General features: G+C 43.0%; 1 protein-coding gene across 1 annotated transcript; it reads left to right on the plus strand.

The window, feature by feature from the left end:
* Positions 1-5,359: 5,359 nt before the first annotated feature.
* ANTXRL (ANTXR like) lies at positions 5,360-59,330 on the plus strand. The gene is made up of 18 exons (XM_054382197.1): positions 5,360-5,520; positions 17,025-17,096; positions 17,217-17,288; positions 19,592-19,673; positions 19,777-19,810; positions 21,663-21,742; positions 21,855-21,923; positions 22,117-22,197; positions 22,296-22,356; positions 28,132-28,230; positions 30,472-30,541; positions 31,721-31,799; positions 35,474-35,569; positions 36,260-36,298; positions 38,781-38,879; positions 39,924-40,091; positions 41,261-41,341; positions 59,100-59,330. Exons 1-18 carry the CDS (start codon positions 5,360-5,362, stop codon positions 59,328-59,330), a joined length of 1,674 nt encoding a protein of 557 aa, XP_054238172.1.
* The last annotated feature ends 10,252 nt before the right edge of the window (positions 59,331-69,582 follow it).

Consider the following 69,582-nt stretch of genomic DNA (forward strand, 5'->3'; position numbering starts at 1 on the left):
GCATAAGTACAACTACTTTTTATTTGAGAGTAACTATATTAAAAATATAAAACTACTTTAAAATCGTGTCTTGCATCAAGTTTTTACTGACATTTCTTCCAAATTAGTACCTGTCAGATCAGAGAAAAAAAATCATTACAATTCTTCAAACATTCCTATAGTAGACTGATGTCCTACAGAAACCTTTCCATTGAAGGGTTCGCAAATGCGAAGATGGATGTGACATTTTAAAATTACAACAATAGCAGCCTCCGACTTACTTTAGCAGTAGAAAATTTCTACTAAGAAACATGGATATTCTTAGATAAAAAGAGGGAAGAAGAATGTGAGCTATTCCAAAGAAAGTTCATCATTTTTTCAAAAGCAATTAGAGCCTAAAAAAAGTACCTAAAGCTGCACGATGCTCCGATCACCTGTCGAAGTTGGAAGGATGAGGTGAGCTGTAAACAAATCAAAAGGGCAAGTGATGCTCGAAAGCTCTGGGAGTCGGAAAGAGGAGCCGGGAGGGAGGAAAAGCACTACTGCCTTCGGGACTACCGAGGGGAGGCAGCCTTCTTCCCCGCCCTGAGCCGCCTCCGCATAGCCCCCCGGCATCGCAGGGACAGTACCCGCAGCGCAGGGCACTTTCCTCGGGCCCTCTCGCTGTTATAGAAGCATTGAGGCTGGCGGTGACAAAGGTCCGAGTTAAGCACTAGTCATCGAGGGACACCCGATGTCCTCGCCTGCTCCCCGGCAAAACCCCGGGGGCAATCTGGCCCTGGCGTGGCGGGTCCCGCTGCGGTAGCGCCCGGACTGGTCTCGGACCCTTTCCGGCCTCCTCTCTGCCCCCGCCGCCCCCTTGACGAGCACCGGCCGCCGGCATGGCCGAAAACGCCGCGGCCCCTCGCCGTCACCCTTACCAGCTGCGGCAGGGCAGCGCAGCGCTCCGCGGCCGCGCAGCCTGGGCGGGAGGGACAGCACAGCGTTACCCACCCCGCCGCGCTCTGCCCGCTCCTTGCCTGCTGTCTGCCGGAGGCAGGGCGGCCGCACCGCACCGCCGAGCCTGACCCCCGGGGCACCGCAGACCCCTCGACTCCGGCCCCACTCACCTGGCTGCAGGCTCGGCGCGGACAGGGGCTTTCCAGCACCGAAGGTTCTCGCCGTGCCCCCTTCCTGCAGCTCTTTGACGGGATCCCGCTAAGGCCACGTCCCCAAGGAGCCCTCACCCCACCGCCGGGGCCGCCCGGCACCCCAAGAGCTGCGCCGGCAGCCCTCGCCGCACCGCCCCAGCACGGCGGCACCCTCCTCCCCCGCCACGGCTCCCCGCCCAGAGCAGACCTCGGGAAACGCCTACCGCGGGGCCTGCCCGTCGGCCCCCCTCCTGGCACCGGCTGGTTGCCCTCCCTTGGGACCCGCTGCCTCCCCCACCCGCGGCAGCCGTGAAGCCCTTCCCAGGGCAGAAGCCATCCTGGGTGTGCGTGCGAACGGCGGCGATGGGGGGCTCAGAAGGTGGAGGGAATTCTCTTCCAAAGTTGTGGAAAAACCCAAACGAAAACCACCTCCAAAGTTTTCCCGTCAGTTGCCCTTTAAAGCGTCTGAAAACACTTTAGAAAGTGAAAGGCTATTCTGGGAGCTGAAGGTATTGACAAGAATGGTTCAAAATGAAAATTACTGCTTCAAAGAAAGGACTGGGAGGATACCAAATTGTGAATTTGTTTGAAGTATGAAACGATTTGTGGCACAGCTGGTATGTAAAATAAAACCATCAAACGTCTTGTCATAATCAAATATTCCCTAAATCTGGACTAGCGACATTGCTTTTGAAAGATGTCGTTCCATATAAATGCCTTTAACGCCTGGTAGAAAATTCTTATGAACATGTTGACAAATGAAATAACCCGGGTTATTTGATTAGTGTCCATGTAATCTGAATATTGCCTTGTATTGCGAAAAGAAACGTCAACCCTTTAATGCTTTTGAAAGCACGGATTTTCGCTGCAATTAAAGAGTAAACTTATACCAATAGAGTGATTCACTCTCTACGTGTTCTGTGCTAAAGGGATTAAATAGGATGAAGTCAAGAGTTTGTATCTTCTTTTAAAACTCAGATCAGACAGAACAAACAACGTTACAGAGCATAACGGGGGATTGGTGGCCGACGCACCGCTGTGGGAAGATCCGTAACCTACCATCCTCTCAGGGACGGGTTTGCGTGCCGATGGCATCTCTCGATATTTTTCTGGGAACACTTTTTGATTTGGGGTGCTGCTGTCAGGAAACTGAGACGAACAGTTCCCATTGCACTTCATATCGTAAGAGTTTATATTTGGGCAGCCTTTATGCAAATAGCTGCAGAAGCCGTAGGAAGGGATAAACAGACATTGTCACCTGCCTTACGGAGCTTGAATCACTGTGAGACAATGCGCTGAGGTAACCCGTGTCCCAGAGTAAGACCCGCATCTTGCCATCAGATCAGACGGTGTTTGGTTTGATTTTCCTTCGAGCAATACCGAAGCACAGGAGACCGGGCGCCCGCGTCATCAGCACACCACGGGCTTCAACCGCGGCCCGGACTCCGGCGGCTCCGCCAGTCCAGATCCCCCTGCCTCCCTGCTCGCTTGCCCTGGACACTAACCACATACACACCCCTCGGACCCGTCAGGCTTGCCCGGTGTATGTGACAGCTGCTGCTGGGTCTTCCGATGACTGGAAATCCTGCTTTGTTGAATAGATATGGCTGTGGTGCCGGAGGCAGACAGCTCGCAAACCCCTTGCCGTCCTCGACCCTCCTCGAAGGGGCTGGGCGAGCCGGGAGGGGCTAGCAGAGCGCTGGCCCCACACTCACCAGTATTTTTTTTCTGTTCCGCACTAACAGTGGCAATCGCTAGCCAACGCTAATGGCGGGGGTATCATGGCTTTTCCGTACCCTCAGAAAGCCTTAAAACACGCCTTTGGAGAAGGCAGGTCAGGCAGCTTGCTCTCTTTGCAGAAAAATATGATTTATTAATGATCAGAGAAGGGCAATGCACGTGGTTAGAAAACAGTTTATAATCCACTTTTTCTTTGTAGTTCCTTATTCTGCTTTGGAGTCTCCCTTAAAGTCTGTCGCATTGTTTCACGAAGGAATCTCACTCTATTAGCATTTTAGGTGGTTTTGTTTGTTTTGAAAGGCGGAGAGGGAGAGCCTCCTCTTCGAGCAGTGCAGACCGAGAGCGGCCAAGATGTGATGGGGAGCCGCGAGTTCTAGGGATCATGCAGGCTGCGGACGCTAGCGGGCACCGTCGAGGCCGAAGCCCGGCGGAGTGGGAAGATGCTGCCCAGCCGATGCTTGCTCATTTTTTGTGAATGTCACTAGGGAGGATGTGGTTTTCTTGTATTTCTCCATGATCTAAGTAATCGCTGGGGCTCAACTGGCCAGTGCACAAAACTCTTTAAAGTGGTTAGCTCAAGTAGAGCATTAAACTTCTAGCCCTGCATAGTTAAAACTGCGAGAGCAACTGATAGCTGGTGGCCCCTCTAATCTTTCCTTGATAAGTCCCCGACCGCCACCGCGGTTGGATGCGTCTGAACTAGGTCCAGCACAGAGAAAGAGGAAACTAAACCCTAGATGCTTACCCCGCAATGCAAAATTTATTTCAGATTTGCAAGTGACAAAACACGCGAAGGGCTGCTAGAGGAGCACCGGGTCCGACGGGGAAGAAGTTCTGCGCGGGGGTGCAGAGGCACCGCCTCCATGCACGTCCTTGTCGGGCGAAGTGGGAAAGAGCTCGCCGGCTGCGTGGGGACACTTCGTATACCCCCCGCGGAGCCGGCAGGGCCCAGGACAGAGCTTCCGTGTGCCGCGGGAAACAGCTCACACAACCGCTGTCTTTCCCGCGCCTCTCCGCAGGGCAGCGGGCTGAGCCCTGCCCGGGCAGGCCCTGCACCCCTCGGGTGCCAACTCTGTCGGGGGGAGGAGGTGACACTTTTTGTTGTTGGCACGTAGAAGGGGCTCCTGGCCAGAGCGTTATCAATTGGCTTCTCGGGTGAAGAGGCGCCCAGCGAAGCGATGTTTGGTGGGCTACGGCCCGATGGGGAGGCGTGCCAGCCCTCTACAGGGGATGGATTTTCTCGACCTTGATTAGCGTTCAAGAAGCCTTCCCCCAAGAAAGAAAAACATCTAGTCCCAACTCTGTCATGCAAAGTGACTCTGCTTCCCATCCCTCCCCGTGGCTCTTTTCATTAATTAGGGGCTGCAAAGGGTGTGGGGGAGGGGGAAGAGGCTGGAAGCCACTAATTATTCAAACTTTGGAGACAGCATCCAGACGAGCAGGGTCAGCTCTTTAGGGCACTGCTTTGCAACCTGTGTATCAGGCGGGGAGTGATTATGCCACAGTGCAAATTCTCTATTAAGAGATTTCGCTTCATCTTTACTCATTGCCTGCAGGATGTGTGCAGACTCCCGCATAAGTAAACTAAGCCTTTTACCACAGAAGAGAAATAATTTGCTATGGCAAGAGAGGGTCCTGAAAACCTGCCCTTACCGCCGCCCCCAGGCAATAACCTTTTTAATCGCACTCATCTCCTGCAACGAACTTTTTCATTAAGTGCCCTCTCGCGTCGTCCTCCCACGCCCGTTTTGTCACAGGACTTTGCAATTACGCCCATCTTCTTCAAGCCTTGGCGGCTTACCCCCCTCAGCCCCAGTCACACCAGGACCCCCCCCTCACCCCCGCTCCCTGAGTCTGCGGACGAGTCAGCAGCGAAGGACGCGCGGCGATGCCCCGGAGAGCAGCCAGGCGCCCCGCAGGCAGACCGGGAGGGATGGAAGAATGGAAGGAGGGACAGGGATGCCCGCCCTGTGCCCGCGGTGGGCGGCGAAGAAGCAGCAGGCCTGGGGCGCAGTGGCCCCTAATCTCGGTACCCTGCTCGTAGCAGCCTTTCCCACCTCGGTATCCCGGAACAGGAAAGTCCCAGTTCAGCTCTCCCCCATAAGATCCTGTCTCCCTCCCCCGTCTCCCCTCCCTCTGTCCCTTCCTCCCTCTGGCCCTTGCGAGAGGAGCCGCTGCTCTCCGTGCGGGACGGGGCTGAGTCGTTTGGGGCAGCCGCTGAGGCGGCGGGGCATGGAGACTGGACTCTGGGGACCATCCACCCGGACTCAGCCCCCTGCCCTGAGTCAGCAGGCTGTTGCCCGGCGGGCTAGGGCCGCTTTGATCCCGCAGAGTTGAGCCGAGATCCTGAAGTTGGTGGTTTGTTTTTGGTTTTTTGTGTTTGTTTTTTTTTTTTTTTAATTGTTGTTGGTTTTTTTTTTTCATCTGCTTTCGGTGCTTCCAAAGAGCCCGGAAGGTCTGTAGTGAGAGAAAGAGACTGGGGGAGGAGGAAGAATTAAAGAAAGGAAAAGATGGCGAGTTGCAGGAGCAGCGTGGAGAAAGCAGCGTTTTTCTGCTGCTTCTTGCTGGCAATGGGGAGCCTAACCGTCTGTGCCCGGCCGGAGGAGGAGGAAGAGCAAGAAGAACAGCGCTCTTGTCACGGTGCCTTTGATCTCTACTTCGTCCTGGATAAGTAAGTGACAGTCGCATTTGAAAACGTTTATTCACCCTTCAGTGCCTCCTTGTAGCAGCAGGGACGTTGTCTCCCCCGCCTCCCCGGTGCCTTCCCCCACCTCCCTTGGTGGTGAACACGATTTGTGGAGAAAGGTCCTTAGTTTTGCTTCTCAAAACTTGCACGTTTCCCATGTGGAGCACTTCGAGGAGCACTGTGCTTTATCCTGGGTTAGTTCCATATGCAAACCCGGAAAACCAGGTCGCCTTCATGTTGTAGCGTGGGGTGTGTGTGTTTAATTTGAAAGGATACAGTCAATGCCCCCAGAACGCAGGGCGTTTGGTGTCAAGACTTAGGCTAGGTGTAGAGATGTCACCTGTGGGCTGTGCAGACCTAGCTAAAGTTGAGACCAGACTGTTTCACAATCTAAGTGGTTGCTTTTTTACAGACTCACTGTAAGGTTTTGTAAACCTTTCTTCTGCTCAACTTCTTTGGAATTGTCTAAATCTGTGTTTGAGGACATCTATAAAAATAGGTTGGCAAATACCTAAACTAGGCTGACATATTGTTAAAGTATGGCCAGAGGGTATAGTTAAGTTCACATTTGTAGGCATGTTATAGCAAGCACTGGCGAAGTGGCTGTTAAGCTAGTGTACCCACAGGTGTTTTTCAGAAGGTACAAAGCGCTGTTTCTCCTGTGCACTGCTCTATCTTGACAGCCAAAAGTTAAAATCAAGGATTTTTAGTCTCCCACATATACTTAATGCAATGACTGTGTTATCTAATATATCCATAGTGGCACGGTGTTATGAAAGACTGAAGCCTTTACTTGATGTTTCTTACCCACCAGCCAGATACGAATTCTGTGTTGGGCTGTTTCCTGATTGGGAGAACTATTCAATGTTTCACGCCTTCTGCACAGCCTGCATGAGGCAAAAAGCCATCACCACTCAGGAACCACTATATTCCCATAATCAAGAAGAAATAAAAAACTGTCATTAAGTAGTGATTCTATTTTTAGAGCAAAGTGATCTGAATACCAAAGGCATTCTGCCTTTCCAAAAGATGCACTAACACACCATGTGGTCATTGTTTTGTTTTCTTGTACTACAAACTTGTTCCTGAAGTTACTTCATGTCTAGAAGGAGCTCTACAGGGGGCTAGTGTTAGATTCATTCTCGCTTTCAAGAGACTAGTACTGTTGTTATGCTTACTTCCCATGCTGAATCACTTTTAACAATAAATGATGATTGCAATATGGATTCTCTCTAGGGCATAGCTGTCACCTACAGTGCAGTTTCCTTGTTTACAATGGCATTGTGTACTCCTAGTAATCACCACGCTGTGCTCCTCTGCTACTTTTCATCTGTAGATCAGAAAGCACTTTACTGGGGAGATTCCTGTTACCATTCATGTCATATTAGGGAAAATTGTGGAAGAGAAGAGAGTGATTTGGTCAGAGTTACTGATATGTCAACCAATAGCAAGTTATTTGTGTAAGCAAGCTCCTCTTCAATATTGTAGACATGAAATCGTATATTTTCTTTTATCAGGCTACAGGTCTTCTATCTTGGCTTAGGTGTTACCCACTTGGTACAGTGGTCCTTTGGAGATTGGACCTGATTATTGTCGAAGAAAAAGTCATGCATGTTAGTTCCAGTGGGAAAATTCTCTTTAGCTTCAGTTGCAAACTGAGTGTTTATAACCTTTGAGAGTTATACTAGTAAGTTCCTCTTTGGTAAAAAGCTGTAGTAAAAGTTACTCAGGCCCCTATGTAGTTTTAGAAGCCATCCCTTCTCCTACCATGTCTGTGGTGACATGGTGGCAAAGCTGCTTTTGGCCTTGATGAGATTGCATTACGGTCCATATGGATAATATTGGAGTGCAAGACCTGTGGAGCCATAGGTCCCTTGCTGGCTAAGAGTGTATTTAGTCCCAGCTGTATTCTGTAACATCTGGTGCAGCACAAGTAGCTTTATGGAGGCAGGGAGAATTGACTGTGGATAGACTCTGGGGCAGATAGATCTTGGGGCAGTTTGTCAGGAAGGAGCTAGGTAATCCATTTATATTGAGAGGGTCATGGTATTCCTGCTAAGGAGAAGGCAGGAAGCCAGTCAGAAGTAACTGGTCAAATCTGAAAATGCAGTGGTAACATATTTTTGGAACTGAACCCATGCTGATGCATATCTGGGAAGGATGCTGGTTCTAATTTCTGGTGGGAGAATCCCTAGAAAAACCCAGCCCTACACACCACAGAGTATATCCCCACATGGCCTGGGGATTGCCTCCCTTCATTAGTGCCTTGCCAGTCTGGAGTTAGATGCATTCAGTCTTAATTAGCTGTCTAACAATAGGATTGAAGCATTGGCTTCAATCTCTGGGCTTTAATCCCATGACCCTGTAGTGCACTCTTTAGCTGAATGACAGACCCTGTATCTGAAGTCAGCCTGAGTGAAACAAGATGACTTTAAATCTGCTTTTCTTTGTTCCCCCATAGAAAAATGTACTCTCATATCAGTAGGAGGCAAATTGGAAGATAGCAAACCTTTCTCCTCATGCATGTAAGCACTATGTGTTACTGCAATGACTTTACTGGGGCACGATTTTTTCCTTTTCATTCTGCCAGGCAAAGTCTGTGGGAATTTAGTCCTGCAGGCAATAACCATCAGAAGGAAAAGATCATCTGCTGGTGAAGTTATCGGTATAATATATATGCTGCTAGTTAGGAAAAAAAATCAAACCTCTCTGATTTCATAGTTTTTCTCTGCCTGGATTTGATTGCAGCCCTTTATGTTAATTCCATGAGATAGGCAAGATCAGAGCAGTGGAACTAATCTTTAGACACCCAAGAAGCTGGTGTGGTGAAAGGGAAAAGCAGCATTTATAGGAGGGAGAATGTGGCTAGAGCCACATTAGGACTGCTTTATCTATGGGGATGCTTAAGTGAGCAAATCTGTTGAAGCTAGGAAAACTGGACATTTGCTGGCTGCAGAGGCAACCGCCTAGAGTCTGCAATCATGCTGCCTCTGACATACATTATGAATTATGCAGGCTTGAGTTTACTGGGAGCTGTAATGGAAGACTTGAAAATATCATACTGAAGCAACAGAATTTTGTGAGTTTGTAGCTAAGTCTCTTGCTCTGCATGAGGTACAGCAGAATACAGTGCAGTTGGCATATCTTTCTTATGGCATGTGGTAAGCTCAAGTCACATGTGATATCAAAGATCTCATGTTTACTTTCAAATGAGCATAGCTCTTAAGCCCACCATAATGAAAGGTGAGTAGTTCTCACTTCAGCTGCTTCATTTGTTGTGGTTCTCTAGGTGTGTGAAGACCTTGTTTCAGTTCCATCCCAATATTGAGGACAGGCCCTCTTAGGGGTATGATTGCTTGACTGTCTAGTCTTAAAACCATACAATTGTTTTGGTTGGAAAAGACCTTTAAGAACACCGAGTCCAACCACGAATCTGTGTCTTGTTAGTGACATCCTTGTGTTTGAGCATGTAAATAACTTCCTTTCATCCCTGCCTTACTGTTAACATCCAGCTGCTGTTTGTAATCATATTGAAATGCACTTGCACAGCAGAAAGGGTGACTGACCTCTAGTGTTTTCTAATTATAACAGTGCCTGGTAGCATCGTTATGATTGTTTATTAGTGCAACAAATAGAAACCCTTTCAAAGTAAGGATTTACAACTCCTATAACTATCCGCTACTGGCGATGCTTGACATGACAGAGCTGAGCTGCAGAGCTGTCTGTAATTTATGTTTACCAAATACAAAGACATTTCTTTGGTTATTTTTTAGACTGGAGGGACAGGATCAGAAATGGGGGGAGGAAGAATGTGAGATAGTAAAAAATATTTTTTCTTTTTTCTTGCTGGGATATTTGTTAAGAAACTGTTTGAATTTTGAGGAAAAATGAGCCACACAGCCTTGGGAAAATATTGTCTCTTTTCTACAGCATAGATCGTGGCAGCACAAATGTCTTCAGTGAGGCCCTGGCTGATTTTCTTTTAGAACAGTAATACTTTTTTTTTTTTTTTTTTTTTTTGAGGAAACTTTTCTCCATTCCTTATCTTACCCCAAACTTCTGGAGAGGCTGTCTTCATGGTGCTCCCATCTCTTGGGCCCACAGTAATATTGCCTTTTACATCAGTTTTGGTTTGTCTGCTGTGTTCCTAAGAGCATCTCTCAGCAGCAACTTTGGTAAAGACATCAATACAATGTGGTCAGCCTCTTACTTGTAATCTGTTTTCCAGTTGCCTTTCTTTAAACTTGTAAATTCTGCTCCAGAGGTGAATGTCACTGGTAGGTAGTTGATAGGGAAGAGCACAACCTCTGATTAGATGAGAAATATCTACTTAGTCCCATCTCTTTCCTGACTTTGGGTTTTGGATCTGTGTTCCCCTCCACAACTTCATCTTGAAAAGCCAATTTTGTGGAGGAGCAAGGCATCTCAAGGGAAACAGGTTCATACTTCTTAATTCACTTCAGGCAAGCAAAAAAGCCATCAGAACAAAAGGCTTTTCAGGAGCTGGTATTCTGGGCCACCTTTTCTCGGTTTAAGGCAGCTGTAGTGAATTACTGAACTCCACATACCTTGTCTTAAATAAGCCATATTTAAAGCAATGTATGAGACTTTGGTAAATGCATTTTGTACTTTTTGCATACCCCCCCACCCCAATGATTTCCTTGCCAATGATCTGAATAAATTTAACGTTAATGACTTGCAGATACTAGGGGCTATTTTTTGCCTTAGGCTCTCACTGTAGCCCTCTGTCTCTCTTCCTGTGCCCACATAGTCCCAGGACGGAACTGGACCTATGGGAGCCTCTGCAGCTTCTCTCTGTGCTGTCTTGGTCCAGTGCCATTCTATGTACAGGTTTTGTGTACATACGAGAAATGTAAGAGTGTGGTTGACAGCACTGTTGTGGTTGGAAATCAAAATGCTGGCAAGGATAGGTGCCTGAACACGTGTCCTGCCACCTAAGTCAATTGCATTTGAAAATCTTGTATTGACTACCTTAAACCACCACTAAACACCCTTTTCTGTAAGCAAGAATATCTACTTGCTGCAGCTAGACTTAAGTTCATTGTAAGACTTAGGACCTGATGCAGGTCAGCTGTATCGGTTGAGAGGAGTTGCTGTCTGAAAAGTATCAGCTTTATTCCTTAGATGGTGTTGATTACTGTTTGAGTGTATTTAAAAATGGTTGTGTCTCTCTGTCTTCCTCCTTTGTGGTCTTTCCCCTGCCCCCCCTTTATAGTGTAACCACATCATCTCTGTGACACTTCTACTCTCCCATTGCCCATAAGCAACCTTTGTTGTTTTCAAAACATAATCTGTTGGTATTTTGCCTTTGCATCTTTCTTTGTTGTGGTTATATTTCAGCCAGTGCTGTGATTTTCTTACAATCAGGTATAATTGCTTGGAATGTTCCAAAGCAAATTTTAATTTGGCTTCAGGCATACCTATGTTATTGGAACCAGGTTTTATTTATTTGTATTTTGCCTGATATTATTCTTCCAGATTTGCCTTTTGGCAGGAAAAAGAATACTCGGGAAAACCAATTCTCTTCCCTTTTGCCCAAAGAACAAAAATTCTATATAAAACACAAGGCAAAGCTAATGGGGAGTGTTTATTTGACATAAAATGTGTACGGTTAACAGGAAGAAAAAGCCATGGCAGCTTGTCATTTGCAGTCTATTTATGCATGTAACTAAATCTGATTTATTTGGGGCTTGAGCCAAGGAAGTAAACCGTAAGATTCCCACTGACCTAGGATTTTTGTTTGTGTGCACTCAGTGATTGAGAATTTCATTACTCTTGTCTGAGCTTGCCAGCCAAATGCTGGTGTGAATTGTGAGTTTGTGAGGTGTATTAGGACTGAACCTTTTAATTGCAAATGCAGAGAAGATGAATTAACTCCTGAGAGTTATTCACAGCTCAGAGGTGTATCTGCCTGTTCCTCACTATGGTTTGCACCTTGTTAGGAGTGGTGCAGTGTGACTGGCATTGAGTGCCCTGCTTTGCTCCTTATGTTGTGCTGAACACAACTGGGATCTTCCAGCCCTGTTGCTGCTCAGAGCAGCTCTGGAGCTTTACAGAGAGATTTGAAGTGGTTGGGTGCAGTTTGAGCATGGCTTCTGAATTTTACTTTGTGCTCTTTTGTTGGCTGGGGATGTAGCAAGAGCTGTAGTACCAGGCAGACAAGACTTGTGGGTTAGATGGAGCAAAGAATAATGCCTTGAGGCGTGACTTCCAGAAGTCTGTAATGTTGCTGCAGACTCTGTCAGTAGTTTTATACGATAAAAACTATCTGTAATGGTTTTGGTCATGAAACATTTTGGATTCAAATGTGCTCAGGGTGCTGGCCTAGGACTAAAATTAATTTTCCAGTCACTTCTCTACTTCTTCACCTCTCCATTCCAGCCCTTGTCGTGTTCATTAATGTTAGAAGTAGTCTGAAGCAAAGACTTGTCTCAGAATGGCTGTCTCTGCAGTGTTTCTAATGGCCTCTGGAGCACGTAATATAAACTAGGCCTTCCTTGTCTGGATGAATCACCCAGTCAAGGCCCCTTCCATGCTTTGTAAGAAGCATTGTTTGGGAGAGGAGGATTCATGTCACTCCAAATGCTCTGCTGGCTTGGAAAGGAGCAGAGGGTTGGATGAACATGCTTGTGTCTGAAACCACAACAAACTAGATGCCCCAGGGTTTGCTTTTATTGCAGAGCTGTAAGTAGCCATGTGCAAGATTTCTGTTGTCTACCATGTGGTTGTGGCCACAAAGAGCTGTCCATATAGCAACAACAAAATGTCACGTTTCTGAGCAATAGGCCTATACAGGGATGCCATTAGCTCAACGGGATAGAGATTTACAGGGACCTGCAAACTCAGTGGATGTCTTACACCCCTGACACCATAGCCAAGCTGAACCCATCATCAGTAATACTGGATCTGTTTCTTGCTCCAGGATCTCTAGAGCTGCTGCCTTCAGCTATCTATAACAGCCAAATGTGCATGGTGGCAGGGAATAAAACAAAGGGCAGCTCTGTATCTTCAAAAGCTTTCGCTTTCTCAGTTTCAGCAGGGAGGAGAGGCTTTGGGTGTTGCTGCCTTCTGTCAGTGTAATAATGAAAATATTTACTGTTAGGGTAGTGCTGGGGTTTTAACTTTCACTAATAAGCCTCAGGCCTGATGTATATTGTGCTAGGTTGATCTGCAGTAGGCTCCGACAATGAGTTTAGCTATAACTGAATCACACATGCCTTAGGACAGACACCTTACAACTAATCCTCCGGGTTTTTGCCTGCTGAAATAACTGGGCTGAAGAGTGGCACCTGGGTTGTGCTGCTTGGTTTCTCTGGGCTCCAGCTTCCACTGCCTCTGTGAGCCTGTTGGGTAAAAAGAGGAGGTTTCCAGCCCACCTTGCCAAGTGTTGTTGTCACAAACAGCAGGGAAATATCCCAGGTTGGGGTAGGCATGACTCTAACATGCTCACTGCTTTTATACTGACATAAAGCTCTGCTAAGCTAGAAGGAGTCACTCCAAAGCAAGCAGGAGCAAAGTCAAGCCTTGCAATCACATCACTTCCTTCCACCCCCAGAAATACTCACTGATCTCCTCTTTCCTCCCTCCCATCAAGTGGTAGCAACGTGAAATTCAGGAAAACAGCAGCAGCAGGAGCTGCAGCAGCAGCTGCTCTTCCAAGCCAAGTCCCGATGAGGCCGGGAGCACATTCTTTCCTATGTTGTGGTTTGCTGACTCTTCTCTTTGTCTAGTGTGTAGTGGGAACAGAGCTCATGGAGCAAGAAACACGCTCACAATAAACGCCTCCTGTGGGTTTTTTCACTTTGCTTGGGCCTAATTCTGATCCCAATTGCATAGTATGAACCTGGGGAAATTATGCTAATTCTCTGGATTGGCTCCAGGTTCACCCCAGTGGAATTAGCAGCAGAAACAGGCCTTGAAATACTTTTTTTTTCAGTGGCACTCTGGCTGTCCACAGCAGCTGTTTATTGCATTGCATTTTCCTTAAGCATGAGAATTATGTCACCTCTGAGGACTGAAACCCCCACCAGCCTCCTTTGACTCTGAAAGGTCTTTGGCTTGTGGGGCTTGGTACTTTGCAGAGAAAGTCAGACTCATTGGGCTGCTTCAGTGGGATGATGCAGGGAGGAAGCCCGGGGCTTGGCTAGTGAGAGGCAGCCATTTTGGTTGATGTGAGGAGTTGAACCAGGTGGCTGATAAAAGCAGGAAATCTCTAAGGCATGATCAAACAAGGCAAGATCTGGCTGTGACATAGTCTTTCTTTGCAGACAGTCATAGTGCTTGGATCAACTGGTACAAACCACCCCAGCAGGATACATAGGATTCCATGGCTGTATCACTTCCCCAAGGCTCTGCTAGTTACTGGTGAGGGTGGACAAGTGTCACATGCCCAAACCCTTTTATGCACAGCACATATGTTTTACATACTTAATTTATTTTTTTTCTCATTGTTCAGCACTCTTCATGGTTCCTCTGAAGTCTTAGAGGAATATATTGTTTGGTGGACAAACAATCCAGGCACAGAATTTGTTTGTGGTTATTTACTGATGGCACTTTGGGACAACATGTCGACTCTGTCTGAGGCTCCTATTAGCACAGGCTTCTGTAGCAACAGATTAAACTATCAGGACAAACTCCAGAAGCCTCCAAAATATACGTGTATGTGTGTGTACATATATTTTTTTAATATATATGTAAATAAATATATCTCTGTGTGTGTGTATATATATATATATGAAATAGCAAATAAACCCAGGGATATTTAGAAGCAAACTTGTGTAGGACAGAGGGAAATGAGGTTCTTTTAGAAGCCAGACCATCCTCACAGGTGTTCATAAGGGGTTGGATGTGACCAACATTGTTGGCATTATGGCATCATTGGCACTTGCAGTGGGAAGTGCCACACCTGAGCTTGGAGGAGCATGGTGGATAAAGTGATTAGGTACTGACCACTTCATTAGTACTCTTTATGTGGGGTTTTGAAACAGTAACATTTTCTTGCTAGTATTTCTGTCTGCCTTTAACTGGCTTTTCAATTGTGGTAATTAGGTCAGTTTTGACACTTTTCAGCTGATGAGCAACATGTGGGTGCAGAATTCCTCCTAAGTGAGAAGCAGATTCACTGCCATGTGGTAGCCCAGTAGAACCAGGCACTCTATGACAGCACAGTACACTTCCTATGAGGACTAGCCCAAAACCAAGACCCTCCCTAGCTTTTCAGATGGAGGCATTCACTGGTTGTACCTCTTCCAAGAAGGAATGTTTCATTGTAGTCAAGAGTACATGGAATTGCACAGTATTAAGTTTATCTGTGCATGTTCACTTTTAAAGTCTTCATGTTTTTCCACCATTAGTAGTTTATGATACTCCTAAATTTCAGTCTTTAGGTTGTTTTATCGAGCTGTGCCTGAAATGTAGACTAAAAAAACCACAAAGGGGAGGGGGAAAGATGTAGTGCTGAGAAGGTACTGGAAGTGATGATTTGTTGCTGTTACAACAAAAATTCATTGTTGCCCTTTTTTTTTTTTTTTTTTTTAAATTGCATCAGTGCCTTTGCAGCTGGCAGCAGAAATTTAATACATCAGCCAAAATAGGTCAGTCTTTTCCAAGTAAGAAACTGTGGCTCTTCTGTGTAGGGAAGTGACTCCACAGAAAATTTGGTTTTACTGGGATTGCAAGTTCAGAATGAAACTGAAAGTGTCAAATCCAGGGAGGAAAGAATTAAAAATGAATAAATAAAAAAATATGGACTGTAAATGCATCTTGCACAGACTCAAAAAAAAAATCTCTTTGAGATCATTAGAGATTTAGTCTGAGACTTTCAGAAAAATCTTGAAGAATTACACATGCTGAACTGCCTCAGATTCCTTTTGGAAAAGCAGTCTTTAAAGCACATGCATCACATCAGTATGGATTATTTTTTAAGTACAAGAAAAGAGCTCATTTACTAATATTGCCAGCATCTTTCATTGGTACTGTTCACAAGTATATAAGCATGTTGTTGCATAGTGTGTGTAAATTGGAGACTGCAAAGATCTTTGTTATGAGCAGTCCTGGTGCTTTGCTGCCCTCCCTCAGTGCCTGCCAATTTTTTCATTCTTTGATAATCAGTTTGTTCTGTGAATGAATCATCAGATCTACAGAAGAGCAGCATGAATGTAGAGGGTTACCCAAGAAGGCTTATTCTATCTTACCTATTTCAGGGGTCTCCTTTCAGTCCTTGTTCCTTTATTTTTACTCTTCTCCTCAACTCCACCAGCAATGTTACAAGTCAGGCAGTGCCATATTGTATTGTACACGTGGGCTTCTGTATGCTAATCTGTACCTGACATAGAAGCAGGAATGACTGGCATAAGATCACTTGGAAATCCCATGGTAGAACTGTGAATTGTAATACAGGGTTGTTTTTTTCATATTTTTTATATATTTTCACAGAAAAAATGTCTAACAGCAGTTAGAAAAAACCTATTGCTTTATAGTAGTTAAATTTTGGAAGTTTTAGTTCTCTAAGCCCCTGTGATCCTTCTATTCTTTTATTCTTCTTTCTGCCTAAGACACCTGATACATGAGTGCCTAGCAAGGAAAGCAAATAAGCTGTTTTTACATAAACACCACAGTCCTAGGGAGGGCTTTTAAAACTGTTGATTTCTCATTTTTGTAGCTTTTTTAATGGCTTGAGAGTATATGGCACAGGTCCACATGGTAGAAATCACCTAGCTTTCACTGTAGAATTGCTGTATGTGAGGTCTGAGTCCCACCAGACTGGGGGGATCCCTGAGAATGTAAGACTAAGCAGAAGAAAGCTGGGGAGTGCCAGTTAATGCAGTTTTATATATTGTTAACAGCAGTATGAATGTGTAAGTTTGTGCATTTAACCACGCTGTCCCAAGTTTTCACAAGAACTCTGTAACGGAGCCAGAGATTGACTGTCCAGAATGCTAGTCCAGGGAATTAGCTATGAGTACTGCTTTTCCCTTCTGACTTACTTCAAAAGCTTTCTCTTTTGGAATAAACAGTAATTCATGCAAACATTCTCCCACACATTCTCGGAGAATGGAAGATCAGTCAAGGCTTTCAGTGTGGCTACGAAGGCAGAGCTGTGCTCTGGGAAAGTAAATAATCTGCTAGTAGTTGATTTAGTGAAGTCAAATAAAATTAAACTAGAATATAATATTTGTATTTTATGTTAAAAAAGAAACTAGAGATGGAAAAGTTACTGAACTTGTTTCAAAGTTGTAAGGTAAACCATTTCAGACCTGGCAGTGGGTTTTGTCATGATGGTTCCTGTTACATCTTCCAAAACAACTGCTGTAGAAGCCTCAACAGAGTTAGCTGCCGTGTTTCCCTACACCTCGGTTGTAATTCATGTTGCTAATCACCTTTAAAATAGCTCAGGCTTAAAATTCAGAGTGGAACAAGGAATTTCCCTATGAAATAAGAGAAATGTGATCAATTATGTCTGTACACAGGTCTGGAAGTGTCAGGAATCATTGGACTGAGATTTACTCTTTTGTGGAAAGCCTAGCTGAGAAGTTCATAAGGTAAAGTCGTAGTATTTTAATTTGCTATATATGTAATTTACATTTGCATTTACTGCCTCTTAACAAGTTAAAATCTGATGAAGTAATGTGATGTGGATCTGACTTGTTCTTCGGTTTCAGTCCAATGTTGCGGATGTCTTTCATCGTTTTTTCTTCACGGGGAACTACAGTCATGAAACTAACAGAAAACAGGTAAGTACTCCTCATAGCTTTCATGTAGAAATACCCACACCCCCCCCCCAATCCCTCCTCTCAGGCAATGAGTGGCCCCAAGACAAGAACGCTGTCTCTGTTCTTGCAGTGGCACCAATTCAAGTGCCAAATTAAATCCTCCCAGTTGGGAGTGTTGGAAAGAGGGTTTGCAAGACCTTTGAGTCTCCCTTTACCACTGTTCTCAACCTAATAAAAGAAATGCAGAACTGGGCTCTGGTCTTTATCACAGACAGTATTTTGGGGAGAAACTGCATTTCCAGTCAAGGATTCCTGTAACATTCTCACTATTCTCAACTCTCCAGATAAGGGCAGTTTTTGTGTAGGAAATGTCAGAGCTTGAGCTGATGAGCAAAAGACTGTATGAAAGGCCCACAGTGCCTTTCAGAGTGACCCAAAGCTTTGAGCTTAATGCCAGCAGCTGGTCATACCCAGTACTGGAGCACTGCGTCACCAGGCGATTGCATCCCTCTCCAGAGCAGCCTTCAGAAAACACCCATGCCAGAGGGAGCTTGCAAACCCAAGTGGCAGGCTTCTTAAGAAAAAGAGAGCTCATCTGAGGCTGGAGCAAAGTTCTTCTTGTCACCTTCACAACCAAATTCTCTTTTTTCCAGAAACAAACAATAAAACAAAATGTCCCCCCTCAAAAAAACCCCAACCAACCAAACCCACAAAAACCACAAAAAAACAATCCCCCTGAAAAAAAAACCAAAACAACCCCACAAAAACAAGCAACCCCCCCAAACCACAAAACAAACAAAATCCAAAAAAAGAACCCGAAAGCCAACAACAAAAAAACCCAAATGCACCAAAACCCCCAGAACCCCTCTCCGCCTAAATGATCAAACCCCACAAACCACCAAACAAAAATTCTGAATAATTCAAATAATTTTAGATTTAATATGTCTTAGGCATCAAAATCCCTGTCATGTAGGTGTTTCTAAGTATTTTCTTTCATCTTAAAGCCCTTGGTTTTGTTAGTGCTTCTGTCTGTGTGAGGGGGGCCTCAATAATGCAATGTAAAGTGATCTCTGGAGTAGTCTTGAGGGAACCATTCCCTTCATTTCATATTCCACAGCCTCATCCAAAACCAGAAACCCCACAGGCATCTTGCCAGAAACCCCACAGGAGATGTGGCTCAGGTCTCCAACTTGTATTTTGGTGACAGAGCTCAAACTCACTTCTGCCAAGTGGAGGGAGAAGTAAGGTGCAAAGTGGAAAGCAGACAGGAACCCTGTGGCAATGTGTTCACCATTGTATTAGAATGTTCCCTCTCCTAAACTCTTGTTCTTTATATATATCTCCATGTGTGGCTTTTGAGCACATTTTATACTTTGAAAGGTTAAAATATGCCTTTTTTCCCTACGAATATTCCCAGTTGTAGCTCCTGATTTTACCTTCATCTAACACAGACTCCTGTTTCCTCTGTAACTGAGGTTGTGCCATCTAAAATGCCCTGTTGCAAAACAGAGCTTAGGCTCTTGCTGCCTTTTTAAAGAAAGAATGCTCCATAGCATCTGGGGCTAATGTTTGGACTGCCTGCATCTTGCCTGTTCAATATTTGTACCTTATTTGTGTTCCGTTAATAATATAGTGAAAACTTTTACAAGGATGAGGGGCTTTTAGTGATCAGTGAGCAACTAAATTACTAACTTCTCTGAGAAATCCTCTTGGTTAAAAGGTATTTGTGGAATAAGAAGCTATGTAACAGGGGTATCAAAATCCCTTTATAACTGGGGAGCAATCTGTGCCATAGGAAGGTTCATCAATTCCTTGTCTAGGATAGGAAATTCTCATCGTTCCCATTCTGTTCTCTTAATTTTTTTGCCTCTGTCTTTATGATGGAAAAGTCCTGATCCCAGCCATCCTGATTGACTGAATATAGTGTTTTTTATTTGCTTCATTTTCATGACAGAGTCATAAGCTTGTAACTTCTCTCTCCATCTGCAGTTTGTTAGGTTTTAGTATCTGGCATTTGCTTTAATTCCATCTTATCTTGACTGACAGTATACCAGAACAAGGGAGCAGTAACAGAATTACACCCTTAAAATGTGTTAACCCTAGCATTTTATCCTACATCTGGTTTTGTGCTTCCATGGGTGTTTGATTGAAAAAATTGGGAATTTTGAAAAATCTTGGGTTTGCTAGTATTGTAGCTGATGTGTATGCAGTCTGTGCAGTGTACTGGCAGGGTGCATAGTCTAGCTGTGGTACAGAAATATCTCAACAAAAGAAAAAAGAACTAATAAAATTTGCTTATTTATTTATGGTTTTTTTATCCGAAGGGAAGCCATAAGACGAGGGCTCAACATTCTGCAGAATGAAGTGCCTGGAGGAGACACGTTCATGCATGAAGGATTTAAAAGGGTACACATCATAGTACCTCCTTTCTTTGATAAATACAGATAAACTTTACTTTGCTTGCTGCCAGTGTACTTAAGAGCTAATAACGTTCTATGCTCTATTGCAGGCAAATGAGCAGATTTACCATGAAACCTATGGAGGTATGTGTTGTATATCACTCATGTTAGATATCTGTGTTAATAGGAGTGATTGATTGTTCTTTATATGACCTGCAGTAAACCCACTGAAAGAAGTGTTGGAGAAGGATCTGGTGTTACACAATTGCTACATTACATTTTGACTAGAGCTCTACTTTTAAATGTGTGATTCATGGTTTATTAAGATCAGAGAAGATCTGTATGATCACAGATCTGACCCAGTGCAGAATACAGACCAAAGCATTACAAACAGAACTGCCTGTCCTGTACGTAGGGGACAGACATAACTGGATCTTCCTGCATCCTTCTGTCCTGACACACTCATCCCTATCTGCCTTGTGCGCCCAAGCCCTCCTTCTCAGTACTGTAGGTATGAATGCAGTCACCTGAGATTTTTGCATAAGTGTGAATTTTGGGATCAAATTCAGAGTTACTAAAATGTAATTTTTCGCTAAATTTTGAGAGAGAAATGTATTTGTGTTTTAATTAAACTGAAAACTTCTTGCCTGGTTTCTACCCTTGTGTGAGGTTGTTCTTATACCTTTTTAATGATATAGGCTATGAGTGTAGATTCTTCAGCAGCAACTCTATGGCTTCTTGGGCCCTTCTGCCAGTGAAATCAATCATTCTGAGGAGTCCAACTGAAAACTGTTTTACCTCTTGATAACATATGACAGAACTGATTAGGATGGAAGGAGAAATAGTTGAGGTCTGGATTTAGCTTAAGCTAAGATAGTAGGGAAGGAACGAGTGTTCAAAAGAAAAGACCAAATAAGATCTCCAATTTTTCATCCTTTTTCAGGCATGTCAGGCAGAAAACAAAACCAAAACCAAACAAATAAAACCACAACAGAGGAATACAAGAATCCAAGCTATTTCCCCCCCACAGATTACAGGTCATTCTTTTAAAATTCATGTCTGTGTCTGACATGACATGGCATGACATAAGAAACTTGTCAGAATTAATCAGCCTTTAATTTCAGACAGTATGGGGAAAGACACTTGAAATTGTAACAGATTATTTTGAAAAAATAAACTTCTTACTTTCAAGAAAGAATTTGTTATGTATTAGCTACTTTGCTTAAGAGCTGTTGAAGCAGAATGATTGATTGCATATTAATTCGATTTTAGTTTGTTAGCATGTTTAATTTCTCTAGGTAGTATTGTATTCTATACTGCATTACATATATAGCTATCCAAAGTCAATGCAACCTTTTCACTTAAGCTTAGGTGGGATCTGAAATGTCTTACCACAGTACATGAATTTTCTCCAGCTGACCTGATCTTAAGGTTTTCACATGTTCAAAATTCCTATGCACTTCACTGACAGTTCTTGTTGCTCAAGAAGTGCAGGACTGAACTTACCTATAGAAGCATATTTCATGCCATGTTCAGGGGGGTGCTTCCTTGCAAGTCTGATGGAGGATAAGGTAGGATAGCATGAAAGCTCCTTTTGCAGAGGGGTCTCCTACCACAATCTCTGGGCAAGGTTTGTGAGACACATTTGTCAAAAAAAGAGAAGCTTCTCCCCTGTCTGCAGGTCCCTTTTGCCACTCCAAGAGGAAGGGTCTAGATGTAGTCTCAGTAGGTGCTGTATTTTACTTGGAACAGAGAAGCTTGTGTAGTGTAGAGCAGTACTTTCTCTTCTACAGTGATGCTTGTGGTGTGAAGGTCCACAGGTTTTGGCTTATTGCATGCTATTATGCACCTGACTTTCACCTGGTGTATCTCCAGTAAAGTCCATACAGATTGGGTTGAGAATCTGGCCGGTCTTGTGTCAGCATCTTCAAAGGTTCTTTTTCGTTGCTGAATCTTGTGTCATACTTACGCAATCTGTTACCTATTCTCCATGTAGGAGTTCGCACGGCTAGTGTGATTATTGCTCTGACGGATGGAGAGTTGCAAGATGTTCAGTTTTATTATGCAGAGCAAGAAGTAAGTCACCTCTGAGTTTACCTCTAACTAGCTTGTAGATACCTGTAGGTATTTACTGCTGGCCCCACAGGTTATATGGCTTTGCACTTGAGGGCTATTATTTTTTTTCCAGGCCAACAGAGCCAGAAGCTTGGGAGCTATTGTTTATTGTGTTGGAGTTAAAGATTTCAATGAAACTCAGGTAACTTCGCTTGTTTTCTTGTGTCATTTTTCTGTTCTAATAGTGCACAAGTATCAGAAGAAGGCATTCATTTGATTTCTTGAGGCATAAATCCTTTAATGTCAGTATGATGTCTTTTAGTAAGTATGGAAAGGGCTGGGTCTGTTCACTGTAATTTTGTTTTCTTATGATTTATGATTGTCTGTCTTTGCAGCTGTCAACAATTGCTGATAGCATCGACCATGTTTTTCCAGTTACGGGAGGCTTTTATGCCCTGAGAGGAACCATTGATTCAGTAAGTTTGGTATTCTGAAACTCTTAAAAGGGCACCCTTTCCCCCCTAAAGCACAGATGAAAATGATTGCCAAAATTCCCATTATCTGAATCTTTCAGATTCTCAAGAAATCTTGCATTGAGATCCTAGCAGCTGAACCATCGAGTGTCTGTGCAGGAGGTAAGTTTCCCCAAGAACAATGTGATAAGGGAAATGAATGATAATGATGAAATGTCAGTAACTGCCTAATGTGGTGTTGGAGCTGAAGCCTGTGGATGTGTTAGAGCAACCCCTTGGGCCACAGCTAAAGCTCTATGTGTTCCTTCTCACTTGAGGAAGAAAATTGTGCCGATAAACATGTAACTGCTGCAGCTGAGTGCCAGCTTGGAGAGTTGACAGAGATAGCACTTAGGGAATCGGAGATACTGCTTTTTAAAATACCTGAGAGAAGGAGACAGAAGCACTGTAAAGCCACACTGCCAGAGGTACTTCGGAGTCTAGAGGTGATACCTCACAAATTTCTGGTAAAACTGCATTCCTGAGATCTGCCAGGACTTGTGAGCAGTTAGAACAAGATTTTGCAAAACACTCACAGAAATTTGATGTTTCTTGAACCAGATATAATTAACTGTGTAGGGCAAGATATGTGATGTATTTTCTGAAGGACTAATGTTTTACTTACTCAGAATGAAAGAACCATTAGCATATACTATATATGTGATGAATCTCCGGAGCAGCTGTTGATGATAATTTCATACCTTTCATGTCTAGTACATTTAACTTGGATTTGTTCTAGCTTATGTTAGCAGTTCACTTGCTGAGTTTTTTGTCTACTTAAGAGGCTATTGCAGTAGAGTAAGAGTGACACCATAAGTTTGCTGGAGGTTACCATTTACATCATGATTATTTAGATCTGATGTTTACTGTCTTATGTTTATTTCCTTGTTCACTGTAAAATGAACACACAAGAATAAAACAGCAGTGATGCATGAAAACTGACCTTGAAAACAGATAAAAATAGGAAACTCAAGAAAAATCTAATATCACAGAGAAGAGAAATTGTTCACTCTTCATTTCCACATGTTGATCACAATATGATCTTGCCCTTAGTATTTGAGTTTGGTTTAAAAAATACAAATATATTTAATTTTAATCTTAAATATACAATTGTGCACTAGACATCTGCGATAAAATCTTGTTGGTAAAATAAAAAAGGAATTACCTTGCTTTTAAAAATCTCCTTGTGGAGTTGATAATTTTTTTTAAAAAAGCTTTGATACTTCAAAGCTTTATTTCATAGTGATAAATTCTTGCTTTTTTCTTTTTTTTTTTTGTTTATTTCATACTAGGTGGGGCTTTGTTTGGGTTTTGTTTGTGCAGTAGCTTATTGCAAGCTTTCCTGTTAAAAAAAAAATTGTTTAGCTGCATGGAAATGTGAATGTTCCAATAGGAGGGATTTCAGTAGTATTCTTGAAATTGTTTGGAACGATGTTAAAAATATTGGAAAGTTGAATTTGAAACCATTTTTTCAAATGGAAATTTAATTTTTTTTTAAGTATTTGAGAAAATAAATTTCAAAGAGAATATGTTCCTCTGAAAAATGCATATATTTTAGCAGAAAAGTAAAATGTTTCTTTTTTAAAAGGAATCAATTTGATTCCTAATTCATGAGTTCAAACCAATTCATTGCTAGGGTAACTAGTTATCACAGACATGATTGAGAGTACACAAGTACACATAAAAATAGTTTGCCCTTCTTATAAAAAAAAAAAAGGAGAAAAATAAAATGAAGTTACTACATTGCTTGCATCTGTAAAAGTTATTTAGTGTCTTTGTAGCTTTTAAATTAGACCATAAATATAAGTCCAGCAGAACCAGTTTCTGTGTATCACTGACAAGTGATCAAAATACAGCACTTGTTTTGCTTAAATTTTGAGGTTTGTTCTGTCCTGTTGACAAAGCCATCCAGCAAAGGCTGGAACACAACAAAGTGTGGTGCTGAATCACTAGGGCATGAAGACTTGGATCTCATGTACTTGAACCTTTGGTTATAGCAGCAGGGAGCTTGAAAATAGGAGGAAGCCAAAACTGCGGCTGTGAATGGTACATACTGTCATTGTGGATTAAATGGGTTTTAGCACCAAGAATGAAGACTCTCAGAGCTTTTATAATGAGTCGAGGCCTGCAAGTCATGGTTGAAGTGAAATCCTGCAAGGAGTTTTGTAGTATCAGGCTACAAACACATGCATTTGTACTTGGCTTTATTATCCCACTTCAGCATCACCAGAGGTCTTTTTTTATAGCTGTGTGCTCTACTGTCTCCTGAAAGGAATCTCCAGGCATTGAGCAACTTTTTTTTCATGTTAGTGTGAATGCAGATCCTGAATCCAGTTCACTGGACACTCATATATAGTTCTTCTCTATATGTAATGTGATTTATTTTTAAAAAATGTACTTTTTCTGGACATTAACACAAAACGTACTGAAGCCAATGAAGTCATCTTAATCTCAATGCATTTTAAATTTGGGTAGTTAATAACACAGTTTACTGATATGTATAGGTAAGACATAGCCACTGAGTCCTGTATAAAAAAATATATACAGCTGCATTTAGAACTGGATAAAAATTATAACATAACATTTTCAGGAAGAGTAACATTCCTCCCTCCTTTTTTCAAGGATAGAAATGTTAGGTTTTACTTATTAAAAAAAATACATAATTGAAATTTGCATTTCAAATTTTTGATCAAAAATTATACACCTGCACTTGGGAAGTGCAATATATTAGCACATTCTTCAGCAAAGAAGGTTGCTTGTTTACAGCCTTGAAAGGTGGCTCTGGCCATGCTTTTTATATGAAACTTATCTGAGTAAGGAGGTGGTAAGCAGTTCAGATTTACTTAGCATTATTACTAATTTTTAGAATCTGGCATGAGATCATGAAGGCTTTGTGCTGCTCAGTGGAAGCAAGAACAGTCTGAGCCACCCCTTGTAGCTATTCTTGCAACTGTGTTGGTGATTCCTGGTGATCTTGGCTTCATTTGTGACTTGCCAGAGGTTTAGTAAAATGCTGATGAAATGATTTCCATGTGGTGACAACTGCAGTTGGAACTCTGGCTCTCTGTGACGAAGCTATCTGGCAAGTCCATTTACAAATTGATCTCGTCATGTTGTGACAGCTATCTGATGCTTAATGCTTTCTGACCCTATAAGTTCATTGTTCCCAATGTGGAGCAACGTAGTTGGGTCCTTCCTGTTCCCTCTGATTTAGAGTGACCAAGACATGCAGCCTGTAAACAGGCTATCAGTGCAGAATCAGAGGTGCCTCATATCCTGTTTGACAGCATCATTGCTTTGATTACACTTACGGTACGCAGATGTGATTGAAAGGTTTTGTTGGATGTGGCATCCTACTGGCCACATCAACTACCAGGTGTGGATGCAAGCCGTCAGCTTCTCATCAGAGTCACAGAAGCGAAGCCGACAGCACAGCCACCACACACCAGCTTCAACCTACCATCTCGCTGCCAGCACCGCCCGGTTGGTTCAGTGCTGACCTTTTTCCCTTCGCTGTCTTGTCAAAAGCTACAATCTGCGATCTGACAGTAACTAAGGAAGAAAAGGACGCAGCCAGAGCCAGGGCGCAGAATTAAACGGAATTAGCCATTTCAACAGACCATCGTCCAAAACATGCTAATGTTCTGGAGCATCCGCAGGGGCAGGCTTCTTAACATCAGCAACCAGATCCAGGATCAGCTCTTTACATTTCCATGCCAGCCTGGTATTGAAACTGTATTGTCAGCTTGTGTTGGTGGACAGGTTACTGCCCAGTCAGTTGTTCATGACTGACTGTGTAGTGGCAGTGACAGGTAAAAGAAGGGCAGGAGAGGTAAACTGTCTTGACAAGACTAAACTTCTGGATGTAGATTTTACCTTGGATGTTTTGTGTTGAAAGTCTGTTACTTGCTGCATCTTTGTAAAGCCACTGAAGTAGGTAACAATGAAGTCTTTGTGACTGCTGCCTTTTAATCTTAAAAGGAGAGAGGAAAAAAATCTTAGTACAATTTTATTTCAGTAAGCCACTTTAATAATGTATAATTGAGAAAAAAAAAATTATCTTCGCTGGGTTTTCACAGGGGTAATGTGCGGTCTCAGACAGGTGGTTCTGGTAGGTGGGCAGAGGCCCAGTTGCCCTCAGGTTTGGCCATGACTCTCAATTCTGCTGGCAAAAAATGGGATGCTCATCAAGAATAATTCTCAGTGTATGAGATGGGTTAGATGTTGAATTGCTCAAGGCATGAATCAGACTTAGAGTAACTCCAGATTCTTACTGAAGTAAAAAAGCCGTTGAATTTGCCCTACAGCCTATTTTTATGTTTAAAGTGCCCCTGACTCCCAGTGTGAATCAGGAGGTATGACCCTTCTCTTAAAATAGAGGTCAAATTCCAATGCTGCTTTTGTGCATTTGGATCTTGATGTGCTCAATGATGTTTCAGATTGAATCATCTTTCTTCAGCAAAGCACCAAAGCCTGTGTTTCATTTTAATATGTAATCCAGTAGATATTGTCTCTTTCCCCTCCCAAATATCTTCTCAGATGCCCATGCTCCTTGCAGCCTGTGTCAGTTCAGAGCACTGCTTTAAGGAAAAGGTACCGTGAGGAAAACCAGAGTGTGGGATTCCAGTGCCTGATCATAACTTGTGCATGCCTTTGCCCAGTTCACCTGGAGTTGCACTAGACCTCAATCTAGTGAGGATATGTTTTGGCAAGAGCAAGCTGTTTGTATGGAAAAGTTAAAGCACTCCACATCCTCATGCTAGGTTGCCTTGTAGGAAGGTGATAGTGAAGAGTACACTGACTTAAAGGGGTTTCACAGTAGACGTAAAATAACCTGATGCTACCATGACTTGTCTCTGTTCCTTCTCTTCATTTGTACCTTTCTGTTCCCAGCAGATGCTCAGACAGGCAGGTCACCTTACTGATCTTTCTGGCAACAGTTATTTTTCAGGCGTGCGATCAAGCCCAGTGCACTGCAACATGATCAGTGGTGCCAACAATGGAGGACATGTATGTAGTTAGGCTTCTGTCAGAAGTGAGATCCTTTCTATCTTGGCTTTATTCAGATGTGAAACTTCTCTATCAGTCAAAAGACAAATGATAAGTTGGATGATAAAAATTACAATACTCGAATGAACAAATCAAAGTTGCTTGTCAGTAATAACAAAAATCACCTGCCATCTCCCCATCAGAACTGAAGCAAGAGAAGTGGATAGCAGATGAAGACAGTTGTAGAAGTGTGTCCAGCAGCGTGACTGATGTGGCAGGTCTCTTCTTGTGCCACTGGTGGTTTCTGTTGCTGGAGCAGTGGTGTCAGGGAAGAGCACAAAGAAAGTTGCAGCACCTAAATCTTTAGTTATTCCCATGCACAGCAGATGCTAATGGGGTTCTGTGCAGGCTCAGATCTTAACCTGAAAGATTGCATTTTCCAGGACTTGTATGAGATGCAAAGCTTCCTCTGTGATTCACAGTGGGGTTATGAGGGAAGTTCTGTTTGCCTGAACAGAGCTGCTGCTGAAAGCTAAGAGCCATCTGCTGTGGAGATAGAAGGAAGGACTGGTGCTTATGATTAGCAAGGGTATCTGACCCAAAAGCCACGGAGGAACCATGAGATGACATCAGCCCTGTCAGGCATACAGTATTACTGTGGCACCTTTAACTGAGGCATTGGGAGTCAACAGGATGCCTGTGTGAGCAGCCTTGAGATGAGCGTTGCTCTATCAAGCACCGATGCCACTGTAGTGCTCTAGATTTGCTACCAAATACTGAGGGTCAGTGTGAATATTTGGTTTCAAGCAGAGGGCAGAGAAACAGCCATTGTCATGTTGTCAGATCACTCTGGAAAGAAAAGCTGTATTTGAGCTATTTTTCATTACCGTTCTGTATTTTCACTTACAGAATCCTTTCAAGTTGTGGTAAGAGGCAACGGCTTCTATCATGCAAGAAATATTGACCAGGTGCTCTGCAGCTTCAAGCTCAATGACAGTCTTACTATCAGTAAGTTTGCAGGCTGATGGATTCCAGTGCCCCCTGTGGCTGTGTCACCTTGTGAGTGATGGAGGTGACATAGCCCATCTGTCATCTAGGTTGGGGGAGTCCTTGTAGTGAATGTGGGGGAACTGAGTAGGGGTCTACACCTCACAGAAGCTTGAAATGCGTGTTTAATCAGTCCCGTGATCTGTGGGTGTCATGTCACGACGCTTTGCACAGGTTGTGCTGCCACATGATGAATTTCAGCAGTAGAAAGGAAAAATGCCATCTTGTTTCCCTGATGATGTCTTCAGACTCTTTAGTCACCAATGCAGGAGATACTTACCATAAAGCAGGGCCTTTCCTAAGCCTGCTCCATCCCTCTCTGATGCCAGATGCTGGTCTCAGTGTAGCAAGCATATAACAAGGAAAACTCCCTGCCCCATTGCTGTGTTAAACAGGATCTTTTGTTTGCTGCCCCAGCAGCCGGGCGAAGGACTGAATGACCAAAAAAGATTGAGTGTCCAGTTTTTCAGCAATCCTCTCTTATTCCCAAGAAGCTGTATATGTCTGGCAGGGTGAAGCACTGCGTGTGGGGGGGAGCTTTGCCCCTTTTCTGTATATGCTACCCTTGTTGGCTGAGCACAGTAGCGGCTTTCATATCCTGTCATGGTCAGACTGGTGCCTTCCCTAGCAGTGAATTCATTTAGAAGAGTGAGTACATGAATTACTCCTTCATTTCCCGTCCCAGTTGCCCACATGGAGGCTGCATTAAATAAATTCTGGTGGTCTTACTTTCATTCCACTTACAGATGTCCTTTGACAAGGTTTTATTTCCTGCAGTTTACCAGGTAGACAGACTTCTGGTTTGGTTTTTTTCTTCCTTGTCCCTAGTGCTCTGGCACTTTGACTGGACTTCACACAGTGCTGATTAGGACCTGCAAGTACACAGAAAGAAAACTAGTCTCCTTCCACATATCATTCATTCTGTGTTCTCTTTGGGTTAGGTCTGCAACAGATGTTGTGATGAGACAATGATTTCTGCTGGCTGGCTTTATTACCCTCAGGCTGGCCCTAACATACATTACTATCATTTTCATGGGCTCAACTCTGCCAAACATGGAAATAAGTTTTGTCTTCAGGTGTGCTTGGGCTGGATAAATCATGAAAGAACAACTCTCATATCTTGTTGCTTGAGTTTTTGTTTGTTTTGTTTTGTTTTTTCCCTAGGTAGAAAGAGTGATTAAGTCCCTAAGGTTTAAATAAGCTTGCAATTTTTACCAGACCCTAATTCACTTGGGTTTGACATTTGTAAACTACTCTTTCTCTGGACTAGCACCTTAGCTACTTTGGGCCATTTGGAGCTAAGGTGCAGTTGCAGCCGTGACTTGTCTGCTTTTGTGCCTCAGTTTATATACTTTTATTGGCATGTCATTGCAGGATTACTGCTGGGCCTCCTCTCTGGGTTCATGGGACTTGGTTTTCTGGATATGGCTTTTGAAAGCAGCAAGATTAGCACTGCTGATTCTTGAAGCAGCAGAGTGCAAGGTGGCAGGAAAATACCCATAGCCTTGCTTTTGACTCTGCCAGCATCAGACCCCTATAAACATGGGCTGTTTCCAGACAGTGCTGCCATAGAGGGAAGGTTTGGGACAGGAAAGGTCGAAGTTAGTGCAGGACTGGTCCTCACAGTAACATCAGTGAGGGCCCTTCTCTGTCTTTCTTCTTACATGACCAGCCATGGTTTGTTGTGTTTCATTTTATTCTTATTTCCTTTGGTGTATGTCTACTTCATCTGTACCCCTTCTCTGTTATTCCTTTTCTCTGGGCTCAGACAGTGCATCTTTGACTTCTCCTCTGCGTGTTTTGGGCAGTTAAGTAGGAAAAAATCAAACGCTGTATTTTTTACCCCCTGAGTAACTTGTGGGATGGGAATATTCAATATGGGTAGAGTTTGCATGCATTTGTTACAAAGACAAGACGAGTATTGCACAAAGCTGGCTTCCCAATGGCTGATCACTGCTATTAGGAGCAGAGATGTACTTCCAGTTCTTAGCTGTGGTATGTCTAGCCTGATAACACTATACTGGACAGTCATCCCAATACTTGGCTTGTAATCAGTACCCTTGGGGAATATTGGTACTTCGTACTCAGTTTCTCTGTGGCTCTCATCGGTGTCAGCACTTCTCCAGGGGGTGGCTGCTTGGGACAATTTTTTTTTTTTATTTTTTTTTTTTATCCCTAACAGTTGTATTCATTTCATTTCAGGTGAAAAGCCAACCCTTGTTCATGATACTTACTTACTTTGTCCTGCCCCGGTGATAGAAGATGCTGGACAGTAAGTATTGCTTTCCAGCTTGTGTCAAGAGAGGGGGTACTTCTGGATGAGGATGTCATTACTGAGCTAAGGGCTCAAATTTAGCCCAAAATGCCAAGTTAATACATTTGTGTGTGCATGTGGTGGGATTACCTCCATCTTTTTTGCCACATCCTCTCCTAGTATAAGCCAGTGTAGTTTTATTCAGTGTTAGATCTTTAGCAGAGCTTAACCAAAGGCATTCTTGGACCATGGTTCCATATCACAGTCATGGTGATTTCTCCTCTGTTCCTACATCCTGTTTTTTCCAGACAAAGCGTTAATTGAATTCCAGGCAAACTTTTAATTTTGATTGAAAAGCATTACTTGATTTTAATTTTTTTGCTGCTGTTGTAGCTGTTGCTTCCCATGTTTTGCCCTGCTCTGGCTGGTGTCAGTATTTTTCAGCTGTTGTAATCATGCAGACTCCTGAGAAACCTGACACAAGGCTCCACCGTCCTCCTGGGTGATCTTGTGGGTGTATAAGTACTGTACTGGGGCTGAGGGGGAATGCCTCCTTGCCCTTTCCTGTTTGTGAGTGAGTGTTTGGTGGGTTATTGTGGGGTCTTGGTTGGTTAGTTTGTTTTTGTTTTGTTTTGTTTTTTTGTTTTGTTTTGTTTGGTTTGTTTTTTTTTCCCCCCCCAGAACTTTCTCTGATATTACAGAATGGCTATGTCAGATTCTCCTTTAATTTCACTGTCATTTCAGTGTTTTTATCCTTTGACCTCAGTGCAGGTGTTCTGGATTTACTGGGATATAAAAGAAAACGCATTCTGACTCTTTAAGCTGCAGGTTTAGAGAAGGGGAAAAATAATAAAAAAATCCTTGAAATTTCTCATGCTATCTAGGGTAGTATTACAAATGTCTGAGACGTTAAGTCTCAGACTGACTCACGGTCCCAGTGCCCTTTGCCCCAGGTGGGATGGAGTTTTTTTAATAAAGAGCATATGCCCCAGCTCAAGCCAAAACAAAAAAGGGTAGCTCCTGCGTAAGCACAGAGACAAATGCAGGTAAGCACCTGAAGCCACAAAAATGCATTGACTCAGCGGGTCATTTTATCCATGCGTGTTCATCAGCCAATGGCTAAACCACAGCCAGAATAAAGCAAATAGTGGGTATAAAGATGACACTAAAAATAAGTGTATCTGTTCTGTGCTTTAGGGTGGTTTTTCTCCAAGTCAGCATGAACAACGGGCTAACGTTCATCTCCAGCTCTGTCAGCATCACCAGCACACAATGTGTAAGTAATTGCAATGGGGCTTGACAGAGAAACCATGAGATCCTGGAGAGAAACAGTGGCTCTCCAGGGCAAAGCCTTGAGTGAGCATGAGCTCTCTACAGCTTCTGTATTAAGGTTATTGACTGGATTCCAGCAGGTTTTTTTGAGAAATAACCAGATTTAGTTTAGATTAAATTGTTACTGATGATACATAGATAATTATGGATTTAGCGAGTAAAAAACTACCACAAAAGGCACCCTGCCCATTTTTATCCCAGGAAAGATAGATCCTCAAAGCTTGGATCTGACTAGAAGAGGATATGGGAAAATGAAGGAAGAATCACCAGGAAGCAACACCCTGTTGAGCTTTGGGATTCCTAATAGGATCGGAGGTGAAAGTTGTAACAGCCAAGACTTGAATCTGGAAGGGCCACAGCATGGAAGGTCTGCTGAATTTGCATGGTTGTTTTTTGGCTGGAGCTTGCAGTGCTTGTTCTTAGTCCTCCACAATTGGCCTTTACTAGTTCAGGATTTGCCAAGATGTTTTTACAGTTTGAATGACAGGGGTTAGTTGCTTTTCTCTTGGCATCACAGGGGATGACCAGAAAGAGATAGCAGCCTTAGATCTTGGGATGAGCTTCTTGATGAAAGGCTTCTGCTTAGCCCAGCCAAGGGAAAGTGTGCTGCTGCGAAACAGCAATGGCTGTGATAGGCGCATCTCCTGGTCAATGACCACCCATTCCCAGGTGAAGTGTCAGGGACCAACAGCTAGAAGTGGTGCTTTATCAAAATCTGATTTTAGAATCAAAAAATCAAAATGAAGAAGCTGACGATTAGATAAACAGTTTTCTTCTTTGCCTTGGAGTAAAAATAATCAATGTCAATAGCTGGTGCAATTAAGTACTGCAGCTAAGTTTAGCCTTATGCTTGTGGACTAAACAAAGTTTGCTAAAGTATCTGATAGCAAACACTTTGTAACAAAGTTGAGTTTTATTGATGTTGGTGTCCAAAGGACTTTTATAGCCCCTGCCAAATGCTGTCATGTTGGTTTGTAATCATTGTTGGCCTTTTTGACAGCTGCAGAACAGGACAGTAATGAAGAGAGAGGCAGTGACTGGAACTTGCAAGTCTGATTTTCTATATTTTCAGCAATGAAGCTGAGAAGCTTCAGAACTCAGAATTTACCAGAGATGTGTTTGCTGCTTCACACAATTATTTTTGATTTTCCAAAACTTTCTTCCAAATTGTCTACAGTGAAGACCGATGTTTTCACGTTTTATTCTTCTTCTACCTCAGATACAAGAAAACCTTTTGAATCTTCACTGAAACAAAAGTATTAACTGGTGCATTTAGTTACCCATATGTAGTTTATTTCTGATGAAGACTGAAGTCTTAGCCCTAGCTGGGCTTCCTACAGGCAAGAACATGGATGGAAGAAGATTTCCTCTAAGTAGCCTTAGGATAAAGAAAGGAATCCAATCTCCAGTCCTGTCAATCTACCAATTTTTGACCAGACTCTTGCAGATTGAATGTGAAGGAGGCAAGAAGCCTGTCTCTCAGCTGGTACACAACAAAAGAAAAAAAAAAAAAGTATGTCTCTCTACAGTTGTCTTGTAAGCAGGGAGGTTGGCAGTTCAGTTTCCAACTTTGGCTTAATTTTATGCATTTCACTCTTCTCATTTTAGAGACTCCTTCCATTTCCTTTCCTCTCCTGTTTCCTTTTCTGTGGGTGGCAGGCAGCTGGCCTGCTCAGTTCTCCTCCCCAGCTGGTCTTTCTGTCCTTTCTGTACAGTAAGTATGTTCTCTTCACTTTACTCCTAAAGCTTCTGTGTGATCCCTGTGCTTATTTCTGTTCAGTTGCATTGTCTGATCTTTCCTTTTTGAAGTCCAGCTTCACTACGATGCTTTGTGTATTTAATCATTAAAAGAGGACTCTTTAGCTTCTTGTTGTCAGAAGCTCCTGAGCAGCTGCTGGCAAACATCTTAGAAATTTGTATGAGTACTTAGCATGGGAAAAGCAAGCGTAGGAACAAAGGCTTACAAAACAAGGAGGTAATGTGTTTAGCCTAACAGTAGCAGTGGTGTGTGCATCTGTGGCTCTGCATTGGTGCTGTGCTTGGATTTGTTTTTTCAGCAAACACCTCTTATAGTTACACTTGACTTTTGTTCATCCTTTTCTCAGCAAACCAACTTCACTGGGAATTTACACCTCTCGGGTGTTTGCTTTCCAGATGCATTTTTGCCATACAGGGCCATAGAAGGGCTAGAGGGAAGGGCTGCAGCACTGAACTGCAGCTGGGTAGTGTGTCTTCTAGCAGGATTCCTTTGAGCAGGGTATCTGGCACATGTTACAGTGCCCCACCTTGCCTTTCAGCTGCTCCCCTGAACAAAAGTATGAGGTAAGCTAAATACTGCATCCCAAAGCATGTCAGTTTGTTGCATCTATGATAAGTGGAGGAATGGTGATGTTATGACAGGCAAGTAGCTCAGTATTGCATATCTCTAAAAGCAAGGAGTAGGAACTGGGGTTGTGTTAGTCACATCTTGGACATGTCAGTCCTGACGCCTCTAGGATTTGATCTGAAAAAGAAATAGGTACCACTTAAGTCAGCCACTTGGCATCTCACTCAGACTTTGCAAAACTGTTTCCAGCTGGTACCTTTTTTCCTTAAAGATCATTGAGTTCCAACCCTCCTGCCATGGGTAGGGGCACCTCTTACTAGACTAGGTTGCTCAAGGACCCATCCACCTGGCTTTGAACACATCCAGGGTTGGAGCCTCACAACTTCTCTGGGCAACCTCTTCCAGTGTCTCACCACCTTTGTGAGGAAGATTTTTTTCCTAATGTCTAATCTAGGTGTAACTTCTTCCAATTTGAAGCCATTACTCCTCGTTCTGTCACTACATGCCTTTGTGAAAAGTCCCTCTCCAATTATTTGTTAGGCCCCCTTCAAATACTGGAAAGCTGCTATAAGGTCTCTCCAGAGCCTTCTCTTCTCTAGGCTGAACAACCCCAACGCTCCCAGCCTGTCTTCACAGGAGAGCTGCTTTAGCATTCTGATCATCTTCATGGCCCTCCTCTGGGCCTGATCTAACAGTTCCATGTCCTTCTTTTGTTGGGGGCTCCAGAGCTGGGCAGAGTACTCTGGGTGGGATTTCAGGAGAGCAGAGAAGAGGGAGAGAATCACCTCCTTTGACTTGCTGGGCATGCTTCTTTTGATGCAGCCCAGGATATGGTTGGCTTTCTGGGTGCAAGCACACATTGCCAGCTCCCTCCTGTTGAGCTTCTCATTGACCAGCACTCGCAAGTCCTCCTCATGACTGCTCTCTATCCTTTCTCCACCTGGCCTGTTATTTGTGCTTGGGATTGCCCCAACCCACGTGCACTTGTTTTTGTTGAACTTCATGAGACTGGCATTTGCAAATATGCCATAAATTTGCACATTAATTATATACCATAAATATACACCACAAACAGGAGCTGCTTCCCACAGTCATGACTTCAAACACAGATTTGTCACACCAAATACTGTTTTGACTCTAATGGTAATAGTCATTGGATGGACATCCTGCTTGAGACCTTGTAGTGAAAGGGAAACCTGACTCATTTTACCCAGCCTAATCATGTAACCTCAGGGCTCCTACCTTGTTTGTGACACATGCAGATAACTCAGAAGTAATCATCTTGTTTGCAGCTGACTGGGACCATCCTTTTCATTGCTCTCCTGATTCTCTTTCTGCTGCTGGCTCTGGCTCTTCTGTGGTGGTTCTGGCCCCTTTGTTGCACAGTGGTAAGTACAGGGTTTTATTCTTTTGATTTGGTTTCATCTCTGCTCTGCAAAAGCACAGAGTTAAGAGTGTTGGAGTGGGTGGTGAATTTTGTTTAAGAAAAATACTTTCTGATTTGTAAGGCCATGATTCAACAAATTGCTTAAAGGGCTTGTTGAAGTTGCTCTGGTCTGGGTTTTTGAATGCTGCAAGACCTACCAGGTTTTCAGACTGAATGAGAAGTTAGCTAGTGGACATGGCTTGTCCTTAGAACAAGATTTGAAACCCGCTGCAAAAAGCGTAATGGAACTGATTTACTAATATGTGCATAAACTGTTACAGTCCTTTTAAAAAGACAAAAGTTAGGCATTTTTATTCTGAGGAGCTTCAGATTCTGAGTAAATATTTTGCACTGGCTTGGTAATTGTATGACATTTTTAAGGCAGAACTAGCACAATATGGAGCTGTATTATAATTTACTTAATAGGGCATTTCTTGACTAATCAGGTAGTTCAATGTGATGGATTTAGCTTCTCATCTGAATTTATTTTATGTCCACTGATAAACAATGGTGCTAATGAGAGGATTGAACATGGGGGAATAAGGCAGGGCAACCCATCTGTGATATGAGCAAGAAAGCAGAGAGGATATAGCATTAAGATGGAAAAACCCTACCATTTTTTCTGATTTCTCCAATGGTTTTTATATTCTAGGTGATCAAAGAGCCACCACCACCACCACCTCCAGAGCCTGTAAGTATGCTATTTTTGAGATGTCTGCAGCTACTGTAGTGTATTGTGCTGCCCAGGAACGTTGGCACTGTAGGTGTCTTAATGACACTTTGAAGGCTGAGGGAGGAAGTCTCTTGGATCAGGACAGTTATTTCTGCCTTCTGGCCTCTTTATATATATATATATATATAAAATAAAATTATATATATATAAAATTTCAATCCACAGGGAAAATAGTTGCATCACTTAAAAGTCCTCAGACCAACAGCTCCTGTGGTATTTTGTTCCTTCTGCTGTGCCTCTAACAGGCTTGTAAGCAAGGCTTCCCTTCTCAGGCTGTGCTGAAAGCTGTCTCTCCACCAGTAGAGCTGCCGTTGCTCTCAGCAGGAGTTTAGCCCAGATTGACAGTAAGGAACAAAGTCTGGCAACTGGAAGAAAGGACAGCAAAGGCCACATTTTTGTGGCTTTCCTACAGGAGATGGAGAGAAGAGCCTGCCCTCTCTGTTGCTCTGCTGCAGAGTGACCTTTGGAAGGTCTTCTGGCCTTTCTCCATTTAGTCTGTGATCTGTTTCAGGAGAGGTTGGTATTTAACTCTTTGGGACAGTCACACACTGACCTTGACTCAGCTTAGTGTCACTGTACGAAATTCATGACAATAATAATAATAAATAGAAGTACTTCCTGAGAAAGCTCATGCCTGTATTTATTTTTTTCCTAGGCATAGACAATTAAGTGATGGAACAAACCCTCAAGACAAGCTTACAGTTTGCTGCTAACTTGCTGTAATTTGGAATGAATAACAGGAGGCAACCACAGCTGCTGTTTTGAGGTTGCTGGAGGCCACTGTTGCTGTGTATGTGGTCCTGTTGCTTGTCCTGGGCAGCAGCACTGTGACAATTCAACTTTAGAATACACACCATCCTAAAACCAGCATGATTTTTGCTCAGGGTTGCTATGAAGCATGCAGTTGCAACCATGCTGTGTTTGAAGGAGGTTTCAGAAAGCATCACACTTGTGCAGCAGAGTTCCCAGATGCTCTGTGATTATGCTGATCAACAGAGATTTTAACTGTGATCAGAGAGACTGTGAGCTCATGTAAGCCTCCTGGAATAACACACAATACAGATCTTACCCATCCTTTTACCTGGCCTTGTCTTTATCCAGTAAGGATCGTTGTTTCGTTATGCCTGCCACTAGCATTCCTAGGTATGGTGACCTGCCCGTTAGCTGATGTGGTCTGGTATTGCTGCTCTTAAATTGGATATAGTTATATAAAATTTGTTGTAAACTGCAAGCATTAGATTGCCATTATTTTTTGAAATTTGTGCTAGCCATGGATGTTTCTTTGCTACGTGTTTAATGTAGGGTATATTTTTTTGGTGTAAATCCTTTATCAGCTGGAAAATTATCACCCATCACTATTAGCTGTGTCCTGCTAGTGTCAGGATTGCCAGCAACAAGAGTTGTTAGATTTGAAGGTATCTTTATTATTTGGGGTTTTTTAAGTGAAAAATAAGTCCAGCCAGTGTTTCTGGGAATATGCTTGTACTGCATGAGAGAGCAGTAAAAAAAATGAGCAGAGAGTACTGTGCATGGCTAGTCCAAAAGCAACATGCACATGTGTAGCAGCATAAGGTGTAGTTGCTTATGCAAAATGGTATTGTAGGAGGCTTGTTGGGCCCTTTTCTCAATTCCGTATTTGGAGAATGTTGTGTGACTTTCATTTGCCTCAGCTCAGTGTAATGACAAGGAGTCTGAGAAATCCCAGTGTCTTCTATCAGTTCAAGATGATAGAGCAGGGGAAGTGTTCCCAGGGTTGTCGAACCAGAAACATTTGCTGGCTTTTAGTTAAGCAAGAACAGAATAGTGAACCTAGCATACACCCCTGATTTGGACTCCCACATTCCAGAAAAATAATCTGCAGTCTTTATAATTGCAGGTCAAAAACTCTGGATCTGAGTTTCCTGACAGCTTGGAGATGCTCCAGTCTCAGTCCTGGTTCCAAACTGTACAGCTGAGCCAGACTCCACAAAGAATAAAGCAGCACAGAATAACTGATTAAAGCTGCCATGAGAGAAGGGTCTGATACATGTTAGAAAACTCACAGTAGTAGCTTTTTTCCCATTAGGTGACACTAAGTTCTAACAGCACGCTTGCTAAATGATTTCTTTGGGCTGATTGCTGCATTTTCTGCATAAATAGTGGCAAGCCAGTATAATGTACGATTCATCTCCACTTCATTTTCCCTGACAAATCAGTTGTAATTTTGAAGCTCAGTGCATATTTGACTAAATAAAAGCTGCCCAGAAAGAGGAATAGGCAATCTTCTTTGGCTTCACCAGTTAAAATTGCAGCTGTGGAGACAAGACTCTTTTGGTTTTTGTCAGCAAATAACACACAGAGACAGATATCCAGGGATTGGGCCACAGGATGTTCAGTTCTTTTCCATACTTTATCCTGTTTATGTGAGAACAGAAGTAATACGTCCTTGTCTTTCCCACAGGAATCAGATGATGAAGATGGATTGCCAAAGAAAAAGTGGCCAACTGTGGATGCATCTTATTATGGAGGTCGAGGTGTGGGTGGGATTAAGAGGATGGAGGTATTTGGCTTGTTTTTTATTGTTGTTATGAGATCTTTAAAAAGCTAACTTGATGGACTTGATATTGGGATTTAATTAGGGCTTGTCCACCTGATTTCACTTCCTGTCGAAGTAACAGGCATCAAGCTGCCATCATTTACGTGAATAATTAAATGAGTGTCACATCACAACCCAGAGAAAATTTGAAGACTATGAAATGGGATAAGCACCAGAAGAATTTTTAATTTACTGAAGGAAGCCCTTTAGAGCAATTGAGTCCAGTTACACTGGTTTTAAGTATTTGAGGGTGCCATCTATGCTGTGCCTGGCTGGCTGAAAGCAGCTGGTTTCAGGAATTTCAAATAGTGATTTTTCTGTTCTTTTATTTTTCTTTTTTTATCCTTTTGGGTTCATTGGTTTTTTTGTGGTTTTTTGGATTTAGTTTGGGGGAGGGTGCAGGTTGGTTTGGGGGTGTTTTTTGTTTGCTTGTTTTCCTTATTTGTTTTCAACTAAGCATTAATTCCTAATACACAAAACCACATCTGTGTTGACATTGGCCAATGGACTACAACCTGCCCTGGGATTCGTGCATGAGATAGTCTGGGTGTCTAAAATGAGGTGTGACTGTGGAAAATCTGATTTGCTATGTGCTTTCCTATGTATGTTTCAGAAAAGCAGTGGCTAATGCTGTGATCAGCTCTAACTCCTGTAAATAACCGTGTTAGTGAAATCAATTCAGTATTTCTAGCCATGGGTAATATAAGGCAGAGAATTGTCACTCTCCTGTACCAGCTAAGAGCCTAATGATGACTTTTAGGGATGTCACACTGGAAATTTCCACTAGATTTCATTCGTAGCTGAGGAAGGTAGGCTAATGTAAGCCAAACAAGGATCTGGACCAAGCTAGGGCTAACAGTGAAAGCAATGGCTTCTCAGCAAGTTCTTACAAGTCTGCACTGGAAGTATTGCATCTTAATATCCTTAACCATTTTCCTTGGGAAAAGGAAACTGCTGGTGGGAACTGCTGAAGTGTCTCTGCTTAACAGTGTGCTCTCCTGACTTCAGGTGCGGTGGGGAGACAAGGGGTCAACAGAGGAAGGAGCAAAATTGGAGAAGCCCAAAAATGCTATTATTAAGTTGCCAGAACAGGAGTATGAGCCATGGGAACCCAAGCCGAAAAAGCCCCATGTGAGAAAGCCACCTTCCCAGCGGAAATGGTACACTCCCATCAAGGTAACGCCTCTGCTGCTCACTTTTACCAAGTCTGTTTTGTCATACCTGTGGCTGCATCCTGCTTCCTTAGCACAGCATCTCTTGTGGCAGAAGTGAAAGAGCCTATTTCAAAAAACAGCCAGCAAGCCTCAACTTGCCCTGTTTCTTGGAATATGCATTTCACTTGGCACTGTGTTGCCATAATTTTTTCAGGAAGTGTGGAGGATATTGGGGGATTATAAACAGAGACCTTCCCTCCTTCAGCTCTCACCCTCTTTTCAGGTTCTTTTCACATCCTGAATTGCAACAGCATATAACTGTTAGAAAGGGCAGGTGCCCATTTGTGCCATCTCAAGGCAGCATACAAAGAGGATCAGATACAGTGCATCATCCTTGCTTTGATTGCACTGTGACTAGGGCCTTGGATTGGGCTTCAGCTCTGTTTCTCTCTAGTTCAGCCACAAGATGTAGCATCCGATTGTGGGCAAGTCACTCAGTCTCTCCACACTTTCATTCCCATTTCTCATATGTCATTATGATATCTGGTGTCTCCCTGTCTTTAAATGTATGTATCCTCACACAACCCTTGAGGCAGTGCAGAGCTGTTACCTCGCTGCTTATAGAGAAGGAAACTGGAGAGCTAGTGCAGGCTGAGGAAACAGCGTATCATGCTCATCCCAGAAACCTGTGGCCATGTCCCAAACCAGTGCTTTGTGGGATGAGGTCCTCCATCTCTCATGCTCACAGATCAGTTTAGCAGTGCTTGAATTTATTGCCTGGAAAATGCCTGCGAATTTTAAAGCCTGCCTAGGCAGGTAGCCTTTGTGGGCATTTATCTGTTCTCCATCTTGCCTTCCATCAGTACAGTACTTTTCCTCTTTTGCCTGTTGTTAATATAAACACCTGTTTAATTGTGCATCTTAGAGGAGTCATTCACATTAAACTATGGTCATCCTCAGTGAATTTCATGCAGGCTGAATTTGGCCTATTGCATATCAGGTAGATGTTACTCCACTGAAGTCTGTTTTCTGAATGTCTACATAGGCAGTATACAGAGGGCAAGGACACAGAAGCAGTGTTTGTGCAGCTAGTTTAATACAGAAAGGCTGGGTCAACTCACCTGTAAGTCATCCCCAGGTTTCTTGGTCGTGTCTTTCGTTCATTTGTTCATTTATTTATTTTTATTTCAGGGCAAACTTGATGCACTGTGGGCTTTGGTTCGACGAGGCTATGATCAAGTCTCTCTTATGAGACCGCAGCCAGGGGATAAGGTAAGGTGTCACAAACACACTGTCATGTTACTTCTCTGTTAGAAACTCTTTGCTTCAACCACCTCATCATTTTTCATCTCTCTATTTTTTTTTTCTGGTGAGCTTATTTCTTTTCACATTACCCTAAGGGTAAAAATTTGTCACAAGAGCTAGAGATTTCAAAATGAGCTAAAATGTTTGTGGTGGCATCTGTTTAGAAGTATTGCCCCAAAAGGTCAACAGCAATGTCTCTACTGTGATGATTTGAGTGGACTGAGGAGGAAACTGGCTGGCCACAGTAGGGTATGACACCTTTTCAAGCTATATAAGGTCTTACCCTTTTTTTTTTTTTTTATTCTGTGCATGTGTGTTGAAGTCAAAGGATTGGTTCTTTGTGGGTTCTAGGAGACAGCTGGTTTTGAAATTCATATGCAGTAGTCATTCTACAACAGCAATTATCCTTTCTACCCTAATTAGTAAAAATGCTTCTCAGATTTAATAAGTGATTAGTGACAGAAGTCATGAACTGCACAGATGATAAAGAAACAAAGTATAGCAAAGTTAAGGGAGAAAAAGGTTTCTGTGGAATTCTGTGCAAAGGCACATTCCTTGGTCATTTCCTACATGTAGGCAGAGAGTATCACCTGCCTTGATAAAGTGTATTTGTCAAAGATAGATCAGGAGTAGATTCCTTCTGGGAGGAAGTAGGGAGTTGGTGCCTTTCAGAGCCACAGAAGTATTTGTGTGCTGCCCCTGGGTCACTTGTGATAGGTTAGTTCAGATAGCTGACTTCATTATGGTTGTCTCTGTCTTGTTATTCGGGGGGGACAACTGCACAAAAAGTGAGAGCTGCTGCTTTAGGCTGTTGCACCTTCAGATCCGGCTTTTCGTGGTGTTGCTTTGACACATGAGGACTGAACAAAGATGGCAGCATCTTTCTCCTCCCTCTGGTGCTTTTCTGGCTAGAGTCCATATGTTTTATCATGTTTGCTTTCAAGGAAAGGAATTACAGATTTACAGCAGGAGGGGCTGTAAAGTGCTTTTCTGGGCTAGGAAGGGTGCAGAGCCTCTTGTGCTCGGCACATTTGCCTGGGTGACCTTCACACCTAATAACAGACTTTAAAAGTAGCTCTAATTTGCATCATCTAGGACAAAGAAGTTGCATCCTTCTGGTTTCTGGCAAACCACTGTTATGGCATTTTATAGTTATTAACCAAACATACACCTTCGTTATTTGAAGTTTCGTGTCCCATTTTTTTTTTCTTTCAGTACATAAGGAAACTACAGAGAACAAACTCAGCTTCCTATGCTGTTTTGCAAAATGGTCTTAACTGTTTAACTAAGCTGCATTTTCAAGGCAGCTGTGCTTGAAACACCTTATTTACTTTTTAAGCACGATCTAGAGCTTCTGAATAGGCTCTTTAGGCTCAGCTGTATTTTGATAGCACTAACATTGTATAACATGAATCTATCCTCTGCCTTTCACTCCCTCAGTTGGTGCGTTTCTATCAGTGCAGGGCACAACAGAGCCTCTGTTAGCCTGTGCAGTCAAGAAACATGCAGGAGGCTGGCTCCAAACAGGGATCCTCAGTTCCTTGCCTTCCAGCTCTGCTGTAGGGAGGACAAAAGGCTCAAAAGAGGCAATGTAAAAGTGAGTGAGCTGAAGGATTATTGTATCAGAGAGAAATTAGAAAAATCAAATGCACATCTGGGAAATAGGGTGGAAAGAATCCTATTCAGCCAGATTCAGTGGAAGAATAGGATGATCTCTGTTCCCTGGCCTGTGAAATTAACTAAAGCTGAAGAATGTTGAAAGTGAAACAAGAAAATGGCTAGACATCCTTTTTGCTGTTTATAAATAAAGATGTAGAGGACATCACAGGCCTGTATTTCATGGAGAAAGCTAGCACAGAGAGGAGCAACGTTATTTATTGTTTGGTTGACTTTTCTAGTAGCAATCCCTGAGCAGAGAATTGGCTCCTTGTGAGTTAGGCTTTTGTTGGGGGAAACTGTATAAATATACACATAGGTAGACATAAATACATACAAGTATACACACACCCCCAACACACTTTGTGGCTGAAGAATGGGGAGATGAAGTCAGTGCTATGAGTGACTGGCAGCATGGAGAGCTGGAGCTCTGTCTGTGCAGAGCTAGAGGAGCCCAGCAGCCCTGGGAGTATGCCTGCAGCTATGTTTAGCCCAGCCCAGGCAGGGACAAGGTCACTTCTGTACAGGTGTGCTGACAGCAGTCAATAGATTTTGGTTTACTCTTGAGTAGGTGTGAAAGTACATCCTGACATGCCTCAGTGCATGGTGATCTTGGAGAGAGGGATTGGCTTTGGTTTGCAGGGTTCTGAGGGATCTGGGAGGAAAAGAGGGAAAGTGTTCTTTGGGGGTTTTAGTTTGCCTCTTTTGCTTTCCTGAACAAACAAAACAAAAGAAACACAATCTAAATGTGTTTTGGGAGTGTTTTTGGGATTCATAACTCAAAAAATTCCAGTCTCTAAATTTCCCAGAATCAGTCAAAATATTATTTTTACAGCTATTACCAGAGATACTGTTTGATTTTTATTTTTTTCCTGCCACTGGAATAAGATAACTTATTAAAGTTACATTTTCCAAATTTGTATTTCACAGTTTACCTCTATGGGAAAAAAAAAAAAAAGTTTTCATTTTCCCTTGTTACTGCTTCATTTGCTCAGTTTTTGGTAACCATTGGGAGAAATTATGGCAAAACACCTTTTTCTGCATAACGAAAGTACTAATTATAGAGAAGAGAACCATCCATAGTACATGGGGGGAAATATTTTTCACAAGGCTTTTGGGACAGAGGGAAGATGACAAAAGAGAAATTTTTGCATTAAAACATTCTTGTAAAACTTGGGGAAAATGGAATTTCTTTCATCATTTGAAAATGATTACTGTGGTTTGGGAGCTTTTATCAACAAAATCTAAAAAATACTTGTAGAAAAACACTTTCTATGATAGTTTTGGCAGAAAACAACATAAGTTTGTTTTAGTATATTCACCAATATATCTGGTTTTGTCACAGAGATGCAAAAGTCTTAAACATTTTTCAGAGCTGTTCAGGATCTTTCCACACAACACAGCCGCCTTCTCTTTGCCCTTGCAAACCATACAATAAAGGCAGTATTTCTACCCCAGGTTTTCAAATCATGACTTCTCCCCCACTGCCATCGTGAAGCAAAAGTAAAAATTGCACTGTTTGATTTTTAATCTTCATGTGCATGAAGCCTGTTCCAGAGTGTGTGAGAGCTCTGCAGTGGAAATTCAGCTGGAAGCTTGTGTACAGGAACACAGAGCTGGTTGCTGCAAGGGACTTTCTGTTGTCCTTTGCTCTGGATAGTCAGTGCTGCTGTCCATCCGTCCTCATTTTTTCCTTCATTGTCATCCTGTTGCCTTTCCCAAACCACCTGCTCTCTTCCCTTGCCTGTGCCCCCTTTGGACTCCCTCTCTAGACATTCCCTTTCATTTCCTTTTGTGGTTCCTTCCTCTCCTTGCTGTGTCTCTCAGTCCTTGTTTCCCTGTACCTCCCCTTGATAAGATGGACTGGTGCCCTGCAGTCCTGCCCTCTGGTAGCGATGGGCTGGTGACCAGTCTCCTTTCCCGGTTGTCTCATTGCTGGAACTGAGCAGCTGGTAGCAGTATGCCCTGAGTTTTGGCCCCACTGCGCATACCTGGCTGAGGCTCCTGAGAACTCCCCTGCCCCCTGGTTTGTGTCTTCCATTTACTTACCAAGAGAAGGATCTCAGGATGGATAACCCATCAGTATTAGGCAGGATTTTATTAATAGGACTGGCTGTAAAAATCACAGGCACTTTCCAGAACTGCCTATTTAAAGAAGGACTAGCTAAGCACAAGCTCTGATGCCCCTTCTCCTGAGAGATGTGCCCACAGTGTTTGGCTTGGCTCTGCAGACAGCTTCTTCACTTGGCTTCCATTCAAGGTCATGTCACATCACCACCACTGAAACTGATTATTAGTTTGCCAAGTACCTCAGTAAAGGGTCACAGAATACTGCTTACTGAACTTCTCTGGGTCTCCCCTAGCAGGAGCTTCTATTGCACCAGAATGGAACCACAAGGGATAAACACACTTAGCTCTACCCCATCATTAGCAGATAGGCTGCCATTTGTGGGATGGCTTTTTGCTGAGCTCTCATACAGCATCAGCAGAGGAGCAAAGAAACTAAAAAGGCTAAAAGCTCTTTGCCTCAATTTTCTGGGCTTCCCTCCTTGCAGTAATGTACAAAGATGAAGACTTTATAGGCTTTTGTGCCTCTGTAGCAATACTTCCCTTCCTCTCTCAGAAATTTGTGGTTAGAGGTTAGAGGACCAGCAGTCCCTCGTTTGTCAGGGATTGACAGCCCTGAGGCAGGAACAATGTTCATCAGGTAACAGGGATCATGTCAGAGTGGCCACATGGCCTGGTGAGCTATGTGTTGCTCAGGATACTGCAAGCTGCCTTGAGTATCCTGAGCATCCATCTCTTGAGTATCCTGAGCATACCCATCTCTGGGGCATTGTCCTTCTGAGCTTGCAGGGGACTGCTGTGAAGATTGGTGTTTCAGAAATACTGATATCTGACTGGCTTGAAGTATCTCATAGTAACCCCATTAGCTGATAGGGCAGGTTGTCAGTAGTCTCTGCAAAAGGCAGCTTTCAAGCTTTTCCTCTCGGCTTTATGGATCAACAGTGAGACTGTTACCAGTGCCAGCAAGTAAACATTAAAATCCCAAATATGTGCAAGGAGGAAGGTGAGATACTTCTTTCAAATGGTCTCCTTAGTTGCTGCTTTCAGCAAATCTATTCCATTTTGCCTTTCAGCACATACTGTCACAGGAAATTCTTAGAGGCTCGGTTTACCAAAAACCTCAGCTGAAAAAAAAAGGACGTTTTTCCCCCAGGCAGAATTGCTCTTGTTTACTTTAATGCCTTAGAAAGTGATCTCATTTTTGTCACTGAAAATTACCTGCCAACAGAGAATGAGAGTGTAGACTGGATTTTGCTATCACCATCGCCCTTGTACACTCCTGGGACTTTACTTAGAAAGAAAGCAGTGCTTTAGCAGTACTACCCAGTGTTTTGCATGTGCAAAACCCTTTGCTGAGGAAGAGGACTAGAAGCTGTTATACAAAAATCTGAAAGCCTTTTTTTCATCTATGTTGCATAAAACTGAAGGTGAAAAGGCTGCTGTACAGCCACAGCTTTTACAAACTATGAACTGCTGGTCATTTTGGAAGCCAGGACTTCTGGATCTTTTCACATTCTCACTGTTGAGTTGAGTTTGAACAAGACACAGCAACTAGAATTTTAAACACCAGCCTCTGAAATGAGGAGTATTTTGTTTCCTTCTTCTGCGTGTGTCTCTTTCAAAATAATCACTCTTAAGCTGAGAAGAGGAGGCTCAGGAGAGGCTTTATTGCTGTCTACTACTACCTGAAGGGAGGTTGCAGCCAGGTGGGGATTGGTCTCTTCTCTTAGACAACCAGCAACGGAACAAGAGGACACAGTCTCAAGCTGTGTAGGGGGAAGTGTAGGCTTGATCTTAGAAAGAAGTTCTTCACAGAAAGAGTTGATTGCCCATTGGAATGGGCTGGCCAGGGAGGTGGTGGGGTCAGTATCCCTAGAGGTGTTTAAGAAAAGACTGGATGAGGCATGTAGTGCCATGGTCTAATTGATTAGATAGGATTGGGTGATCAGTTGGACTTGATGATCTTGGAGGTATCTTCCAACCTAATTGATTCTGTGATTCTATGAAAAGTTTGATCAGAAGATCTGTTTACCCTCAAATTTTGGGTGATTCCTTGTAATGCTTACCATGAAATCTATGTTCCTTAGTTTTCCCAACTGTAAAATAATCATAACATAGTATTTGCCTTTATTGCAGCTGTGAAATTATAGCTAAGTCTTGACAGTCATGTGGAACTCCTCAGAAGAGTGGTGGGACACCAAGCCTTTGGATTATTAATGACTTGTAATTAGTTTCTGGTTGCTACCTACAGGTGGTCAGCAGTTTGAATGCAGGCCATGGAGATGGCAGCACCCAACTGTCACTCCACCCTAGCTATCCACGTACCAGTGCTATTTAAAGCTCATTCTAATGACTTCTTTTCAAGACTGGGTAATGGCCTTTAATAGGCTTCCCTGCCTCATCCTTGGAGATGTGTTGTAATTCCTCATGTAGTAATTGTCAGAACTACAGGGGGTGTTGGAAAAGTAGCACTGAGCTCCTTCAGACTGTATTCATCAGTGATGACTGCCTTGTTCTGGGGCTTTTCTCCTGCTTAACCTTTCTGGAGCCAGCTACTTTCATAAGCTACTAAAAAAAGTTAGAGGTGAGAATATTGCCTGCCACAGTAGATGGTCTCCCTTTCTCAATTTCAATGAAAACGTGAAAATGTGACACTTGAGGCTCCCCTTCTTACTTTAGGGGAAAAAGGCTCCTTGGGCTGGTACCAGTGGCCTAAAGCACAGTTCTAAGGCTGTGCTGAGCACCGCAGTTGGAAACATTTAGTCACTGAGGATTGAATTTCCTGTCTTGTAAGAAGCCCAGATACTGGCATACCTCTCACTTGTGCCAGGTTCGTGTTATTTCTGAGGTGGAAAAAGAATTCACAAATACGCTCTGCCGATAGGTGCTGTCTGTCTGCCCCAGGTGGAATGTCTTTGGGAGCCAGAGGCATGCTCAGTAACAACAACCATAAGAAGCTTTTTTGAAGAATCCCAGGGCTGGTGCCACTGAGCACACAGAATGAAAAAGGATTGGCTTTGTGGTTCAGGCATTGAGGTGTGATTTTTTTTTTTTTTTTTTTTTTTTTGAGACCCTGTCTGTAGCTGATGTAAGTTATTTCACTCCTGTTGTATTGTAGTTCCACAGTGATAAAAGAGATGAACAGTACATTTTAGCAGAGAGAGACCACGTTCCTAACAGCGCTTTGAGCACTTCATAGATGAACTCTGTTAAGCAGACAGGGGGCTTTACTTCGGCTCTTAAAGCATGTGTACTACTTTGATATTTATTTGGTGTTTATGGTAAAGGAACAGGTTCATCAGAGTTGATTCTCAGTTTTTCATAGGGAATGTGACTTTGGGATAAGAACTGGTGACTTAGTCCCTTGTTGAGTCCAACTCTGACGTTGCTACCTTGGGGGAATAGTCTCTCATGTGTTACCAGTTTTCCAGGCAGTACTTCATTGATGCTTCACGATTGTACTTAAAGTGGAATGTCTCTAAGCTACACAGGCCTGTCTTGGAGTCAGGTGACTATCCTGGGGCTTAGGAAGAAGCCCACAGCTGAAGGTACATCTTTTTCAAGAAGACAAGTGCAGAAATGCACATGGAGTTGCTTACTAGGAATGCATGTACAATCCATGACTTGCGCATCCAAATGAACAGGTATGCTGCAGCCAGTATGTTTGTTTCTTGGCAGCACCCCTGGTTCGGTGCTGTTAGTTTCAGTTGCATTGCTGGGAGCTGTGCATCCCTCATTGTCTCCTGAGTTGGACAGTAGTCCAAAAATTAACCTACCCAGCTTTCCCCATCTCTCTGCTTACATACTTCTAGTAATGATGTAAGAATCTATTTCCATATATGCAGAATGAGTAATGGCACAACCTTCTTCTGAAGGTGTTTGAGCACTAGAAATAAAAAAATACTGTGTAAGATAATGTATTGATACTATTATTCATACTAAAGTTATTGTACAGAGTGATAACTTAAAATGAAAAGGTATTGCATCACTACTTTCTACAGCTGAGCTTCAGTTCTGGATGCCTCTGTTCTTCTAAAAACTCCTGTGGTTCATGTTGTGGTACTGGAGGAAAACCACAATCACTGTGGCTGCCGTTGCATGAGTAACAGAAAGATACTATGCAACCTGAAGAATTTATGAGCTATGTCTATTAAATTGTAACTTAGTCTTACTCTGAGCATAAACATCAGGTTAATAATGAAATACTCCAGTTTTATATATGTCAGTTCTAGTCTGAGATAGGAACAGCAAGACTGAAAATGCTCTTTTCTGGGGGAGGTTGGAGGAGGGATATGAATATATCTTTTCCTTTTCCCCTCCTTTCTGGGTTTTCTTCCAGGGAATATAATTACCTCAGTCTTCATTGGCCAATAACTTCAAGGAGTGGGCTATACAGAAACTTTGCAGTGAGGCCTTTCAAGAGCTGTGTCCTTTCTTGCAGAGCTAAAGGTCAAGCACTGAGTGAAGCACTTTGAAAATCAAGAGCTGTACCTGGGTTTTTTCTATTGCTGGGCAACAAGCCACTATCCCTCCTAAGCTGCCACCAGCATATATGACAGGATTTGTGTGAGAGGGGTTGCAGTAGGGTGCTCATGGTAAAGAACTGTTATTTGATAGGCTGGTCAAGCTGCATAGTGGAAACATGGCAGATACATGTTTGCATAAAACGTTAGGTCTCTGAAATGGGAAGGAGAGTTCCACGTCAGGACTTTGGTATTTGAGTTGCTTCCCTGGTGTATTCGTCCCTAGAAATAATGACATAGTTATGTCCCAAGGAGCTCTTCTATCTGACTTAACATAGAAGCATTTGGGGGAGAAGAGGTTTTCTGTGCTTCTTAAATGTGACAGCACTGATGAACAACTGTGTGAGCCTCATCACAGGAGAGTAATCTTTGTAAGACACACACAGTAACCGGGAGCAGTGATTTACCATCTACTTGCTCTAGATAGCAGCAAAGCCATTTAAGGGCCAGTTACCCAGAGATGGGTTGGGGTACTTGCATCTGTTTCCAGACTAAACAAAGTGGCAGCTTGTCTGTGTGGTGGGCAAGGGGAAAAATAATAAACATTTTCACCAGAAATCTCTCTTGGGTCTCCAGCACCATTCTATACCCTAGATGGGTAAAGGGCTTTGTATTCTTCCTCTCTCCATGACATAACCCCAGCTTGCTCCTGAAGAAACAGTCAAATTATTCACCCTGGAAAGCACAATGACACTTAATTACAGCCTGACCAAGACTAGTTATGATCCTTTGTGGCCTAATTTGCTCCTCCCAGCAAGCCACCAATACCTCAAGGATGAGCATGTGGCACCCAGCAAATGTTTATTGATCTCGTTGCTATGCTCCAAAGCCCTCCCTATTCTAGGTGTTGGGCAACTGCAATTTCATTTTCCCTGAAAATTCCAAAGGAAAGAGAAAAGCCTTTCACAAACCAACCACTGTTGTTTTTTTTCTTGAACCACATTCTAGTCTGGTCAGCATTCAAGTGTGGAAATGTGTGGTGCTGTGGCTAAAACAAGGGATGTGAGTCACAAGTTCTGAACTTGTAAACCTTCCCGCCCCCCCCCCCCCCCAAAGCTGGTGCTTAAACTTGGGTGGATGACATGACCTGACAGTGGCTCTCCTCTCTTCCTTCACTCTGAGAGCATCATCCATAAAATCTGTCAGAAAAGAGGAAGGCAGTAACTCATGGGTTGTGAGTGCAGGTTTAAGTTATTTCTCTCAAGTTTGGGGGGGATTTGCTCTGGCATGGCTGTACTTAGAGACTGGTAGTGAATATAAAGTATGCCTGATAGACCTTAACTTTGATTATGCCCAGTGTTACCCTTTTCTGTTCTCTTTGCCATTTCAGCTCTCCTAGGGCTCAGAATCAACAGGATTTGTTAAGTGTCTGCACTGTGCCTTACTTGAGCCACAACCTCATCAAGGTCCAAGACATGTGATGTTTTGTGCATTCCTGCAAGATATCTTGTGACTCTGGCCATTTTTTCAGGAGCTGTCTATAGCCGATTGCTGCATTTTCTTGCTAAGGCAGGGCTGGAAACAACATGCAGCTCCCTGCTGAATGGAATGTGATGCAAATTGCCTGAATAGCCTTGTCTTCAGTACTGAGATGGATTGTCCATATCATCTTCACTGTCACTTTCCTTGTGTGCCTAAGCTGGAAAAACGGCGTCAGGCATGTGAGAGCTATATGGTGAGGACGTGTTCAGCACAAAATTGACTTTGCTGAGGGGTCCAGGCCCTAGCTTAAAAGGCTAGTTTCCCTGGCTGAACGATTCTTCCCTCAGATGCCTCATTATTGGCTAGTTGCTCTGGGGGTAAATTGGAAGTAACCCACTTCTCTTCAGAGTATTCCTTCAATGGTCCTCGAACTAACTGAATAGGCCTCTCCAAGTGGACCCATTCCTGGTTTCAAGCAGTGCCATGCACAGTGGGGATTGTGAACAGGGGAGTAGTGTCTGCAGACGTGCATGTCTTGGGAACCTATCAGTACTTAATTGTATCCAACGTTTGGTATTCTGATTAAAGAAGCTGCAGTAGCCTGGGATACTGCAGCTATTGATCTTACTGCAAAACAGTTCCTATCTTAATTCCCCAGTAGATTTGGATGCCATTTTCCGCATGACTTTGTTTTGGCTAAAAACTGCTGCTTTCGACAGTCTGTAAGTATTTTGCCTGTTGGTGGAATTAGCTGAAGTAGGAAGAACACCCTTGAAAAAGTCTCAATATTTTCAGGTTTAGTTTTGAAACACCTTTTCTGTCCAAAACTCAAGGAAAATATGTTTTGGATTGATTAATGTATGTGTTTCAAGCCCAAGTTAAGCTTATTTTGACATACTCCTTTCACTTGAAAAATAAAGACTTTTGGTTGTTTTTGTTTTTTTTTTTTTTTAAATCCTTGGCCAACAAGTGAACCGAAAGATTACTTTTCATTGCCACTGTTATGTGTGGTGAATGCCATGAGCCTGTCTATGAGTTTGCCATGGCAACCTACCTCCCTTGGCCCCTGGGGCATCCCTGGACAGTGTTATCACACACTTGGTGTCAAAAAGAGCTCCTGTGCTCTCCTCCCTTCCTCACATCATAAATCTTACTTTCTTGGCTATTTGCCTTTCATAGCCAGGATGTCTGAAGACATACTGGGCTTCTGAAGGATTTCTTCTCCCAGCCCCTTTACAAAGCAAGGCTGGTCCCCCTTTGCCTTGTAAGAGGAGCTCATGCATCTTTGCTTTCATCTGAGCCTCATGGGCAGCAATATGGGCCATGTCTCAACTAAGCCAACAGCTGCTACTCGGAGCATGTTGGTAGTCCAAGACATTGCTTAGCTTTGTTTCACTGTCACCACATGCTCTCCTTCCAGCCTATATTCAGCTATCTTCTAATTTGTGACTTGGATGTCAGTTTTTAAAGCAGGGATTAACTTAATATACTCTGTCTCCTTGGTGCTACACCAGTGAGCCAGCGACAGGCTTGCAGGGGGTTCAGTGTAGTTGCTTAAAAGTAAGAGAAAAGGCACAAAATGTGGTTGTAATGCCTTTGTGGACTGTGTGGAAGATCTGCATGTGTCTCAGTGATTTAAAATATCACTGCCCCTGCCTGCATCAGGACGTGTGTCTTCTTTAAAATTGTGTTACCTTGCACGGCTTAAAGCTCATTCGAATTCCTTCTGTGATGTGGAGCACACAGAGTGAGCACAGGAGGTTTGCGTAGCACAGTAGGTTGTATCTCCTGGCAGCACCCCTTCCCTTATGCTGTGCCGTTAAGTTTTCTCCTACTGCTTGGTTCATCCTTGTGTATTTGCATTCATCAATTTTCAATTTTCAATTTTAATTTATCTGATGTACCTAAGGCCATCATAGGGTACTCACTGTAACAGTATCAACAGTTCACGCTCTACAATGTAGTGATTTCCTTCTCCTCCAATAACTTCTTCCTAGAAAAGGGAGAGCAGAACTGATACGAGTTTACTTATAAAGAAGCCAGATAATACACTGGATGAAGAATGGTCTGAACTCATTCAGCACTAAAGAAAATAGTAATTATATTCTCATTGTTGGGCGCTGCCACTTTACTGGACTGTAATTTTGAAATCCTCTTCAGTCAATTCTTCAATGATGGATTACCATCATTTTGGGCATCAATGCTGAGCTTCCAAATAGATCTCCAGAATCTGTTATGTTATATCCAGAATGTTAATAAGAGAGGACTTACTAAACTGGAAGAATTTAAAAGCTCAGATGCTCATGCAAACAAGTATTTTATGTTGATGATATTTAATGTGTTGATTTGAGAACTAATAGCTTAAAATGGCTACATATAAAAATTAATTACAAGTTAATAAGGTAATTGTTAATGATTAATGCAATAACAATAGTATAATTAATGTGATTACTAAAAATTAATTGTTAAGTAATATCATTAGAAAATAATTATAAATTTTTTGACCTGAAAGCATGTCAGCCACCAAACTGCTGATATGGGAATCTCTGGCATTTCCAATACTTTATTTTTCTACACAAAACCAAGATTAGGAGTTAGTAAAAGTTACTTGAATATGCCTGAAAAACATTCAGGTTTAGGTTTGATGTGCCAAACTGTTCCAGCAGTTCACCAATTTCTAGCCTGTATGCTGCAGGGTAATCAGTGCAATTCCCAGGGAATCTGTGAAGGTTTTAATGAGCCATGACATGTTCAGTACACAGTCAGCACGAAACAGTGCAGTGTGAGGGAGCTTTTGGCAAAGGCTAGTGCACAGACATCCTAGCTTCTGAGGAGCCAGCTGCTTATCCTGACACTTGCCCATGGAACTCAAGGAGTGGGAACTCTGTGCCATCTCAGCTTTTTCTCTATAATTTACTTCATTCATAAGCACATTTGATAAACAAGTTTCCCATACTTGTTGCTGTTTTAGGATACTCTGTGTAGGTGTTTCTGCTAGAACACTTTTGCAAAAGTCACTGATCTTAAAGATACCTATACCTTCGGTTTCCAGGTGTCTGCATCAAAGCTTTCACTTAGCCAAAGTGATTCTTTTTGTAGATGCTCACACTTGTGGGTTTGTAGGTGGCATAAAAACCGGTCTCTAATCTATTAAGATTTAGAGCTCCACCTTTTCACTAAACTGTTGACAGATATTTAGGAAGTGAAGCTGCATGCTGATGAACCATGCCCATGGCAAGCTGACAGAGTCATCCCAGTGACATCCATAAACAAAATTGGGGAGAAAGATGACTACTCATTTGAGCCCAAGGAAATTATGTTCATTTCAGATTTCAGCATCCTAAATGTAATTATTTTGACTGGGAGCTACTTTTTTTTTTTAATTTGGTGGTTCATTGTTTTGAATTGCTATCCTCAGCCTTTAAAACACTGATTTTACTTTAATCCATTCTAAAATGTAAAAGTAAGTGTCATATTCTTACAAAGTAAAAGATAAAGACATTTCAGTATGCATTTAAGTGTAGCCAGCTCTTCCTCAGTCAGACTTCCCCTCTTCTAGTCAGAATTACAGCGCAAAACCAGTGAGTGAGTGAAAGCTTAAGCAAAATATGTAACAGGAAGGCTATCTGTTATTAGGTCAACTAATGCAGCTAAAAATAAGAAACAGTTTGGTGTACACAAACACTCTGGCATGCACAGAGGTGACAATGTCTTTGATTTTTCTTAAATAAATGTCAATCTGTGTATTAAAAAGAATGGAAAAAGGGGATGGCTATTGGCAGATGGAGCACATTTTAAAAAACTTCTGTACTGAAGTGCCCTGAGTATCATGCGTAAAGAGCCTTGTGCATGGCACTCTGAATTGCCTGGATCGGTGTAACGGTTGTTCCTTTCCAATGAAAACTTGCTGAAGATTTTGGGGGAACAAAAACTGGTGAATCATGTACTGAGCTCTGTGATGAAAGTAGCCTAGAAACAAGATGCAGTGAGTTTTCAAGAGATTGCTCCCTTCCTTCCCCCACTTTCAACCACACACAAAAACACATCCTAGGTGGTCAAGGAGGCATTGCCTGGAAGTACAAAGTGCCTGAATTGCACATGTGATTGTTACACTGGGATAAAAGCTGGAGTCAGGACAAGGGCAGATCCCGCTGCTTGAGTATTTGTACTTTTTGAAAAGCCAATTTGGCAAGCAACATAACAAGAGCCTAACAAGTGGATGGACATATGGAGAAGCAAAATAATTGTGCATTAGAAAGACCGTGCAGATGTGAGCTGAAAACAGGGCGTAACTCCATATGGCACATTGCTGACCTTCAGTTGGTGCCTGAATGACAGTACGCGGTGCGGGTCGCACCATCTGAGGGATGCTGCACTGGGAGCGGGGCTGAAACCAGACAGAACTGGATTTACACAGATCATCTGCTTCCTAGAAAACAATAAAGCAGCTATTGACAGCTGTTGTGCCTGACATCTTCTTGGTATTACTGCACCTTCAACTCTTGACACCTTTCTTAAAATGCATTGTGTATACCATGATTCTGAAAGAAAATACTGTTACTGCTAGCAAAGTGGTGGTGCCTCTAAATCTCTGTTTATCTCCTGGGAAGGGAGAACATAAGTGAGTGTGCACCATACCTGATTTCCCTTTGGTTTAAAAGCCTTTATATTCCTCTGGAGAGGAAACTACATAATCCTTTCAAACACAGAATATTCATAATCCTGTGGTTAGCATGTTTATTTGAGAAACAGTACAGATTTTTTTGGTAAACTAGCCCCAGAGAGATGTGCATGTGAGCCAGAATAGCTGTGGCACTCTCTTATTGCGAAAGTGTGGTAAGTGGAGGGCTTGTTTCTTCAGCCTAGAGATCCTTTGGTAAAAAATGCTTGATCAGTCTAAACTATGACTTACGATTTATTATCATTTGTTCGTCCCTTTCCCTTTTAGCTGTTAATCCTAACACTGGCTAAGAGTTCAGAGTCATTTTATCAATGGCTGCTGGAAGTGCTCAGGAGGATTTGCTCCAGTATTCACCAGAAGTCTTTGATACATGAGATTGTAGGCTAACACTGATAATCTTTTGTGAGGAAGTGTCACAATGCATACATCGATCATCCAAGCCTTTATCTGTCAGACTCTCCCAGCCCAACCGTATTTTTCATGACACAATGCGGCGCATGGCCTTTAAATTACCCATCTGTCTGACAAATCACTGAGTGTGGCAGAAACTGGCAGCAGTTTGACGTCGCCTATCACTTTAACTGAAGTGAAAGTAATGCAAACAGATTTATGGGATCCCCTTTGATTATAGGCTATGAATATATTTGGAATTGATGTTTGGGAGAGAGACACAACAGAGATGCGGGAAAGGCTTGTAGGCAAAAGAGCTAGTGTTGGGTTTGCAGCTTTGAATTTACTATAAGGGAGATTGTTCTGTCCTTAATTTTTCTCCTTCCCTATATGGTACCTCTTATCTGAATACCTCTGACTTTTTTCTTTATACTGGGTGACGATTTATCTCTTCTAAAGTAATAACTTTATAAATAGCAAGGCTTAGGCTTTTTACATGTATCTGTAGCGTGGCTGTTAAATCTGTCTGAAATGTTTATTGTAGAGCAGTAAAAATTACTGAATTTCCAAGTGTGTTCTGAATACAGTGGAGTGCAGCAGAAGTTAAATATCTGATAAGGATGCTCATGAGGACTTGAGTTCTGTGATGAAGTAAAGCAAAGCATCAACTTGGGTTTTTTTATTCAATAGTTTATCTTTGTTGCAGAAGTAATCAAGATCTTAGCTTTTGCCTTTTGCCTCCATGCAAAGGCTTCATTCGTAGCCAAAGTCTGCTGCAAAAAGCCCAGATTTTTAGAAAGGAGATTTCATCCTACTTATTGTTAAAGTTTTGTGGTGAATTATGATGAAAACTGGGACTGAGAATTATGGAGCATCTCATGGACAGGCAACAACACACCCATTCGAACAACTCTTGGCTGCAGCTAAGCTCTTGAAGGCCTGAACCATCCAATCTGAATAGTAGTAGGGTGGTATCCTTTGGGCATTAGCACATTTGTTGAATCTGAGCTTTCTGGAGCTTACACAAGCTTCTCTTGATAGGCTGCTTGCCTTTCTTCAGAGAAGCCATAGACTTAGGTAATTACCTTCTTTTTAAGGTTGTCATGAAAAAAGGTGCAAGCATTCAAAGTCATTTAGCAGAACAGGTAACTGTGTTTCACCTGTGATTGCTTTTGCCTGAATTCCAGGGAAAATTGTGATTTGTGGGTTTGCCGAAGAAACCTGGCCTGTTCTGTAACACCTCCAGAGTTTCCTCGTGCCAGGCAGCACCGAGGTATCAGTGATCTGTCACCACTGTGAGTTCTTGTGTACCCCCCATTACAGCAATTTGTAGCTGTGGGAATCGTGATATACAGCTGCTAAACTCTGAGATAAACTTTTTAAAATTTGGAATCCTTCTGTTGACTTTTGCTTGGGGGATGCTGGAATAACCTTGAACTGAATTTAGCATGTTGATTCCAGTGTGCAACCTAAACCTCTGTCATCAGCATCAAGGCTCTGTGGGTCTTTGAAAGCAATGGAGGGAAGATGCTTTCTGGGATAGGTATTTTCTGTACAAAGCAAGCAGGTTTTTTTCCTTTTCCCCTGGCAAGGTTTACCTTGAAAAGAGAAAAATGGATAACATTAACCTCTGTGCTAAAAGCAGAGACTGTTTTCATTGGGGTGATTGCTATGTAGAATAAAACAGGCCTGTTGTGCAAAGGAAAAGGTGCTAACAAATGGATGTAATCTCTGATGGGATGGGTACTTTCACACCCACAATTACCTATTTGGTAACCACATCCCAGCTCTTGTAAATGGGCTATTGGCAGTGTCACTCCTCCATTTTCAGTCAGTTGTCATCTCCAGCTTTTGTTCATGGCAATAAGAGGCGTTTTTGACTTCCAGACGCAGGCTTCTGGCAAGCTTGTGGCAGCTGGATTCTTGCATAAGCATCTGCTCCAACCTTTCTAGGTGAGGAGGTAGAGACTGATGCCAAGTGTTGCATCTCCTCACACAATGTTGTGCCTGCAGGATTTCATGGAGCCTCTGTAGAAGTAGTTGGGCAGTTTGCTACAAAACTTAGGGGTCCTGGGGAGAAATAAGTACAGCAGACAACAGAGATCTTGGTGTCTGACTGAGGCTGTCATGTTGATTTTTAAGTGCCTGAGAGCTTCTGGCTGCTCCCCACAGGAAAGGCTGGGTGGTCTTTAGGAATCTATCTGTCTGTCTTCCTGTTTGGACTGTGGTTAGTGGGAGCCTATAAAAAGCTTTGTTTTGGCTAAAGGAAACCCTGACATATTTGTATTTAGCCTCTAGTTGACTAAGACATCCCCAGTGCTTGGGTTTTTTTTCAAACCCTACTCCTGTATGCCATCAGGTCCTGCCTGCCTGCATGCTACATCCATTCTGAAAACACGCTCATTGGAGAGCCCTTTGTTCAAGTCCCACAGCTTGTTGCTTTTTGTGAGGGAAGCCACATCTACACTGGAGCATGGAAGACAGATGTACTATCCCAGAGCAGTGAGCAAACATGGGCACCAGCTAGGCTAACGCCACTGTTTAAAAAAGAAAGCTACAGACAGTGGCTTTGCTAAGGTTGTTCCTCTAGTACAATCTTGTCTCTGCTTTGACGGTTTTTTTCAAGCACTGCTTTGTCAAGTCAGAGATCTCACCAAGGCAAATATGACTTTGGTGAAGCTGTGGCTTTGGGCAAGTTCCACATAGCTCTAGTGGCAGAAGAGAGGGCACATGTAAGCAAAGTCACACCAGGGTTCCTTTTGATTTAAATGAGTCCTAGGCTATACGCTGTAGGCAGGAGCTCTGAAACCTGAGGAAAGCATTGGGTTTTGGTGCTGACCTTTAGTACAGCGTGGTCTGAATGTCATGTCTAGGACCCAGTGAATGAGACTGGATGAAGGTCTCAAAGCATAGCCTGGCCTCTCTGCTTACAGTCCCTTTATTTAGCTGCTGCTGAGTCAAAACATCTGCTTTTTTTCCCCTCTAGGGAAGATGCATAAACTTCACTCGAGTGAAATCAGATGGAACCTCTGCTCCTTACAGCCCACCGCCAAAGCTACCGCAGCGCAACGATGTTCCTCTCAACAATGCTTCAAGGAATCCTTCTCCACCTGTGTCTCTGCAGCCCCCTTCCCGTCAGCCCCCTCCTGGGCCACCCCCTTCCCGAGCCCCTCCTGGACCTCCTCCTTCACGCCCACCACCACAGCCCATGGCTTAGAGTGCAGCAAAACCCTGATTGACAAAACATGTCTCTTTGCTGAACACGGCATATTTATTGAGTATTGGTTTACAGTTAAAGATATCAGAATTTGTTGCTGGTCAGCAAAAAAAGAAGAAAGAAAAAAAAAAGGGGGGGGAAAGAAAAATGTGTCAATTTTAGTGTGTGAATATATTTATACCACACGTGCTGAGTAAGCATTCAGTGGATAGATTCAGAGCTATGGGGTATAGAAACAAACCAAAAGGGTCATCTAGATACAGTATCAGCTTTTGTATGTATACATTTGAAGATCTATTTACATATGACATTTGTCTGACTTGGTATGTCAGATCATTCATTAATAACTTTAGCTCATACACAAGCATCAGTTGTTTTGATAGCTGCCACCTGCAAGCTGGTTAAACATAGTTCATTGAGGAATTTGCTTTCTTTTCCCCAACAGTACTGCATCCAGATGTTAATAGGGACCAATAATTGCAAAGATAACTTTCTGACTTTGGTTCTGCAGGTGGAATTTCCACAGAAGTCTTTAAGAAGGCTGTAACAATAATGAGGTGAAACAAAACTATGTACCAATAATGTAGCAACAGCAATCTAGCATGGAAGAGGGATATCTTTCTCCTGAGGAAGTCAGTTTTCAGCCTGCCATCTCTGCATATGTTTGGACTTGGTTACATAGGATAGCCATTGAAGGCCAGAGATGGTTCTAGAAATCCAAACCTTTAAGAAGACCTGGGTTCAAATTTGCCCAAAGTTCAGAGGAATTTTGAGAAAAACATTTTGGCTAGATGTTTAGTTTTCATTTACAGAAAACACAATCCGAAATGGAACAAATATATGCAGCTTGAGAATGAATGCTGTGATATGCAAACAGCATGTATTAGTTATAGCAGCAGCACTGAGGGACTGATTCCATTTTTATTTAGTTAGATACACTTCCTTTTGATCTTACTGCCAAGCAGGATAAGATCGTCTTGAGGAATTCATGTTTGACTCACTACAAGTGGCTCATTCCTTAGCCCAGATCCCACTAATATGTAACCTTGAAGTTTACCTGTGGCTGAGAGGCATGGCATGGTCAGTATGAACTTCTATCTATTTTATATTATGTTTGGCAAGAGGATTTCCTAAATATTGTGACTGCTCTAATCAGTTCTGTGTGTCTTCAGAAAGTGGTGTAAGCACCCACACAGAGGTGAGAATTTATGACGTGGGACTGTGGGGCAGCCCATGAATAGTGTTCACTAAGCAATACCTGAGTGGGTTGTGCTCTGTTCATTCCCTAGTGAAGCCAAATAATACCTGAGCTTGCTTTTCCTCCGCTACTATCTATCATAGTGTATTGGAGAGGGTGGCTGCAACTCCCTGTGCTGGTTTGCCTTGGCACTGTGTTAGTAGGATAGTTATAGAAATAATGTTTATGTTGCATTATGACACAGCATATGCCTATCTCTCCACCTGTGTGTAGGTGTGGGTGTGTAGCACATCACAGTGGTTATTGGCACATAAGAACGTGATAAAACACTAACTGTGCCATGCAGTTACTCTAGATTTAAGGCCTCTTCATGCAGTTGTTGTTGGTACATAAAGTTGCACTGGTACAAATAGAAATCAGATTTACTATTTCAGTGGAAGTCCCACTTGCAGAACACCATATCAAGCTCTCATCGGTCCATGCTGATCACTGTGACATGCCGTGTGTATGCAGCTGAGGCTGTCAAAGATAAACTCAGAAGAACCACAGAGCCTCTTTCTCCTCTTGCACTGCTCTGCTCTCTTGAGTTATGCTCTTACCTCGTGTATATTGGTGCAGGTAGTAGAATCACAGTTGTGGGTGCCAGCTGGTCTTGGAGCTGTTCCTGATTTAGGCTTAAGCCAGCAAAACACTTCTGCATGCATTAAAATGTCTTGCAAGTGAGGAACATCCTTATGTCCAAATACTTTGCTGACCTGTGACTTCATTGTGATCAGAAAGACAAACTGAAAAGCACTCAACCCTATCTTTGTTCTTTTTAGTCACTTGAATAGGGTCTGCATAATTTGGTCCATAAGAATGGATATCTCTTTGGAGGAGAGAGAAGTGTGTGTGCGTGTGTGTGTGTGTGGGAACTGTGTAGGGTTTTGTTTGGTTTCTCTCCCTTAAGAAAAACTGCTCTGAGAGTAGAAGTCCTATAAATGGAAAGGCCTTTTTGCAGTCAGCGTGACACCCAATCATCACTTACTATCTCCATTTCTATCAGCTGAAAGCTGAACCTAAAATGCATCCAGTTTTCCACTGCAATTCTGGTGGAGCTCCACTTTCGACAACAGTGAAAGGAACTGGATGACTGCAACAAAGGGACCTAGGTGTGGGGGAAGGTGCTTTACAAGCAGAGATCATTGGCTGGTGTTTTTTTAATTGTTTGGAAACCTGTGTGGAATAAACTTGCTGGGTCTAAAACCAGTTGTAATGTGTACATACAGTTGAACCTAACAGCCTCTTATTTGGCTGTCTTAAGAATAATTAGTAGGCAAACACTAATCAGGAACTGAAATCGCGGGGATAATAAAACCCTTTCCCCTGCCAGGGCAAAACATGGTGTTTGAGGTTTTGCTTCTTGTGGGAGTGGGGCAGACCACTGTTCTGTAGTCTCTTATCAGCAGATGGTGGTGAGATTGAAACAATGGTGGAACTCTCAAAGGATGTAACAATCAAAGCGAAAACTTGCTCACAAAATTAGTATCTGCTAATAAAGTTGAATTGATGGGTCAGGGGTACACTTTAGATAATAAAAAAGCCCAGGACCCACACTTTAGATAATAAAAAAAAAAGCTCAGGAGCCACATTTTGTGTTGTCTTGTACCTGTACAGATCTTGAGATGGGTCAGTAGACTCGTTGCATATTTGTGTGGCTGTTAATGCTGGTAGGATTTGATTCACTTCCAGTGAGAATTAAGGCATTGGCTTAGGAAAGACTTCTCACATTCATACATTCAACATGCCTGCTGTTTGCAGTTGAGGGGAATATGCTGGAATAGGCAGTCTTGCAGAGAGAACAGATACTAACCATTTCTGCATAACTTGCAAGTGCAGTGAGGGTAAGAGTGGTTTGGGCTTCCAGGTGATCGGATCTGTATACGGTAAAGCAGGAAGCACCATGAATTTGAAAATTAGATTAAGTATAAATGGAGTTCTCAGCATTTTCACTATACAAAATTAAGCATTTGGTGTGTATCTCTGGTTTTGACTGCAGCTTCTGTGATGAGAACACTGCAGATTGAATTTGCCAATAAAACACAAAGAAAATAAAGCGAACCTGAACTGAATTTCCTTCGCAAAGGGGCTGCACTGGCTATAGAAAGGCCTTTTGGTTTTGTAGAAGTGTACCCATTTGCAGTGATCTCAGGCACTATTAACAATACAATAGGAGAAACTAGTTGTTGTTTTCCCATCTATTGAGTCTGATCCTTGCCTGGTGCAAATCCACAAAAGCCATCTGAAATCAAGGCAGTAATACTGGTGTTTATCAGCTGAGAGGTGGCTCAAAATAAATGAAGGGACAACATCCCTCTAACTGCCTTGATATTTCAATGTTTGTTTCGGTATGCTTGTATGTCAGTTATGATTACAGTAGTTAACACTGCTAAGAAATGTTCTCACGTGGGATGATTCCCTATATTTTCCAGCATATAATATCATTTGAAACTTGAAAAAATAATCTAGTTCCTCCCCAAATCCAAGACAAAAGGGTGGGTTCAGAAGACCTTTGGCTTATGCTTTGCACAGATGTGAAATGACACAAGGTGCAAAGCAGCAGGGAAGGAAACCCCATGTGTCTAAAGCTGATACAGAACCACGTTGATCAAAGCATATTTATGGCCATCTTTCAACCTCAGTGCATGTATTGCCATCTGTGGGAGTAGCCTGCAGAGCAGACGGTCCTACATGTAAAAGGAAAAAAGAAAGGAAAAGAATCAGCTCCTCATCTGAATGAGCAAGCATAACAATGAATGACATTATTTCATGAACTGTACCAGTTCAAATGAATCTGCACCTGGTGCTCCTAATGCTTTTTACTCCTGTTGGTCTTTAGACAACATGATCAGTAATGTGCTTTCTCTCTTTCATTTTTTGTTGTTTTTATTGTTTTGTTTTTTAAAAAACACATTTCACTGAGAAAACAGCCCTACTTCTGTAAATATAGAGTTTAATTTGGAGGAGACAGCACACTTCTGGATGTTACTGCTGGACAGTTATTTATTAAAAAGGGCTTAAGGTTAATAAATAGAGGTGGCTCAGGATACATGCATGCAAGTGTGATAATGCAATATAGCATTTTCAGTTCTCTCTAGTGTAGGGGAAGGGTAATTTTTGGGTCATCCTAATTTGTTTAGAAGTTTGTTACTGATCTGGTAGTTTTGAATAATGCAATGGAGATTCCTAACATATATCAGTGCTTGAACAGATGTATAGATTATAATAGATTTTTCATTTGCAGGGGAGATGGTAGCAAAGGAGGAAAGTTGTAGTTTTTAAGAGAAAAGATGTACTGTACTGAACTTTTTTTTAGAAAAGATGTGTTCTCAGAAACAGTGGGGATGTGGGCTGATAGACAGCCAAGGCATGGAGATGAGAGGCAAATGGTCAGAGTTTTGAGGGACAGAGAAGTTTTACATGGAGGTGTGGGTTTGTTACTGGTCCATGTGGTACAAGTTTCTGTAACTGACATGCTGCTTCCATGTTATAACCATATAACCTTTATGCATTTTATGTGCCTGCTCCATTTTTTTCTGAGGAAAACCTTGCAAATGTAACGCCTGCATGCAAATGTGGGAGATGTAGCCAAAGTCTTATAACCCAACATGATGTAGTCTTAATGGATTCAAAATGAACAATAAAAGTGCTTACTGGTTAAACACTACAGAGAATTTCATTGAAGGGTCATTTTAAGAGGGGATCAGTTTGTCTGTACCTGGTTTCTAGCCAGCTCAGCCATCTAATGGTCAGGAGGAGAAGACAGGGTTAGACTGTCAGAATTTGCATCCTCAAGTTTCTACTGATTGATTATTTGACTAGAGACAAAGGTATGTTCTGTGCCTCACTTGCCTCACTTTCCCTTTTTCTAGCCTGAGAGTTTCATTCTTTGTGTAATTCAAAGGAAAGCCATTGTTTCTTATAAACCATTTTAGATCTCAGGTCACAGGATAGAAATGCTAAGTAAATTCCAGCGGAGTCAGTTCTCAAACACTACTTAACATATGGGGCAGGATCTGAACTTAGTGCTGCTATCTTAAGAAAAGTCATTTAATGCAAAGAAACAAAGTAAAAGCCATGTAAATAAGCTACTAAAGCTGAAGAGTTTAGCAAAGAGAAATTCTATGGCAAATCCCACATACACCTAGGAGAACACTGGAGTCAGGAGACTTCAAACCCAGCTACTGATTTTGAGGAGTCTTGCCTGAAGGACAAAGGACTGGATCTTAAGACCTCGTCTTCATTGTATCTGAAGCTTCCCTCTTTAATGCTTCCTTCAAGCTCTACTGAGAACTGGGGGGGAAGAAGGGCTGATGGAAACAAGATGGCCAAGAAGGTCAGTAGCAGTAAGCCACAAAAATCTCCTACCCCAGCAGGCTGTAATTATGGGTAATCAAGGCTGATGCAAAGCTGCTGAGCTGTGCTGCACACTGAGTCTGCCCAGCATGGCAGCCACAGCCCTGAGTGCAATGGGAAAGGAAGCTGGTCCTTGCACACAGGCAGCACCTTGGGCTGCTGTGAGCCTCATCTGCAAAAAAGGTGAGCACTGGTATTTGGGGGGTCTGATAGCCACATGAAGTTGTCATGGTAAAACAGGTGGGCATCGTCCTCCCACTTGGCAGCTCCAACTGGCTGTGCTGCTAATGGGGGCCAAAATCATTTGCCTGGAGCTGTGCTCCTCCTTCATGGAGTCACAGGCTCTGACAAAGAGCCCGGCTTGCTCTTATTTGTTCCCCAAGCTGGCAAGACAATACCCAGAATGGTTTTGTGGTCTTCACTCTTCTTTGTTCGTCCATCTGCTTCTTACGCAAAAGGCAGGCTTGGGCTCTTGAAAGAGATCAGATAAACAAAAGCAGTCCTGGAGCCACGGGGATGGGCATTTTTGTTCTCCATTAACAAAAACCCAATGCTGGCTGCAGCTGTGGCTGGTAAGGTTTATGCATGCCTAAGACAACCAAATTCAGATCTGACCTGAAGTTCCCCAGAGACAGGGAATGTGCAGATCTAGGGCTTTGGTTACGGTCTTGACTATAAATAGCCCCTAGCGCTGATTTAGCATCTTTCATCAAACATACTTCACAGTCTCAGGAGTGGCATTTACATATGAACATATACCAGCACACCCTGTTTGGCTGCATGGAAGTTGGCAGCAAAAACTTTCCTGGCTTCAGCAATCTGAGCCAGGAACTGAAAAAATGAACTTTTCCCCTATCCTCCTATTTCTTAAGAACCACAGGCATGGCATATTGGCTGTGCTGGAAGTTGTCTAATATCTACTCTGTGAATATGCTTTGCCCTTGGAGTTAGGACTCTTCTCAAGCTTCATTAGTTTCTGCAGCAAAGTTCTGCCCTCCCTCCCCTTTTTCACTGCAAGGGAGAGTACACTAGAAGTGTCCTAGCCAGGTATTACTCTGACTACTGCAGCTCAGGAGAACTGTAAGAAAATGGGATGAGATGAAAGAGTGACCTGAAAGAAAGGGAACATCCTGCTGAAAGGTTTTCTGTGGGATGTAGATTGATAAATGTTTCCCTTTACTCTTTCAGAGATGCAGGATTGTTGTGTATGGATAGATGCTTCATGGAAAGTCCTTAGATACCCCATCTGTACCTCTGCCATAATATTCACTGAAATGAGCTCTCCCCATGCCAACCTATCCCTGCTGTGTAGTAGCTGAGTTGCCCATCATCTATGCTGGTGTCCTCCTGCATCCTGCTGAGTCTCTGAGCCACGGTTTTCAGGTGCAGACTATTTCTTCATGATAGAAATAGAGGCCCCACAGAAATGTCCTAGATCCTGTGACCCAGGACACCTCCAACTAGAGGTATGTATACAGAGGAATGTAGATTTAGAGCATGAGTCTTCCCAGAGAGCGGAGGGGAACATGGCAGTCAAGACATACCCACACATAATAAACGTGTTTGTCACAGGTTACTGAATAGAACAACCCCATCCTTACTGATCATGACTCAGGGTAAAACTTTGAGTGCTCCCAAATGTTTTCTAGTCTCCATTTTTCAGTACATAGGAAATGTTTTGTGCTGAAAATAGGAGTCTCAAGATTCCTCTTCATAATGAAATGTGTATTTGGCCAACCGAAACCAATGGGAGAATATGGCAAGTGTGTGTGGCAAAAACACAACCATGGCTGCTTTGTGCCTCTCTTTCCTTGTGCATCAGGAATAGCTTAGTTGAAAGTGAACATGCCTCAAGGTAGAGGTTAGTTCTGGTCAACTTTAGGGTTTTTCTTTTCTAGATTTCTGAAACGCCTGTGTAAGGTCTGCTGGGATCTTTGGTGACAGGGGATGCTAACGCAGCAGTGAGGCTGTTTGGCTTAGTTCCAGCTGGGAAATACTGCAATGTCCTCAGCAGACAGGTGACTTCAGGCTCCAGGAAAGCACACAGCCTAGGTCTCAAACATCCCAAGTGACAGTCCACCCACCAGGACAGTCAGAGACCAGGGATGTGTCTGTTTCTTCCAAAGCTAGCAGGTATGGCCAGATACTACTGATGCTTTGCAGCACTTGTCCTTCTCTAGGAAAAAAAAGTGAACAGGGAGAAACTGTCTCTCTCTGCAAGCTCTAAAGCTTCCTAGCCCTCTGTTTGTCTGTTTTTGTCAATACTAATACCAGTTTGCATCACTGACATGACTTTCAGGTCAAAATAGGAAATAGATAATTTTGTTCCTGGCCATGTTCAGAAGTGAAGGAGCAGATCTGCCTGTAATGCAGCCAGACCTAGCACCACCCTGGGAAGAGCAAGCAGGATGCTTCCAGGTGGCCTCAGGCAGAAGCTCCTGAGGTATCCTGGGAGGTACATCTGGAGTATGAGTTTTCTACATCCATCATGAATCCTTTTCTCCTTTTCCTGAGCTGTGAACAAGCTGTGGTCACCTTCTTCGCAGAAGCCTGAGCTGCAGCCTGCTGGTGTCAAGAGGGGCTCCAAGGAGTTAATGGAAAAACTCTGAGTTCACCAAGTCTGCAGAGTAGTTTTTGTGGGTAGGATGGTATAGCCAGTGTTAATGTTTTTTTCCCTTCTGTTACTGCAGGCAAATAAGAATATGCCTGTTTCTCTGCCCTTAGTTTCTCTTGCTGTGAGAACAGAGACCAGCTCTGGCTGTTGGAATTCTACAGCTAAGCATACCTGGCCAGGCAGATTCCACAGCTGTAGAGGGAGGTGGGTTCCTCTTTGACTCAAGAGCTGCCAGCTTCCTTCTCTGGTTGTCTTTGCAGCTCCCCCTGGGGCAGAGGCTTCTGGTGCTGTCTGTGCATAAGACCCACATCCAGCATTATGGTAATTTTGGTAGTTCATGAGCATCCCAAACTCAGCAGCAGGAAGTAAGTGTAAAAGTAGCCTATCAGTGTATTTGCAGACAAGCACACCGCATGATATCCATCTGCTGGCATCCGGCCCCAGCAGCCCCTTTCCTAACCAGCACTGGGAGAGCTGCACACAGAAGATGGTCTGTGGAGAAGCACTTGCCTCCTCCTGCTGCTGCTCAGACACCAGGCTGAAGGGAAATGTCAACCCCCTGAGCCTGTTGCCTTGTTACTGTAGAGTTTGTTCAGTGAGAGCTGACAGAGCCTTTCCCAGTATGGATGCTGTAAGACCCAAATCAGTGCCAGCCAGGAAATGCTCCTTGGCAAGGCTGACGCCCAAGAAAGGGAGGACCTCACACACAGGCACTGGAACATTATGATACTTGGCACCACCCCGGTGTGGCCATTTGGGCTGCAGTCCCCTGGCAGTGCTCAGTGCTCTGGTAAGGGCAATGCAGGTCTCTGGGGTTAAGGTGGTCGAGGAAGCAGGCCTGGCTGACCTGCCGCTGGAGGGCAGGACTCGACAGCCTATCCTCCACAGCGGAACAGCTGGCTCAGACTTCTCCAGAGCAGTGCATGTGTTTCCATTGCCTTAAAAAAGTTAGTATGTTTCAAGCTGCTTTGCTGTGGAAGCTCTGCTTAAACCAGACCTTTCAGCTCCAGTAACAGCCTTCTCTACTGCCCACAAAATCTGCATACTCTTCAGGTGCTTTCCATTTCTGTCCTGCCAAGGAGCAATTCCCTGCCCGTAAAACCTGTAGGACAAGTCACTGCCATTCTCTCTCTGGTTGTCCATGCCTTCACAACTGACCAGCATCCATGTCAGCCACTGCAAACACGAGGTCCCCATGATAGGCTGGGGCTTGCGCAACTAAACAGGCAGAAGCTAGCTGCTGGAAATACCTGCTCACCCTGGCTGATTGGGTTGCTTCTCTCCACAGTGCTGCATGTCTGTCAGCTGAGAAGGGTGTTTAAGCAAAGGCATATCTGTGTGATTGAACTGCTTTGCATAGATACCCACTGGAAATGGGAAGTGTGAATATACCCTGAGATCAGACTTTTCATTTCTTTCCCAGTTATTTGTGTTGCTCATATAAGAATTGCCCAAGTCTCTGCTGAGATTTGCAAAAGCTCCCTGGACCAGAAGCAGATGTGCTAACCTAGCAAAAGCAATGCTTCAGACATCACACAGCTTCTGCAGCAGCGTGATGCCCTGTGTCCAGTGTTATAGAAGATGACTATCTCCTAAGCCGACAGCATCTGTTGCTATTTATCTTGGAACAAACTAGTTGCAATTAAAAATGGTCTGATGGCTGAAGGCTCCTACTCAAGTTCAATTCTTAGACTGGCAAGGGTTCAGCATTTCTAAGCCATTCTATAGCAGAACAACAGGCAGAAACTGTAGCCTGGTAATCCCACTGCTCAGTGCTCTGTTTCCACTGTAGGCTGACCTATGAAGGAAGCTTGAGACAGGCCTTGGGACTATGGCCTTTCCTCTTTGTAGCACTCACAGACCTTTATAACAACTAGTCCCACCTCCTCCTCAGCTCCTTCCATGATCAGTATCTCTCTCCAGGCTCCTTCCTGTACCTTCCCCAAAGCCACTCTTGCCTTGGCCACGGCCCTGCCTCTTGCAGCCTCCATGCACAGCGAAGTTGGTAATGCCACAGCATGCATGAGCCCATGCTATGTATTCTA

Source organism: Indicator indicator, chromosome 7, assembly GCF_027791375.1.
Source record: "Indicator indicator isolate 239-I01 chromosome 7, UM_Iind_1.1, whole genome shotgun sequence".
Lineage (NCBI taxonomy): Eukaryota > Metazoa > Chordata > Aves > Piciformes > Indicatoridae > Indicator > Indicator indicator.

Bases quoted from the DNA above. Each gene is read 5' to 3' on its own strand.
- ANTXRL (XM_054382197.1), top strand. From the start codon at position 5,360: ATGGCGAGTTGCAGGAGCAGCGTGGAGAAAGCAGCGTTTTTCTGCTGC. The intron at 17,097-17,216 runs GTAAAGTCGTAG...CTTCGGTTTCAG, and splicing joins CTAGCTGAGAAGTTCATAAG to TCCAATGTTGCGGATGTCTT. The intron at 30,542-31,720 runs GTAAGTATTGCT...TCTGTGCTTTAG, and splicing joins GTGATAGAAGATGCTGGACA to GGTGGTTTTTCTCCAAGTCA.